Source organism: Cornus florida, unplaced genomic scaffold (assembly GCF_030987335.1).
Source record: "Cornus florida cultivar Cherokee Brave unplaced genomic scaffold, ASM3098733v1 CherokeeBrave_3.0.0_Hap2_Chr03, whole genome shotgun sequence".
Classification (NCBI taxonomy): domain Eukaryota; kingdom Viridiplantae; phylum Streptophyta; class Magnoliopsida; order Cornales; family Cornaceae; genus Cornus; species Cornus florida.
Genome location: NW_026775573.1, coordinates 54,793,746 through 54,865,834, shown reverse-complemented (window position 1 = coordinate 54,865,834; position 72,089 = coordinate 54,793,746). Strand labels below are relative to the sequence as shown.

Genomic DNA, 72,089 nt, shown 5'->3' with positions numbered 1-72,089 from the left:
AAAATGTAGCTTAGAACATGCTTACTAAGTCAAGGATTATCAAGCCCTAATTTAAATGGTGAATGCACATAAAGCAAAGAATCAAGTATAGACCATCAAAGGGAAACCCTAAGCCATGAACTATCTAGGTTCTCCAACTCCATGCCATTGAAACCATTCCATGATCTAACTTCCATTGTCACCATGGAAGTGCAAGCAATATGATTACGAAAAGCAACCATCCAAGACAAGATGAATAACTCACAATAATCATTTATAAACATTCAACATTCATTACAACAAAAATGAGGCTCTTGACCATGGAAAGACTATCAAAAATACATTGTAATCCCCAAAAATAAACTATATTAACACATGCTTACAAGGGAGGGGTTTCATCACCTCCCTAGAAGAAGAGTTAGTTACCCATTGGAGCCTTAGAATGAAGAAGAAGCTTGAACTCCATCTCCAATTTTCGAGCTCCCCCTTGTTAGCTTCAAGAACACCTTCCTTTCTTGCTCTCTTCTTTCTCCTCTATCTTGCAAAAATCAAAGATTAATAATGTGTGGCCCTTGGGTAGCTTTTTATGCTCCAACAACACCCTCTCTCTCCTCCAAGGAACACCTCCAACCACTTCATAAAGAAGGAAGATGGCATTGAGGAAACCAATGTGCAAGTGGCTGAAATTGAGCCATTTCCGAGTGCAATTTGCCTGATTTTCGAGCACTCGCAAAGTGATCTCGAGCACTCTAACTTAGTGCAATGTGCAACATGCTCCTCTTGCTCAGCGCTGACCTATTTTGGTAAAACTGCTATAACTTTGTGCCCCGAACTCCGAATGATGATCTGTTTGAAGATTTGGAGAGATGATTCAGTGCTTTAAAAACTTCATGTTTTGATGAAGACCTAATTCTCAAGTCTGGTTTGTCGAAAATGGGGAGAAAGGCAGTACTTCAGTGCTGCCAGGCAGTTCTGCGTACCTCTGTTACGAAGATCATAACTCTCTGCTCCGAACTCCGAATGATGAACCACTTGAAGATTTGGAAAGCTGATTCAGAGATCTAAATCTTTCATGTTATGATGGAAGTCTAGTTCTTGAGTTTACTAGGTCGAAAATGGCAACAAAAGTCAGGATCACTGCTGCCAGAAATTCAGAAATGGCATCCTTTTTGTTCAAAATTCCACAAGGCATCATTTTTGCTTCCTTTTTGCACTTTAACCTGAAAATGCATAAAAACATGCAAATGGAGTTAATATACATAAAATAATTAATAACTGGACTTTGTTAATGTAATTTAGGGCGCTTGAATATACAATATTCGGCGCTTATCAGGGTGTTTGAACACTTAGTGCCCTAAAGCCATCTGGTTTGGGAGTCATTGACCTAACGCTCGACCTCATGAATCGCTAGAAAGCTTAATAGATCAACACATTGCATCATGCTTCCATCTTTGATCCTATAAAAAAATTTTGAGTGAAAAGAATAAGCGCACCTAGATCAATAAAGTTTTAATAAAAGGTCCACTCTTTGTCTTGATGATCTGTACTAGATTTGTGTGCTAGTTTGAGGGTAAGGATGTAATTAATTCTTTAGTTAGCTTAGATAGCAACATATTTGATGCCGGTCCACTCAAAAAGAATTCTAGAGTTGTTTTGATTTTCATGATCATTTTCTTGATATGTGGAGGACCATACTTGCTTACTTGATGTCGAAATTTTGGGAGATTGCTTGGAAATGTTTGAAAAATTGCATACTTGAGGTAGTTTTCTCCCAATGCTTGTTTTCAATATTGGTGCCTCTTTTGAAAGAATGAGCTTAATATTTGTGGGTATCATTTCTGGAAACCCTCACGAGACTTCACTCGTCCACTAGGGGTAACCTAGGGGTTTAAAAGGCTTGTTGCATATGCTAAATGTAATCGTGTTCCCTACGAAAGTGGCATTATTCATTTATTCCTTTCTAATTCATAGTTGTATAGTTGTTCATTTCATTCCTTTACTTTCTAGTTCATTGTTAGGTACTAGCAATATTTAAGTTTGGGGGTGTGATGAGCGCTGAAAAGTGCGCATTTAAACCCCTAAAGCTTAGGTATTCTAGAACCTTTATCTATCTTATTTTCCCGCTTTAGATTGATTTCGTATTATTTCAATTTTCAGGTACTTATCCCCAAAATAAGCTAACTCAGCCAAATAAGAGCAAAAAGGAAGCAATTCTAAGATGAATCAAAGAAAGGAGCAAAGTGGATCAAAGTAGAGCAAAAATGAAGCAAAAGGTGAAATTCAGCATCTCCGATCGATCTTAAATAAAAGTTCGATCGATCCAACATGATCGATCTCAGCACTTCAAAGATAGATCCAAGCCATGATGTCATTTTCAGAGATCCCAAAAGTTTGATTGATCCAACTTCATTCTCTGATCGATCGAACCATCTTGTTCTTATCCAAATGATTAATCTTATCTAGCTGTACCACCCTACCAACTGCTTTTGTCCTTGTCCCAAAAATATCTTCAAAATATCTCAGATTTGTTTTTATCCAAAAAGGCGCCGCCATAGAGGATCGATCCAGCTTCAATTCGATAGATCTCAGCCATGTTGATCAATCTCACCACAAGTTCGATCGATCGAACTTTCCAAATCCCGAGAAAATCCAAATTCCAACTCATTAAAAGTTGTCTCATATCCAATCATTGGAGGAATATTGGTGTACGAGTCCAGCTCATTTGAGATGATATTTGACTTACCTATATAAGGAATATGAGCCACTTTTTGAGGGAGATACTTGGAGACTTTGGATATACTTAAGATGCACAATATTGATATTCTTAGTGAAGAAGAAAAGAAATGAGGAGGCTAGAGGCACAAGCTTGAAGTTCTTCCATCAACCAAGAAGATGAGCAATCTTTACCATGGAGTTAGCCCTTGAGGGTTGGAGGACACCATCCATGAGTGGCTAAACATCCTCTTGGGGCTAGAGTTAGCCCTAAGCATGCTTTTTACATCTTGATTTATGTATTCTTGAGGGGATTTGTATTGTGATACATGTTTTGACACTTATATATATATATATATATATATATATATATATATATATATATATACTTGTTTATTCAATGATTTATATGGTTTAATGCTTCCAATTAATCATTTCATTCTATCCATATGTCTACATATGCTAGAATAGATGTTCATATGTTTATCTCTATTTCTTGAGTTATTGATGCATGTTTATGTGTATTAATGCTATAGATCTAGAGATTGTCAAGATATAGTGCTTAATGGAATGTTCTTGTGGTTTATTTGATGGTTTATACTCATTTCTTGATGGATTGTACCTCTCCCGTTGTTTAATTTGTTTAATTTCATGTCATTAGCTTAATTGTAGTGTAGTTGTAGCTTAGATGTTAAATGGGAGGATAATTCATGCTTGTTGTTTGATGTTCCATACTTATGAAAGCAAGTAACATATATCTCTAACCTTGTGATGTGTTTGGATTGTGAGCTTAAAGAAAGGATTAATGGCTTAGTTTGATATGTTGTGCTATCCACCATGTTGCTTAGACAATGTATGCTTAATTTGTCATCCATGCTTGTTGAAACAACCACACACACACACTTTGTTGCAATACATGTTTTCCCCCTCATTAATCATTCATTAAGAGTGTAGAAAAACTATGTTTAGTGGTGATCTCTAAACCCCAAGATCTCTCCCTTATTTTATCTCCATTACATTTTATTGCCTACTTTTGTTTAAATTGCATCTTAGTGTAGTTCAATCACCAACCAATCTTTTGATCACTCGATCTACTAACCCTAATTTTGATTCCTCAACCTTGTACGACCCACCAATCCCTTGGGACAATCCCTACTTGCCCTACCTATATTTTTAGTGAAAAGTAGTAGTGGCAATTTCTAAATGTAAAACTTGGCCACATTCATCATAGTTCTACACCACTATCTTTTAGTGCACAAACTTTGGGTCGGAGTGCGACAACCACCATTAGGGTGCGTATATTGCCAAGGATGTGTAGCTAAATATAGTGTAGTTGTGTACCCTAGTAGGTCTAGGTTGTGACGACCTTGGATTTTACAACCCCGGTGTGTCTTGTAATGACTCGAAACGGATCCAAATGCGGAAGCAAAACATAAACAAGTCAATAAAGATGTACTTCATCCCTAAGACATGAGAGTGGTCTTCCGAAGAGTCTCGTGACTCAACGAAAGCGAGATCGAGGTTAGGGTTTCAAAGCCCTCCAAGGAATGGACCAAGGGTAAAATGGTCATTCTAAAATGAAAATAGGTGCCACCGTGCACACTATTAGAAAGACAACGAAAAATGAATGAAGTTAGAATCGAGAATCACCTGATTCGGAGTCCGGATAGAAGAGATATGGAGATAGAACGAAACGATGTCCTCCGATTAGGAGATACCTCAACCCTACAAAGAGGGTCAAATGCGCAAGTCAGTGAGGAAGGGTCGGTCTGCTGATAGCTCTCGATCGGTCGTTCTGACTTACAAGGTCGGTCGTTCTGACCCATAAGGTCGGTCGTTCTGACCTACATAGTCTGTCGTTCTGACTTACAAGGTTTGTCGTTTAGACCTACAAGGTCGATCGTTCTGACCTACAAGGTCGGTCGTTTTGACCTTCATGGTCGGCCGTTCTGACCTACAAGGTCGGTCGTTCTGACTTACATGGTCAGGCGTTCGGACTTACATGGTCAGGCGTTCGGACTTACATGATCAAGCGTTCTTACTGCCGACCGACGAAACAAAAAGCAACAATTGACCGAACGACGAAACTGAAAGCAACAATTAGCCGAACGACGAAACATAAAGCAGCAAAAGCTGCTGTTGCAATGCATGGTGAAGTGCTAGGTCAAACCTAAGGCTATACATGCATTCCAATGATCCGAAACAAGTTTAAAAACATTCTTGTGAACTTTTAAAATTAGTGGCCCTCGGCCTCATGTTATACATACAAAATAAGCATCAAAAGGTGTGCTTTGGCACACATTACATACCCGAAATTGAAAATGACATGTTAAACCAAACATTACATAACAACTTCAAAAGAGAAGATAAACATGCTAACACTTGCATGTGAACAAGAATACAGTTAAAAGAGCTTCAATTCTACATATCACCTAAGGCAATTGCAAATCCCCAAATCTTGAATACTGTACCTTAAAATGACCCTGATAACTTTGGGGTGAGTAACATAAAGCTACTCGAAGTGAATGAGCATGCATCGACCTAACTTTTTTTACAAGGTTATTACATTAACATGAAGCAATTCAAAAGGATCATGCTACCAAACTTTTATGTCATAAGTGAGACTCAGGGATCATCCTAAGCTACTCATGCAATTGAAATAAACTACGATATACAAGTATACATGCTTAAGTACACTAAACCGTATTAAAACATGATACACGACATACAAACATACATGTTCAAGTACCTTAAATCATGTTAAACAAGATAAGCAATATCTAACATACATACACAAGTATTCGATATATGTAGAGTACTCATAAATCAAGTATATAGGCACAAGTATAGTAAGCTAAACGAAATACACATAAGACAAATATACACGGCACAAGTATACTAAATGAATTTAAACTCACAGAGCAAGTATACAAGTTCAAGTATACTAAATAGGATTCAAATACCTACAATAAGCATCAATTCTCAAGCTACAAGTAATCCATGATTAACAACTTGAAATTAAATGCGAAATCAAATAGTGGAAAGACTAGGACATGCGGTCGCTAGACTAAGCAAGTATTTTCGGGTAATTACGACCCACAAGGTACCACTTAGTGTGCACTTATGACTTAAAAGACTCTTGTCACTGCACTAAAGCCAAACCCTAGCCATCACATACATTATGTCCTCACAAGCTTTCCAAAATCAATAAGTCTGAAACTTATACAAAATCAAATGCAAGTTACCATATTCCATGCACAAGTAAGGTCGAATTCACAAAAACCATGTCCTAGAATTCAAGTCTATATAGCATATGACATGCCATACCCTCAATATGAAATTTATACACAAGGCAAGAATATTTTTCAACAATTGAGCCAAATTACCATCCAAACCCACAAGTACTAAATAAGCTTCAATTTAGTTGTAACAACCCGAACCCGGAGGCCCGAACCGTTAGCCGGGTACTTACTTGAACCCAAGGTCACCTAGGTCAAACTCATCCATTTTAGCGTCAAAACATCATCCTTAGGATCAACTAGGCTCTCCCAAATGATCAAAACAAAATCCAAGAGTCAAGAGTAGATTAACATGAAAAGAGGAGTAGAGAGAACCAAACAGGTGCACTTCGGTCAACCGAAGTGGAGCTTCGATCGGCCGAAGCAGACCTTCAAGAACCAGTCGACCAAAACCCTCCATTGGTCGACCAAAAGGGGAGATCCTGAGAGTAAGAGGATGGTTCGGTCGACCGAACCCTATTTCGGTCAATCGAAATAGGAGATCCCGAGAGTTAACAACTGGTTCGGTAGACTGATAAGCCATTTCGGTTGACCGAAATGACTCATTCGAGCCCTGAATCCTAAAACTGAAGTGCTGCACTTTAGAAATGAAGGGGAACTAAAACGGAGACTTTAGAATGATTCATACTTGAGCTAAACCATCAAAATGAGACATTCTATGATCATAAACATGAGTACTATCACATAATCATCTTACAACATCATTTGATACAATTACATGTCGTTAAACATAATGATTACATTAATTCCATTTACATCAAATAAAAGTTAAAGCTTATGCTTGAGTTACAAGGCTATGTATGTCAACTTAGTTACAATCCCAAAACAATAAATATACATAAAATGGCCTAAGTACAAAATAGCAAAATAATGAACTTCCAGCACTCCATCAAACTTGTGGTGGATTGTCATCCGCCACCTCCTTCCCATGACCTGAAAAATGTTAGATATAGTGGGGTGAGCAAAGCACTCAGTAAGTGGCATCTAAGACACGCCCCTTGTGTCCCCGTGAGTCTAAACAAGGAATGGAACAATAAGAAATAGGGGTCATACTATGTCAGGACAATACAACATAATAGCCAAATCTCAACATAAATAATATGATGCTATGAAATGCAATGCATGCCAATGTCGCTCCCCATTTTCATCATTCAGATTCATCACTTTCAAACTATTAATATAACCCGCCCTTTGGTGACCCCGTAGTGACGTGAGAGAAGGATTGGCTAGTGTCCCTAACCCTTGGTACCCCCGCAGCGTCATTTTAGGCCTAGCTAGCTCAACCACGCTAGGGCAATCTCCCTAGTTCCCTCTAGGCTATATTAACACCCCGGCCCTTTGGTACCCCCGCGGCGACCGGGTTTTCATAAAATACTTTCATCAAAATTTCTTTCCCCAAAATTCCCCTTTTTCATTTCAAAACAATCTTTCCATTCATGTCCAATGGTATGCATGTACATATCACCTTCTTAATGCCATGGAAATGAGGGATTTTACACTACTCAATTGAGCATACTCTACAAGCTCCTAAAAGAAATTACACATGCCATCACATACCATTTCTAGCAAATTTTACAACATAATAGGCATGGTAAACCAACAATTGAACAAGGAGATTAACAATTAAGCATGTTTTCATATAATTCAAATAGCACATTTGATCATGAACTTCACATATAACATTTACTTCATCTTTAAGACAATTAATTCAAGGACAAACATGCTTTGTAACAATTTATAAGACATGATTCACAAAGGAGCAAGAAAAACATGAATTAGGAACCCCTACCTCTTAAAATGCGAAAACCCTCAAAATGGGTCTCCAATTTCGAAAGCACAAGGGAGCACCAAAACTGAAATTGTTAGTATGGATACGAAGGCCTCGTCGTGGGCTTCGATTTACCGTAAATGGCTTCCAACAACTTCAAGTATTGAGGGAGGAATCTAGGATTGAAGTTTGAAATCCAAAAGAAAAAAAAAGGTCAAGAAAGAGAGGGGAAAGAGAATCCTGCGGTAGAGGAGGAAGAATGAGAGACTATGTGTGGTCTCTAGACCACTTTGTATGTGAGTGGTAGGCCCCGCCACTAACATTTTTTTTTTCCTTTTCTCTTTTGCTTAATTTCTCACCACACAAGTGTATAGATACACAATTAAACTTACAATCACTTAAAACACAATAAATAAAAATAAGTATGATGCAAACGAACCCAACTAAAATCCCGTACGCGACAATACCGGTAGCGGGTCCCACACGGAGCTGTCTGGCCCAAAAAAAAAAAAATGAGAAAATGTCTAACCTTGCATTTCAAGGAGTGTCGAACTCAATGAAATACCTCAAACAACCACCCAACACACCAGGCACACCCCACAGTGTCCGATGTGCAAAACGTGAAAAAACGAAAATGCCCTTGCATCTATAAAATTTCAAAAATGAAAAATGTCGAAAATCGAAAACATCACATTAGTGACTAGTTTTCAAGGTAAACAATTGTAATATTCTAACAAGATATATACCTACACAAGATATATTTAAACAAGTTATGCAAGTCAATATTATTTCATATCATGCTAAGTCCAATTACCATTTCAAGAGGCCACAAGCACTAATTCTACATCTAATTAGTAATATGCTCACAAGGTAATTAGACGTATTACATTTCAAGAGATTATCAACCTCACATGAAAAATCTCTAAATTTTAAATTAATTCCAAATAGACTCAATTTAATATATGTTAAAAGACATAACATGGTCTTCACATATAATATACCTAAATTCTATTTAAGTGACTACAATACTCAAAATAAAATTAATTAAGCAAACTAATTAATTTTCTCTAGATTTTCAAATAACTCCAATTGTCCTCAATTTAACATAGGTAAAAGATCATACCAAGGCCTACCTTAATATCACATTACAAGTTGATCTCATGCTTGATAAAATTATATGAATTAATCTTTCACAATAGATAAATATTAAATAAAAGTTACAATTCTTATTCAGATGCTCCCAATTTAATATATGTTGATAAACATACCACAGTCTAATTTACTAGCATACCACATTTTAATTCTAAAGTGCATACCATAATGAGAATTAAATCTTAAATATAGAAAATAATTAAATTAAATTCTAGATCTTGAACAAAGGCATGCTCACAAGTTGTGTATGCTTATAAAACAATCATATAACATTAATATAAACCTAAGACATTCCCTACCTCAATTTGAGATACAAATCTCAAATCTCCACCAAAATGAAACAGCTCTGAATCCGACGAAACTTCGGGGTTTTGTCTGGGACAACAAGGTGATCATTAAACACTAAGGAGGTCATACCAAAATCCAAACTTGGCTTCAAACCATAACTCAAAAAATGGCCAAAACGGGATTCCAATCGGTTGGAATCGAAGGCCTCGTCAAGGCGAACAATAAAGCTTAAGGCATCACCACTTTTTAACACAGGGAAGAAGTCCAAAAGAAGAGAGAGAAGGTGGCAGCCCCATGGGCTTCCATGGCTACTGGCCAAGAGAGGGGAAAGAGATGAAAATATCTAACTTTTCATTTTAGAAACCCCAATTTATAGAAAAACCTTAAAAGTGCCCCAAAAGGGTCCCACGGGTCCGGAAAAGTGGAATTTGAGCAGACGCGTTCAAACGGCAAAACTCCATGAACGAAAAACAAACAAAATGAGAAAATATTAACAACGGAAGAAACGATATTGAAAACCGAGTCCCGAGCAGAGAGATATGCCCCAGACAAGTTTGGCATTAACCGGGGCCGAAAACCCAAAAACTATAGGGTTCGACCACAAGACAATTCTAAGAGTATATGACTCGACGAAATGTGAAAATGAATCCTGTACGAGGATTCAAGCCCTAAGGAGACACTTTGCAATTAACATTCATTAATTACACAAAGGCCCCTACACAAAAGGATAACTGCATAACTAGCCCAGAATGAAAATATCATCCAAAAGATATTTTCCTAAAACCCCTGAAATAAAATATCTTCAAAAGATATTTACAAAAAACACCCCAAGAAACAAAAATGTTTCTGAAGAATCTCTTCATCCACGCCCCTATGGGAAAAAGAAACAACCGGCGAGCTTTTCTCCAAAAGTAAAGCTACGCCTTTCAAGGAAACCAACAAGAATGGAAGTACGTGAAGTTAAAAACCAACTCTAAGCATGAAGAGTGAGGTTACGCGAAGGAAAATTTCAACGAAAAAATTTAACCTGCAAAAATGGAGAAAAAGGAATGGAAGGAAAATGACCGGGTCATTACAACCTACCCTCTTTTAAGAGATTTCGTCCCCGAAATCAGGAACATTCCTAGAAGACCGAACAAGGACCGTACACAAGGTCACGCTAAAAGAACAGATCATAAAGTACCTAAGGATAACTCCAAAGGTCTTAAGATCAACGAACAGTGAGGCACCTCTCCAAACGAATTGACATACTAACCTAATGTCAACCACCCAAAGAAGATCAAGGCAACTACACATCAAAACAAGGATCACAACCAAAAGCAACATGGCAGCACGAATAGTGACTAGAACCCACCCAAAACGTACTCAAGGTGCGGTAACATCGACAACATCAAGTGCCCGCCCACACTCACATTACTAGCTAGGTAATGTAAGGTAGCATCGACGACAACTAGCACTCGCCCACACACAACCTGTACGGTAGCATGGCAATACAAAGCCCTAATTCGTCACATGCCCCCAACAAGCTTACCCGTGAAACCTATCGATACATATGACATAAATGTCAAAATAATCATTACCAAAAGCACTATGGAAACTAGGCATTTTGTGAGAGTTATGATATGGTCCAAAGATGTCCGGTCGGACCATTCTGCCCAATCCCAAAACTCTGACAACAATGTCATAGGTACCGCTATGCTTAAGGCCTTAAATCCTCAATACTGGAAAAACTAACAATCCCAAGTCTCCAAACACCATTGTTAACCACACCAGTCACAAATCCAAAGCCTGACAAGTCTATGCCCCCAAGCCAATGGATCAGACTTTACAAATCAAACAACATCATCATCGCCCTAGTCACAACGACTCCCAATAAGACAATGCACCCAAAATCCTCCACGTCATCCTAAAGCTGACCTACTACAAGGCTACGCCTAGGAATCAAGACATCGGATCAAGGTCACACACACAATCCCGACAACCAAGGTCATACAACCCCAAGCACAGTACGGAATGAAAAAAAAAAAGAATGAACTAATAAAACAATTAGTCATGAAACATATATACATATATGCAAGTATACATTCACAAGTATACTAAGAAATATTGAAATGGAAACACAATAGATATATATATATATATGCACAAGCATACATCCACAAGTATACTAAGCAATACTAAATTCATGGTAGATAAGTATACAGGCTCAAGTATACTAAACCAAAACAAACTGAAGTATACAACGTATAAGCATACTAGGTACAAGTATATTAAACGTAAATGAAAATCCACGAAAAATTTCACAGAAACCATATTGCACCATACACTAAACATAGTGTACAAGGGCAATCAAATATGCTACCTATCAAATATGGTCAAGCATCAAAGACACGCTACACATCACCTATGACTCTAGGATGACGAACAGATATAGCAAATGGAAAATACATCATCTATATCAGCAGATAACTACTAATAGTCACATCCCCTAACATGTTTCTAAGGCATGCTCACAACAACAGGGTATATAAACATGCAAGAATGACTATGCAAATAACAATCCCACAAGAACAAAAGCAAAAAGGGATGGAATGCCTCTCAAAAGAACGAGCTCACCGAAAGTGAATCCCAAAAACCCGGATAAGTCCAGCCCCTCACTGCGAGGAAATAAATCATCTCTTAGAATGAACACTAAGGTTCCCGAAACAAAGAACCTCAAGTCTTTCCCAAGATTGACTCAAACCCAAGGTGGAGTCCTAAAGCCACTCAAAACAAACCAGTGATGTAATGCATAGTTCCAATACTATTCATTGCGAAACACCAACAAAAGAACTCAACTCAAGATGCTGACGAGTTCGATGAGAACTCTACAGGATCCTATCGGAACCCTAAACACAATCCCCTAGTCTCCAATGACGAGGGAAAGTAATTAATTGCACCGATGCAATTAATTACACGAAACCATTCACACCCCAACCTTAGCTCGTAAGAGCTGTCTAAGGCTAGACAAGAAGAATCCTAGGTCAACGCACCTATCAAATCCCTAACCATCACTCTAAAAAGAAAAGACACGAGAGCTTCACCGTTAAGGCTCACAAAAACTAACCTCCAAATCCCCAAGGAAGGACTCAAGTCAATCCCAACTCATCATCCCATGATGCTAAAAACAAGACCCCAATAATGTCACCATATCAAAGTCACCACGAAACCCCAAGAGACGTTCCCAACACCCCAGACACTCCCCGACTACATGGAGCTTTTTAAATTGCCTAAATTGAAAATGCAATCTTAAAATACACCCACAAGACCCCCGGAAGTTTTAGATTGGTTGACACATTTTTAAAAAAAAAGTCGATGAATAGTACCAAGTACTAAAATCTCAAGTTTTAAAAACATATTTGTAAACTTTAGAATTAATGGCCCTTGGCCTCATGTCATACATACAAAATAAGCATTCAAAAAGTATACTTAGGTACACATTATATATTTGGAATCAAGGATACAAGTTTTGATCTATAAAACTCTAAAATGACATTTCATGCTAACATTTGCATGAATGGGAATTTTAAAAGCTACAAGTCATCCAATGAATGATGAGCATTGCGAACCAAGTCTTCATACTTGAAACAAATCCCCAGTAACTTCGGGGTGAGTAACATAAAGCTACTCATAGGAAATAAGCATGGATCGACCTAACATTTTATAATTTAATCAGCTTAAGGTGAAACATGTTAAAAGGGCTCATGCCACCTAATGTCTATGTCAAGTGAGAATCGGGGATCATCCTAAGCTACTCATGCAATCAAAATGAACTACGACATATAAATACACATGCTCAAGTACACTAAATCGTATTAAAACATGATACACGACATACAAGCATACATGTTAAAGTACCTTAAATCATGTTAAACAAGATAAGTAATATTTAACACACATACACAAGTATTCAACATATATAGAGTACTCGTAAATCAAGTATACAAATATAAGTATACTAAGCTAAACAAAATACACATAAGACAAGTATACACGGCACAAGTATACTAAATGAAATTTAAATTCACGGAGTAAGTATACAAGTTCAAGTATACTAACTAGGATTCAAATATCTAAAGCAAGCATCAATTCTCAAGCTACAAGTAATCCATGATCAACAACTTGAATTTAAATGCGAAATCAAATAGTGGAAAGACTAGGATATGCGGTCGCTAGACCAAGTAAGTATTTTCAGGTAATTACGACCCACAAGGTACCACCTAGTGCACACTTATGACTTAGAGGACACTTGTCCACGTACTTGAGCCAAACCCTAGCCACCACATAAATTATGTCCTGACAAGCTTTCCAAAATCAATAAGTTCAAAACTTATACAAAATCAAATGCAAGTTACCACATTCCATGCACAAGTAAGGTTGAATCCATACAAACCATGCCCTAAAATTCAAGTCTATATAGCATATGACATGTTATGTCTTCAATATACAATTTATACCCAACGCAAGAATATTTTACAACAATTGAACCAAATTACCATCCTAAGCCACAAGTACTAAATAAGCCACAATTTAGTAACTAACTTTCAAGGTAAATAATTGTAATATTCTAACAAGTTATATACTTACACAAGATATATTTAAACAAGTCATGTAAGACAATGATATCCTATATCATACTAAGTCTAATTCCTTGATTTAAACATAGAAACAATATCAAAGACATAGTTAAATCTAAAATAATTATATTATCTAGATTTCAAATCAATCCCAAATAATCTTAAATTAATATATGTTAAGGGACATAGCATAATCTTCACATATATCACATCAAATATTGAATCAAGGGATTAAAACACTTAAAATAAAATTAATTAAATTCATTAATTAATTTCTTTAGATTTCCAAATAACTCCAAATGTCCTCAATTTAACATAGGTTGAAGAACATACCAAGTCCTATTTTAATATCACATTACAAGTTAATTTCATGCTTGTTACAATTATGTGAATTAATTTTTTACAAAAGATAAATATTAAATAAAATTTGTATATCTTATTCAAATGCTCCCAATTTAATATATGTTGATATACATACCAAGGCCTAATTTACTAGTATGCCACAATTTAATTCTAAGGTACACACCTTCATGAGAATTAAATCTTAAACATAGAAAATAATTAAATTAAATTTTAAAACTTGAACAAAGACATGCTTATAAGTTGTATATGCTTATATAATAATCAATACAACATAAATATAACCCTAAGACATCCCTTACCTCAATTTGAGATGAAAATCTCAAAAGCCACCAAAATGAAACCGCTCCGAATCCGACGATACTTCGGGGTTTTATCAGGGACAACATGGTGAACATTAAATTCCAAAGAGATCCTACCAAAATCCTAACTTGACCTCAAACCCGAACTCAAAATTTGGCCAAAAATGGGTTCTAATAAGGGGGAAAGATGCGTGTCGTCAAGACAAACACAAAACGCAAAGGCACTATGACTTTTTAACAAAGGGAATGAGGTTTAATTGAGAGAAGAAGGGTGGCAGCCCCCCTTGGGCTGCCATGGCAACTGCTGGTTGTGCATGAAGAGAGAGGAGAAGGTCAAAAATGAAATATCTCACCCCCCTTTTATAGGAAAACCCTAAAAGTGCCCCGCTAAGTTCGGAAAAGTGAAATTTGAGCAACCGTGCTCAAATGACAAAACTCTGTGAACGAAAAAGAACCGAAACGAGAAAATATGAATAACAGAAGAAACGGCGTCAAAAACTGAGTCCCGAGTAGAGAGATATGCCCTGAACAAGTTCGACGGCAATCGATGCCAAAAACCCTGAAACTGGGGGAAAACAACCTGAAGGCAATTCTAAAAGTACGACTCGACGAAAAAGTGAAAATGAATCCCGTACGAGAATTTAGGCTCAAAACGAGGCATTTTTGCAATAACTTTCATTAATTGCACAATGATCCCTCCAAAAAGTGAAAACTGCACTAATGACCCAGAATGAAAATATCTTCCAAAAATATTTTCTTAAAAACCCCTGAAATAAAATATCTCTAAAAGATATTTATGAAAAATATCCTAAGACAAAATAATGTTTCTAAAGAACTTTGCATCCATGCACCTATGGACGGAAGTAACTAGAGTACTTTCTTATAAAAGTAAAGATACGTATTTCGTGCAAACCATTTAGAATCAAGATACATGAAATCAAAAACCAACTCCAAACACAAAAAGTGAGGTTAAGCCAACAAAGTGACAAACGGGGAAAAGACAAAATAGGGAAAAGGACGAAAAGTGAATAGTGTCCAAAAACGAAAAATGTGGAAATGACTCGGTTCTTAAAGAAAGTTGTCAATTCAAAAGAAAGAGTTTCAGAAACCATTTCTGAGCACTTGAGACGATACTAAATGACGATAAACTAACCTAAAAAAAAGAAATTTTCACGAAAAAAATTCATCTGTGAAATTCTGAGAAAACGAAAAGGAAGAAAATGACCGTGTCATTACAGTTATGGAATGAGTTTTAATTCTAATATAATGATCATTCATACCTTAAATTACATACCAAAGAAAGAAAAAAATTTAAAGTTACTTTTCATTCTTTCGCACCAAACCAAATATTGGAGCTAAAACAACAGTTTTGTTAATTATTAACATATATATATATATATATATATATATATATATATATAATTTGCAATGGCGTTTTGCAATTGGGCGGTCTAAACTTTGGGTAACAAGCCTGTCTTCCTGCATCATTACAATAGCATAGGTTGCAGTGATACATTCTTATTATATATATATATAGACAGTCACATACGAGTCTTCATTAAGGAAAACAAAAATATATACTAGCAGTATTATTTTAGTTTTATTCTTTTTTTATTTTATTTAATTAAAGTCGTTATTTTTACTCTATTAATTTCTCTGTCAAACTCGTACGGCTCGATATGCTGATGCAGGCCAAATTTCCGTGTAAATACTATCGGATCTGAAATGGGTTTTCTCAATCCTAGATTCTACTTATAATGATAATGATAAGAGCAATGATAGTGTTGTGAATCGATTAGATTTAATATATATATATATAAATTTTGGCTTCTCGTCCTATTACTATTTTTATTTATTTTTGGGAATTATGGCCCAAATCTAACACCATGAGGAAGAAGCTCGGTACTCGTTTCCCTGCTGTAAGTTCCTTTCTGTTCTTCTTCCTCTGCTTCTCTCTTTTGTTATTTATGTGTAAAATAAAACACACACACTTGTAGATACCGATGACTATATGATATTATTTTCCTTGTTTTCTGGTATCAATCAGTTTAAGCTTTCTGATTTGCGCCGATATATGATCTGGGTTACGCTTTTTTTGAACTTGGGAATGGTAATAGTTGGTATGGTTGTGATTGGCGTTTTGGTTTCCTATGGCTAATGTAATACGCTTTTTTTTTTTGGGCGTTTTTGTGGGAATTTGATGGAAACCCTTTGTTAGGGGTTTGAAATGCTATGTTAATCTTGTTATATATTTGTTTTGGAACTTTTTTTGTATACTTTGATGGATGAGCTGACTTTCCCTGTGTAGTCTATTTTAACATGAATCTTCATCTGGGATTATATATCTGCGGTTGGAAGTTTTTGGACTTGTCACCTGATCTATAATGAAGTTGACTTTGTGTATATATCAATATATATGTTGGTGATGTTGCAATTCTAGGCTTGCTATCAAATCGAGGTTTTATGTTTGAAGGAGGCTCCATTCTTCTGCCTCCAGTTTCAGATGCTGTATCTTTGTTCTGGCTTTTGGAGTAGGGTATTTGCTTTTTTGCTGTCTCGAGTACGTGTAGAATTTGCTTCTCAGGATGATTAGAAAGCAGAGAGCAATTAGGAAGTGTTGTTTCATTTAATTCACACCAATACCAAGGTGACCATGCTGTGTTATGTGGGCTCGACCTTCTTATGTGAATGGGATTGATATGATTCTTAGATGCTTAAAATGTTTGCCACTGGGTCAAGGCTTTAAGATCACATCTGGCTGGACTATCAGGTTGCAGATTAGATATTTGTTGATGGCTCGATGCCTCAGTCGACTTCCTATTATGACTCGTTACAATTTCGCTTTTAGTCTAATTCCGCATCCTTTTTTCTTTGATAAGTCTAATTCCGCATCCTTTTTTCTTTGATAAGTCTAATTCCGCATCCTTAAAATACATCTAAGATATGTTGTAGAGTCAGATTCTGATAGTTCCTTCCAATTCTTCTTTCTTAGTTGTACTCCCAGTTAAGTTAATTTGCCGATTTGCCCCCCCCTCCCCCCCTTTCCCCCCCCCCCCCCCCTTTTTTTAGACAATTTGTGGCTGGTCAATTTAATTGGATTACAATAATGTTTGTCCTGGTCTTGAAATGTCCGTGTACAAACTGGAGCTTCAAATACAGCAGTTCAATATTACACTAAAGTTTGGAATGGCTTTCAGATTCTACTGTTACTTTCATAATTTTAGCTTTTACTTTTGGAAAAATATTACTAGAATCATCCTACACAATTGGTATTAAATAGATGCAACAGTCAAGGTCCAATAGAATGTCTATTACCAGGTTCAATTTCCCTTATTCATCTCTTTTTAGATTATTGCCTACCTTAACTTATGCTATAGGCTTCTCTATTGCCTCTTAGGTTTTATGTTGGGTCACCAATTCTTTTCTCAAACTAATGTCACCTTGTAGTGAATTGGTTTCGTGGAACAATGATCTTGAGAGAAAGCCTTTTTATTGGTTTTATCAGTTTGAGCCATTTCAATGATTTTACCTCTTTGGACTTTATTTTTTTGATAAGTACCTCTTTGGACTTATTATTCTATCATTTAACTAGAATTGGTTATTAGCTGTGATGGGATTTCGGATGTGGACAGGAATTAGTTTTGTTCCTTTTACAGAGGGGGAGCTATAAAGTAGATGTTGCCTCAGTATTTATCTACCGAATTATCAAACTGTTTTTGGCAGGGGAGGGTTAAGTCCTGCTTCAAAAGACACTATTAAATCATGAATGCTTGGTATTTACTCACTTTGTTATTTGTACTGGTAGTGGTAGCTTTCTTATTTTTTCGGAGATGATTGATGAGTTTTTTTGTTTGCTAGTAGGATATTTATACTATACCAATGGTGATGTATTCTTGTAAATTAATTATAAGGCTAAGAGGAGCTTCTGAAGAGTATCGCTCATAAAATGTGATGTAGAGCATGCAAACAAGAAAACAGGTAAATCAGGATTTACACATGGAGAGCACTTTAGATTTTAAGTAATGGAAGTTTTGGATTGAGTCAAGTCTTATGTTATGCTAATTTTAGGTTCATTTGCTGCAAGTGTAATCTTATTTATACCTAGAAAATTATCATTAAAAAAAAAAAATGTTAAGACTTATTCAATATGAGCAATGTGCCAGCGGAAGGGGAAAGCCAAAATGAACATGTGTTGAGATAAGAAACAAAGCTATGATAGAGTGTGGTTTAATTGGGGTTATGGTCTTAGTGTAGAATGGAGAAATATGAATCATTTAGCCAATCCTAATGGTTTGACAAGGCTTTTGTTGAGTTGAGTTGCTGATCTTATAGTTTATGAGTCAAGGTGTTGATGCTTCAAGGGTCCTGTTCTCAGTCAAGTTATTGCATCTTTACATGTGGTTTATAGTAGGTCTAGATAGTTGTAATAAAGGTAGGAGAGGCCAATCAACTTATAGATATCTACGTAAAAGTGATCTATTCAAAGAAGAGTTAGGTTTTGGTAATTTGATAGGAGTTCTGGAGCTTTGCTTGATGTGTGATCAGACTTAAAGGTGATCTTAAAGAATTCTAGAGGATACTTTCTTCTTCTCCATTTCTTCCTTGCGTTTACTTCCTATGCTACATGGACTCGGATACGTGTGTTGGGTGCGGTAAGTACACGAATTGGATATGTCAAATCTCCAAACAAAAGGACACATAGACATTGCAAAATATTTATATTATTTAATATTTTTATGTTATGTTGTGCGTCAAATAATGTCTTTATGTAACATAGTATGCAATATTGGCATTTCACTCATTTTGAAGCAATAATATAATAAAATTGCATTATTGGACATGGTTTTTAGGTGCATGTCCAACCAAATGTATTGGATACACATCCCATACCCATATCCGAGCAATGTGTATCGGACACGAGTACTTCACCTACTATTGAAGAGTCCATGCAACACAGTTTACTTCCTATAAGCTATTACTTCCCAATCCACTACAAACCCTAGGACCTCTCTTTTACCATTAAAAACCTTAAAGGTACAAGCTTTACATATCTTAGCCACCACAAAACCATTTGTAGGCCTCATTATTTTGAGTTTCCTTGTGCTGCCCTACATCAAAATGCCAGTCTTGACATGTATGCTTATGAAAATATATGCTGGTCATTTATGTTGGTCTCTTTGTCGGGGCAGACTTGCAGTTTTGTGCATACTCTGATAATCTCATGATCTGCCAATCGTAATAGGTTTGGTTTCTGGTTTAGGTGATTTATTTGGTTTTTGTCGTCTCATGGTTTATATTATATTGTTATACTTCTTATCTTTTGTACTTTTTTCACTATGGATGGATTTTTCTAGTTTATCCAGAATATTTGAAAAAGAAATTGCGGAGCCTCCATTAAATGGGTTGGTTTTTGGTGTAGAACCTGTAGGTATTTAATTGGTTTTTTAGTGGTGTTAGTGGGCTATACTTTGTATTATTTATTTATTTAAACCTTTTTGAGAAGTATGCAAGGGTTCCTGTTTTTTGCTTGTTTTGTATAGCTAGTGAAGTTTTTCTGGTTTTCACTCAAATATCAAAAGAAGAAAAACAATGTATGTGGAGCCCGCTGCCTACTCTTGTGTGTCTTTTCTTAAAGTTTGATTCGTTTTGCTATTGCATTTCCACCATTTACTGAAGTAAAGCATACACTGGGCAGTTGCCTTGCTTGTGTTCAGTTGCCTGCATTCAGGCTTAGAGGGGCAATAGTGGAAAGTTAGTATATTGATGCCTGCATTTAATCAGATCTGAATACAGAGAATAAGTGCTGCTAACAGTCAACTTTGAGTTTTATTTGAACATATAAATAATTTTTAGTCTTGTGTAAAAATCTTTTAAGTTGGATTAGTCTAAGGAAGAAATATACATGTCAATAATGGAACTAGAAAGGAAAGGAGTAAAAAAGGAGAATTGATTAGCACCTTAATTTAAGTTTTCCAGGCTAGTACTTTTTTAAGTTTTTTGTTCCCAATTGTGGATTTGGTTGTAGAATGAGATGGTTGTTTAGAGTTACTGAAAGCCATTAATTCAAGTCTAGCCTGATATTGATTACCATTGGCTTGGTCAGAAGGTAGATAGGGGTTCAATGTCATGATGGAATTAAGGGAGGAGGGTTCTGTGTCAAATCAAGTGGGTAGAGTTGTGGAGTACATAAGCATTTGATTGTTTAAAAGAGTGAGGGTTGGGAGAATTTGATCTTGAGCACATAATATTTCTACCTCTAGAATTATTACTGAAGATCCCTATTCCTTTATTGGACAATTTATTTTTGAACATCCCTATTACCAGGGTAGTTTATCCAGATTTGAATGTTAATGCTTGCAATACTTGGGTCTATTAAAAAAAGTGGGAATTTGACCTTTGAGTATCTTGCAGTTAGAAATGCTTTTAGCATTATGGTTTGGGTGGTTGTGGTGGAAATGTTGAAGCTTAGGGGAGTGTAGGGTGAGGTTTTGATTGGAAGGTTGAAGCATTAAAAGGGAACAAGTAGTACTAATGGACAATTTGATGTTTACAGTTTTATGAGGGCTGGGGTGGTTAAATGTTTTTGGTACTGTCTGGGGCGGGGGTGGGAAATGCGGCTGTTGAAGCCTCATAAAGGAAGCTGGCAGCTAACCATTTGTGGTTTTTTCCAATGCAATTAAATGGTGGTTCTCTTTGCAACTGATATAATTTTGGTTTTGGAGTTTTTTAGGTGGTAAGCAACAATTTTTAGGGGTTCTCTCATAGTGTAATTATTTTCCATTTAGTCATTCATTGTTAAAAAAATGGCTGAGGGAGGTGGCACTATTTTTTTAAACCTTGAGGCCTTTGTATATATAGTTGAGATGAAATCTTGAGTTTCCAGCTTAGATAATTGAATGTAAAGATGAAAAGGAAAATTTTGGGTTGAGTGTTTGAAAAGGAAGGGAGGAAAACAGAATTTTCAAAATAGAGGTATTAAAGTGGTGTGCGTTATATATATATATAAAAAAAATATAATATAATATATATATGGCTATTTTCTATCTTGTGCCAGAAGCTGTCAACTGGACCTGATTTCCCTTGTTTCTGTCACTTACCCAAAAAAAAAAAAAAAAAAAAGCCCTTGTTTCTGTCAATAGCTTGGTTCTATTTAGTGTTTTCCAAAGAATTGCTTTATAGTTCTACCTACTAATACAAGTCTCATTACCCCAATGGGGTGGAACCATTGGTTCAGAACTGTCTGGTAAGTTGGAGGTCCTGGATTTGATTCCCCACCCTTGATCTAACCTTACAGTATTGTCTTTATATTAAAATTGGAATGTGGCATTGGGGCTTATCACATGTCCAAAGGGGAGTAGTCCCACCCGAAGGGTTGGTTCTGAAGGACAATACTGACACCCGCTCTAATATATTAGGGTTCACTATGCCCTTGACTAGACCTAGAGGGAGAGTAAATAGTTAATAAAAATTCAGTTAACTGTTTCAAACTAAATTATAATTCTTAACTAACTTTAATATAAAATTAATTTCAACTAACAAGCAAATATATATTAAAAATCAGTAGAGTGCAATATAAAGTAAACATGTCACACAAGAACATCAACTCTTAAGTTGTGTGACTAAGAAAAGACTTTTCAAATAGAATTATAATGGAGTTAGAAATTCAAATTTGAGTAAGTAACTAAACTCAACAAGTCTTTTTCCCAACTAATTGGGATCAGCTACATATTAACAAAAAAATTTCATTCATTTCTATCCAAGGCCATGGCCTCAATCAAACCACATGATACCTTATCCTTCCTTGCTAACTCTACCACTTTCAATCTGGTCTTCCCCTTCTTCTAACATTACCCTCAATTTAGACCATGTCACTCATCCTAATTTGTGCACTTAATGGTCTTGTTTGTATGCTTCCAAATAATCTTAATCGATTTTGTCTCATTTTACCTCCAATTGGTGCTACTTCAACCATTTTACTAATGTACTCAATTCTAAAGTTTTTCTTTTCTTGTTTTCCGGCACATCCATCTCAACATTCACATTTCCACCACTGATTTTATGCATATGTTGTTTCTTAGCTGCCAACATTTAGTCCCATAAAGAACACCTGGTCTAATAGCTGTTGTATAGAATTTCCCTTTCAATCTTAACTTGATATGCCGATCACACAACATATGGGATGCACTCCTCCATTTAACCCATACTGCCAATTCATTATGAATAATGAGTCTTAATAACAAAAATGTGCACTTTTTTGTACCTTTTGATCTTAAATCTTCACTGCCTCTCTATTTGTACTTTTAGATTTACTGAAATTACACTTCATTATTCAGTTTAATTCTCGCTTATCTTATACCCTTTTAATTCTAAAGCTTCCCTCCAAACCTCCAAATTTAGCACTTCCTCTAGTTTCATCAATGTTTTTGACAAGTTCCTCTAGTTTCATCAATTAAAACAGTATAATCATCAAATAACATACACCATGAAATTTCATCTTAAATGTGTTTTGTCACCTAATCCATAATTAATTACGGCAAAAAGGTATGGTCTTAATGTTCACCCATGATGTAAGCCTACAGGAATTCCAAATTCACTAATTTTTCCCATAATCGTTCTAACTATAGTCACATATCTATAATACACATCCTTTATTGTGTCAATGTATCTTTTTGTGATTCATTTCTTTTCTAAAACCCCCCTTATTAGATCTACAGGTAATTAGGTACTTTATCACAGGTTTTCTCTAAATCAATGAAAACCATGTGAAGATCTTTTTTATTCTCTCTGTATTTTTTCATTAGTCTCCTCAAGATGTAAATGGCCTCCATCGTTGACCTCCTTGACATGAATCCAAATTGATTTTTCGACCCTTAACTTTCTCGTCTTTCAATCACTATCTCCCCAAGTTTCATGGTACAACTCATAAATTTAATTTCATGATAATGAGTTGTATTATGTTCCTTTATTTTTATATATTGCTAAAATATTTTTGCATGTCAAACATTTTTTTTTAGTTATTATTATCTTATTCAACAATTTTGATAGCGAAGACATGTCATCATCCCCCACACACTTAAATACCTCAATCGGAATGCAGTCTGGTCCTAAAGCCCTTCCTAAATTCATTTTTCTTAATGCATCTTCAACCTCGCACTCTTTGATCCTATGGAAAAAGATGTTATCCCTAAGGGTACTATATTCTTCTAAGCTCAAACTACCCAGATGATTTTCATTTAATGACTTCTCAAATTAACTATTCCATCTTTCCAGGGCCGGCACAATTTATAGGTGTGTTAGGTGGCCGACTAAGGCCATGTTTGGGGAAGGCCCAATTACATCTTCTTCTCTTTTTTTTTTTTTTTACTTTCCTTTCTTTTTTCTTTCCGCCCCCCCCCCCCCCCCCCAATAACTTCAAATTTTGTGTGTGAGCATCAGTATAAGTTTTTTAATTGAATGTACAGCCCGGTTTTTATGTGGATCAATTTAAATAATGTCATGTTTTTCCCATCTAGGTTCTTACTTAATAAAGATAGTTATGAATCTATCAAATTTATTTGATTTGAAAAAAAGTATATTCTCAAATTCAACTACATGAAGTTGCAATTAATAGAATTCAAAAAATCATTAGTTATCTCTCTTATAACTTTACTTGTGTTACTACAGGTTATTGAGATAATTTCAAATACTTTCCAGTACCCTTAAGAATGTCAAGAAATAAAAATAATAATAAAAATAATAGTTAATACTTTCTTCATTGTATTCGATTAAACAAAGAAAAGTGAGATCTTCAAGCGAGTTGATATTGAAAGCTGAAAACTTTCAATAGATTTAATGATTCTTAAGATTCCTCCCCATAACCATAAGGAGTTAAACCCGTGCACTTTCGAATGACAAGAATTGCAATTATTATTATTCAAAAAATAATTAGTTATCTTTTTTGTAAACTTTACTTGTGTTTCTACAGGTTATTGAGATAGTTTTTAAATAATTTCCATTATCCTCGAGAATGTTTTAAAATAAAAAATAAAAAATGATACTAGTGTATTATGATCCAATCAATGTTCTAGTGGTTGGTCAGTTTTTGGATGGGCATGGTGTATGATTTGTGTTAGTTTAATTGTCTCTATATATGTGTGATTTTTGTGAATTAGTGTCTATAATTATTATTTTTAGTGTAGTGGTGTTTGGCTAGACAAGAGTGAGAGCTCAGATGTGTTATAGTTTGTGCAAATATGTGGAGGGAGTGATGAAAAATGTCTTAATATAATGAGTCTACGAGGTGATGTACGTAAGATGTCATGATGGTAAATGGAACTTACCCAAAGAAAAAAGGTAAAAAAAAAAAAAAAAGAAAAAAAAAAGAAGAACTTGACATGGTAAAAGTGACATGGAGGTTGTGGTTTTGGAGGCCTAGTTCAAAATTTTCACCTTTGGCCTCCAATTATTTTGTGCCAACCCTGCATCTTTCTTTAATGTGTATTTTGCGCCGACCCTACATCTTTTTTTTTGAACCCTTAAATCCTCACTCTTGATGCATTTAATATGTATAAAATCTCTTGTTTTCTTCTTCCTTAGTTTAGCTAGTTTGTATATATCACTTTCTTTATCTTTTGCGCCTAATTTAGAAGAGAAATGACCATGTGCTCTATATATGGCCTCTGACTACTTTTTTAACTTTCTTTTAACAATTTTGTATTTTTCAAAGGTTTCTCTATTTTTAGTTTTTGCCAAATTTGATAGTATTCCCATTTTGTTTTTACGATGTTTTTGACTTGTTCATTCCACCACCAAGTTCTCTTAGATAACGGTCCTATTCCTTTTGATTCGCTGAAGGCATCTTTTGATATTATTTTATTACATTCAGTCATTCTATTCCATATTAAGTTTGTTTCATCTTCTATATTCTATTTTACTTCTTTTAGCATCATATTTTTAAATAATTCTAATTTTTCCGTCTTGAAATCTACCTCTTTGTTCTTGGCTTTATATTCTATTTCTCCTTCTACACTGCCCCTTTATATATACATCTAAAACTCGTAAGCTATGTTGTGATGTTAAATTCTCTCATGGTTAACCTTACAATATTTGCTTGTTAATCGATTTGTCTTTTTAGTTAGAAAGTAGTCGATTTGGCTCATATTTGATCCACTTGTAAAGGTTATTAAATGTTTTTCTTTTCAGAATTGGTATTTCCAATTATTAGATTTTATGCCACTGCAAAGTCTAAGATGGTCTCCCTAACATCATTTCTATTTCCAAATCCTTGTCAACCACTATTTCATACCCTCCACAATCTTTTCCTACATGACCATTAAATTCTCCTCCTATGTATAATTTTTCTCCTTTGGGTATCCTTTTTAATTAACTCATCCATATGCTCCCAAGGTTGTGCTTTAATGTGTTCATCCAGTCCTACTTAGGGTGCATAGACGGTCACTATATTAACTATATTTTCTCCTAATTCAAGTTTTACTAATATTATCTTCTTTTCAAATAACAATTACGATTTCTTTTAAATTATTATCAATGATTTTCCCTACTCCATTTCTATGTCTATCTTTTCCAGTGTAATAAAGTTTGTATCATGTGTTCTCAATTTCTCTAGTTTTTCCTCCTACCCACTTAATTCCTTGTAGACATTCACATACTATATTAACCTTCCTTCTAGTCATAGTGTCCACCAACTCCATTCCTTGTTCTGGCAATGTTCTTATATTCCAAGGCCTTATCCTAAGTCTACAATTTGGTCTAACTTCTTTACTCGTGCTAGTCTAGGAAAGCATGCTAACCCTTACCTACTCTTTATCACACCCGGGCGCTGATTCGTCTCCACTTTCCTATTTTACGAAGTATACGGAAGCTCATGCAATGTGTCGCTTAAGGGGAACACCTTAGCATTTGCTCGTATATTCTTTGGTTTGAGTTGGTAAGTAATGGCTAGCGGTTCATTTTGGTTTTCTATCGTTTCATTCTACTCCAGTGACGAACCACGGGTTGATTTGAGTTTCCTATCGGTACATTTCTTCACAGTGCCTTGCCAACTGGAACATTTTGAAGACCTTTCTCGTTCAAGCCTGATTCTAATTGCTTCCTTTTGGTACATTTTCCAAAGTATTTTCTATGTGAATTAGGATAATTTTGTGCACATCTTGGACATTAGTTTGACTCTATACTCGGGTTGGATACACAATACTCAAACATGGTTTTGGGTTATGTGTCTGATGCTTGGTTGGACATGCGCCTAAAAAATATATCAAATAATTCAATTTTATTATACACTGTTGTTTCAAAATGAGTGAAATGTTTATACTAAACACTAATTCAATATTATTGTTTCATATATATATTTGCAGTCATTCTATTTTATCATAATTCAAATTCCCGTTTATGTTTTCTTTTTCTTATCGATGAATAGCTAGATCTCTTTACTTGTATGACTGATTTAGGTGCTGTATCATCTCAAACTATGAGTCGTCTTGTTTCCTCTAGTCATTTAGTAATATTTTTTCCTTTTGGTTCTTTTTTGGTAATAACTTTTTTGATGTTTTTCCAGAAGTTTTTTCTAATGTTACATAGGCTTTTTAAAAATACTTTCTTTTTCTTTTTGTCACGTAGGTTAGATGACAAAATGCTTATATATCTGAAAATTATGTTTTGGAGGATTTGAATTTTGAAGAATTTTGTTGCATATGCTGCATTGTTTTGGAAAATTTATTGTTCTGGGCCCAGAACGCAGTGATAGTGTTCAATACTAAAAGTGGCAGTGGTAATTTAGTGACCTGGTTACTTGGTCATGTTTACTATTATTAGTTTCATAGAACTTAGGTTGGTAAATTTTGTAGATCAAAACTGGAGTCTTGTAACTTTTGTTTTTGATTTCTAGTTTAGACTAGAAATTTCAAAAGAAAGTTAGTGTTAGTTGTTATCTCTTGCGTATAGTTAAAGAAAAAAGTCAAGCTACATACAAGGGTAAATGTGTAATCTTCTACACCAAGGGTAAAAAGGTAATTTAGCACTTCGATGCACTCACCTAATCGGGATTCATGCATATATTCAGTAGGGTTTCTAGTGACACTCAATTTGATTTCAATCATAAAATACCTTTTGATATGCATATAAGTGTTTCTGGAAACTTCCTTTAAGAAGTTTTCCAAGTATAAAACTACAGTAGACTTCAATCAATTGAGCTATTGATCGAGGGTCATTGGAGTTGTTTTGATCGATCAACCAGCTCCTGGTCAATCAAGCAGTGCAAAAATTTCAGTTTTCCTTTTTAATTTAAACACTAAAAACCTTGATGATATCTTTGATCTTTTGGATGTTATTGGTCCTTATGTCTGTTTTCTTCTTGTATTAGGGACGCGTTCCCCTTTTGAACGCTTTTCTAATATACTTTTTACTTATCAAAAAAAAAAAAAAATTGTTTTTTTTCAAACACTAAAAACCCTACTCTCTATAAACTTCTACTTTGCCTATATAAATACTGCTCTTAGGCGGACTTTAATATACCGAGAATATTTATCTATAGTATATAGAGAGGGCATATCTGTGAGTTCGAGTGAACATGTTTTTCTTTGCATATCATTCTTAGTAGTGGTGAGTGTTTTATTGAGTGTTGACATCTACCACTGCGGATTTCATCTGAAGAGTTTAACACCATCATCAATTCAGTAAACAAAGATTGAAAGTCTATTGACAAATATTTGTGCTCGAGAAGAGTTTGGTGGATCGATCTGTGTTAAGAGGTGAGTAGGGATTTCTAGGGTTTTGGGAAAAGGTTGTGATATCTCTTCCTCATAGTGGATATGGTTTTGCCTGGACTAGGTCCTGTGGTGTTCTCAATTGGGGGTTTCACGTTTAAAATCTGTGTCCATTGTTTATAACTCTATCTTTTAGTTTTAAGGATGAGGAGGATCCAACGAGCTTACCTTATTATTAGAGAAAGGGGAACGGGGGGTTTATCCATAAGATCCGGTTTTCTAATGCTTCCTAAGGCACTAGGGCAAACTGACCTACCCACTTGAGCCAACCCCTTGGGGTTGAGTCTGGCTTAATTCTTATCTTGAAATTTCATTCTTCTCAATGCTTTTCTTGTTTATTGGATGAATGATTTTTTTTTTTTTTTTTTTTTTCCAAGGCAAGGTTTATTGGATGGTGGATTGAGTAGACTTTAGTTTTTTTTGTTATGATTTGAATTTAACTTTCTAGTAATTTTTTTTTTTAAATTTAAAAAAATGGTTAAAATTAACTAATCCAATCAACAAGACCCATTCAACCCTTGTAGGTCTAGATCACGGCCCTTGCGTGACTCTCCATTAGAGCCTTGGGTTCCAGTCCTACAAACTTTCAACTACTTGCTATACCGTTGTGGCCCATACAATTGTAATTATTTTCTAGAGACCTCAGTATATCCTTAATATGGGAGGTGAGTGCATGGAAAATGATATGGGAAGCTTGATGCTTGCTTTCATGGTAAACGAGAAAGGATAAATACATTTAAATTTGTATTTCTTCATGTATTATGTTTTCTTAGTGAATGAAGTCTTTCTTAATTTATCCTTGTTTTCTAATGGGAAATATTATTACTTGTCAGGCTCGGATTAAAAAGATAATGCAAGCTGATGAGGATGTTGGAAAGATTGCCATGGCAGTGCCTGTTTTAGTTTGTGAGTACTATTACTGGTTAATCTTTTAGCCTTTAGAGTTTGTTGGTATAAATCTTATGAGCTCTTATCATTTCCAAAATGCAGCTAAAGCATTGGAATTATTTTTGCAAGACCTTTGTGATCGTACGTATGATATAACCCTTCAGAGAGGAGCAAAGACTGTTAGTTCCTTGCATTTGTAAGTGAATTTTATACAACTCTTTATTGTTTTGGCTAATTAATGTGGTTCAATTAAAAATTGAGGTAGTGTGCGCGCCTTAGGACCATTTTTTTCTATGATTTGTAATCTTTCACTTTCATTCTTTCTCATGATTTTATTGTAATGCCAACTGGTCTAAACATCTTTTTTTTTTTTTTTTCAAAAAATAAAATTGTATTAATACTTCATCAGCTAGTTTAGATTTCCTATTTGAGCATCTTATTTTCAGAATTACATTTAACAAATTTCGTTTTGATTTCTGTAGTAGAATTTTCTGCTAAAAATTTAATTTTGAGAGTGCCTTTGCCAACATGTTTTTTGTTTTTTATAAAAATGAAGGTTCATATGTTTCTATAAATCGTTTTCTATGTTAAATCTGTCTATTTTTTTCTTGTAATAACAGTGTTGGCCTAATATAATTTCCCAACAATTATGAATTACTTTAGATCATTATCATTTCTATTATTACCTCTGTTTTGCAATTAAACTATACCTCTATTACATTTTTTTCTTGTAATTTTAGTTACTTTTTCACTCTTCCCTTCATTCTTATATCAAATATATTTGATCTGGTTGATTTGGACATACTATTTGATGTGTGTGGATCAAGTGTAGAACAATAATTGCCATGCCAAGACATTGTTTGATCAGAAGTACACATGTTAGCATGCCTGGGAGAATATCTAGCACCCTGATCATGCCATTTCAGCAAAAGTACCATACATGCTGAAAAAAACATGTGAAAGAGTAGTTTTAACAAGTTAATTGTGTAGGCTTTATTTTTTCCCCTCAAGATATATATATATATATATATAACTACACTTTCAAAGTGCAAGGGATAGAATATTCACTCGGTGGTTTCTTCCATACCTTGCGACTTTTCGCTCATAGTGGTGTGATCTATTAATGGTTCTATGTGAGAAAAAAAAATATAATAATAATAATACCGGATTCCATTTTACTATTAACCCTTGCTACAAGATAATCCGCTGAACAAGTTAAACTGAGAAATGTTGTTTCTTACATTGCAATCCTGTTCATTTTAGCTAGATCTGCGATCTGGTTGCATTCTATTTTGGCCTTTATTTTCTAAAGATGATGTATGTCATGCTTCTCCTTTTCCTTCCATTAATTTGGGGTAATCCTTTTTTTCCACTCTCTTTCTATATATATATATATCTTTATTCCTAATGTTAAATTTGATCCAACAAAGTTCCGTATCTGAACTGCAGAAAACACTGTGTTCAAAGCTATAATGTGTTCGATTTTCTGAGGGAAATTGTTAGCAAGGTTCCTGACTATGGTCATTCTGATGCTGCTTCAGAGGATCGAACCATGCCAAAGAGAAGGTTAGAAAATTTTGTTTATTATACGTTTTTTTCCCTCCCACTCGTTATTTTATCTATACCAACAAATTTGACATAATTCTTTACTTCTATTCTGCCAGAAAAGCTGCAGGAGATGACTTGAATGATAGTGACGAAGAGTCAAAGAGGAGTAGGATTGTAAGTTACCCTTCCTCAAGAGTTTCTAGAATAGACTATGCCACTTTAGTTATTTGGAAAGCTTTTGACATCCATTGATCATTACATATTCTTTGTAAATAGCGTTTAGTGGGAATTTATTTCTTTCTATTTAAAAGAAAAACAAAAAAACAAGTTTTTTGAAATCCACCTCCATTTATGAAAAAAAATAAAAAATTAAATAAAGGTATTTAAGAATCCAGTAAATGAAGTCATTTCTAAAAATGTTTGTTCATAACTTGTTTACCGTTGGATGTCTCCATTGTCTATAGTCATCTTGGAACTTACTGCAAGAAAAATACGATTTTGTATCACTTCATCTTGCGTTCCACTCTCTTACTATCCTAAGTTGAGTTTGGAACTGTGATGCATCTTTTAGAATAAATGACAAAAAATGGCTGCGCTAAATCTATTTTTAGCTGTCCACGCCTTTAATAAAAATTTAACTGTGGAAACCATAGCTTGTCCACTTGATTCTTCTGTTTTGTCAACAAGGTTGGTTTTCAAGTTCACCCCTAACCCACCTAGCCCAACAAAGGGGTTCACCCATAAACCAATACCAGGCTCCTGCCTTCCACAAAGGTTAGTTTGACAGTCAAATTGCTTGAAACTAATAATCTAAAATTTGCTATATGTTTTGAGTGATTTATCACTTAAATGTGCTCCTAATCATTGATGTCATATAAATAATCCTGTTAACTACTTTTTAGGTCATGTTGGCAAATTTCATGAATCACAACTAGTCTCTGTAATTTTGTTCTTCTTTTGGGTTTAGTTAGATTTTGAATGTTAGTGTCATGGTAGTTACCTTTTGGTCATTGTTGAAGAAGTATATTCAAGCTTCTACCAAGGATAAAAGCATTTTTTCTACACCAAGGGTATAAAGGTAATGTGACACTCTAATGCACTAACCAAAATTAGGGTTCATGCATTAGGGTTTTTGAGATTTCTTGTTTTGATTTGGACATTTCTATTTGATAAGCATATAAAAGTGTTCTTGGTAACTTCTTATTCAAAAATTTTATTACTATAAATCAGCAATAGGTTTTGTATCGATTAATCAATCTGCTCCCCGATTGACGAGCTGTCCAAGTTTTCAGTTTCATTTTCAAATTAAAACACTGAAAAACAAAAACCCTACTCTTTCTATACTAATATTTTGCCTATACTTGCTTATCATTCCAAATATATATATATATATATATATATATATATATATATATATATATATATATTTTTTTTTTTTTGATACGTAAATTGTATTAAAAGCGTTCAAAAGGGGAACATATATATATATATATTACCTATAAATATACTACTCTAGTCAAATCACAAACACAAACAGAACATAGAAAGAGATATTTTTTTGATCATCAATTGCGTTAGAATCAGTGAGTGTGTTCCTAGATTGTTAACTACATCATTGTTGCGGAACTAAATTGAGATGTCCAACACCAACAACAATCTATTCAACGGAGACTGTGCCGGACGATTAGTTGTTGGACATTGAATCACTGGTTGGAGAAGAAGATTCTTAAGGAGCGAAGTTTGTTGAGCAGACTGTACCTGAGGACTAGAGTGGAGAGTTTGGTGGATTGATTTGTGTAGGAGGTAACTAGGGGTTCTAGGGTTTGGAAACTTTAACCCAGTTGTAAATTTTGCTCTCATAGTGGCTTTAGTTTGCCTAGACAAGGTCCCTTAGTTTTTTTCCAGTTCGGTTTTTAATGTATTGTCCATATTTTATGCTTTATTGCTTAAAATTTTATTGCATGATTGATTGACATGATGGATTGAATAGTGTTTTTCTTATATATATTTACTTACAATTTGAAATTGAAATTTCGGTAATTTAATTAAAAATTCAAGATTTAGTTAAAATTAGTTAAACTAGCGCAAGACCTGTTCACTCCCCATCTAGGTCTAGATCATGGACCTTGCGCAACTCTACATTAGATTGCACTGACTCGTACTATTATCTTTAATACGAAGAAAAGAAAATTCGGAAGATAGTAATGTTTACGAAAATTATATATTTGTATCTAATATTTATTCCTCCATATCTAACATTCATCATTTATTTTTTCTTTTTGATAATGTACTTTGAAATCTAAGCTATCTAACTCTTGATATCACCTGTTCCTTTAGATGCTATGGAAGCACTAACATTCAAAATTGGATTTTGTGAAGATAATATATATATTATAACTTAAAATATGTGATTTCATTGCACCGATGCATATCATAAAATTACTAGCTTCATAAACATTTTACTTCAAGGAAGTTTTGTTTATGTTCTTAGAAATAAATGATAAAGCAATCGAACTTACAACACAACCTTACCACATGTTTGAGATTCTCATCTCCTATTAGGGTTTTTTTTTTGGTGATAAGTAAAGATATATTAACAAACACGCTCAAAGTGGAGCGAACCCTTAACAAAGCAAACAAAACAAAGGGGAGCGAACCCTTAACAAAGCAAACAAAACAAAAACGCAAACGCATCAATACAACGGTAAATTGTCAACAAAATCCAAAAAACTATCTACAGATGGCAAGAATAAAGATATTCACCTTGATAACCCACACCGATGACTCCTGTCCTTTGAAAGATCTCTTATTCCTCTCATGCCACAACCCCCACCAAATACAAAGAGGAGCAACCCTCCACGCCTTCCTAACCCAACTTTCCACTCGGCTCCCTCTCCAAGCTTCTAACATATCCATCGTGTTACTTGACACTACCCATTCCACCCCAAAAACATTCAGCATCAGACTCCAAACATCCGCTGCCACTCTACAATGCAGCAAGAGATGATTAACCGATTCCCCCGCCTTCTTACACATGCAACACCAATTAACTATTATTTGGCGTCTTTTTCTGAGATTATCCAAAGTAAGAATGCTGCCTAGCACCGCTGTCCGCATGAAAAAAGCCACCTTTATTGGAGCTGAAGTCCTCCAAACAGCCTTCCAAGGGAACCCGTTGCTTATCGAATTCATAAGACTTTTTTTTTTTTTTTTTTTTGATAAGTAAAAATATATTAGAAAAACGTTCAAAAGGGGAACGCATCCTTAATACAAGAGAAAAGATCTAAGGACCAATAGAATCCAAGAGATCAAAGAAATCATCAATCGAGGAGCATGTACTTCCTCTAACATAAAAGAATAAAGAACGAAGAATATGAATTTTTAAATTAGCTAAGGACGATTCTTTTCCTTCAAAGGATCTGTTATTTCTCTCACGCCACAAACACCACCAGACACAATGAGGAACAATCTTCCAATAAGCACGAGCTTGTTTCTTAACAGGACAGCTTTTCCAAGCGTTAATCAACTGAGAAGAGTTCTTAGGCATTACCCAAAAAATGCCGAAAATGCTGAAAATAAAACTCCAACAACCAAACGCCACAGGACAATGCAAAAGAATATGATCCACGGATTCACTATCGTCTTTGCATAAACAACACCAATTAACAATGATGTTGCCTCTCTTTCTCAAATTGTCCAAAGTCAAAATCTTCCCCAATGTAGCTGTCCAAGCGAAGAACGCGATTCGAAGAGGGGCTTTAGAGCACCACACGGACTTCCAAGGAAACTCGGAACCAACGAAATTGGATAAATGAATAAACATAGAGCGGACATCATACCGACCATGAGCCAAAGGAACCCACAAAATATCATCACACCCTCTGCCAATATCCTTCTGCCTATACAAAATATCCAAAAAAGCAGAAACTTCCTCCATTTCCCAATCCTGAAAAGACCACCTAAACCGCACATCCCACGTAACTCCATTGTTATCAAGATGATAACAATCAATCACGAAAACATGCTTATTAGTTGCAATGCTATAAACCCTAGGAAATGAGTGTGAAAGCAACTGGTCGCCACACCAAAGATCCTCCCAAAAACGAACATGCCTGCCATTACGAACTTTGAATCTAATAAGAGTAGAGAAAACATCCCATCCCTTCCGAATAAATTTCCACAAACCAACGCCTCCCGTAATAGTAACTGGAAGAGATGACCAACCCCCACTCCCCTCACCAAAACGACACGAGACAACTCTTCTCCACTGACGATGTCGTTCCCTTCCAAATCGCCATAACCACTTTCCTAAGAGAGCACGATTAAAAGGAACAATTTTTCGAATGCCGAACCCTCCGAATCTCAATGGTTGGCAAACTTGATCCCAATTAACAAGATGATACTTAAACTCCTCTCCCCTTCCACCCCACAGAAAATCCCTCTGAATTTTTTCAATTCTATCAGCAACAGAACATGGAATTTGAAACAAAGACAAAAAATAGGTAGGAAGGGATGAAAGAGTACTCTTTATAAGTGTGACTTTCCCACCCTTAGATAGATACTGCTTTTTCCATCCTGCTAATCTTTTCTCATATCTATTAATCACTGAGTCCCAATTCCCAACCAGAGTAGAAGAAACTTTCAAAGGCAATCCTAAATAAGGAAGAGGAAAAGAACCAACTCCGCACCCTAAAACAGCAGCTAAGGAGGAAATATCTGGAACATCCCCCACTGGAACAAGCACACTCTTTCCGACATTAATCTTAAGCCCAGAAACTGCTTGGAAGCAAGTAAGAGTGCACCTCAGATATCTGAGTTGAGAAATATCAGCATCACAAAATACCAAAGTATCATCAGCAAATAAAAGATGGGAAATCTGGATCTGATGATCAACATCTCTGCCAACTCTGAACCCCCTAATGTAACCCAAATCTTCCGCTTTTCTCATTAATCTAGTCAGACCTTCCATAACGATGAGAAAAAGAAAAGAAGATAATGGATCACCTTGTCGCAGACCACGTGAGCTAGCAAAAAAACCCGCAGGAGAGCCATTCACAAGAACAGAAAACATAACTGATGAGATACAAGTGTCAATCCATTTTATCCATCTATCACCAAATCCCATCCTCCGAAGAAGATACAAAACAAACTTCCAATTAACATGATCATAAGCTTTCTCGATATCAAGCTTACACAAAACGCCAGGAACCCCGCTTCTTAATCTAGAGTCAACACATTCCCCAGCAATAAGAACAGAATCCAAAATCTGCCTTCCACCAACAAAAGCGTTCTGCGATTCTGAGATAAGACCATCCAACACTTTACTCATCCTGGAAACAAGAACCTTGGCAATAAGCTTATACATACATCCGATTAAGCTAATTGGCCGAAAATCCTTGATATCAGATGCACCGCCCTTTTTAGGGATGAGAGCAATAAAAGATGCATTCAAAGATTTTTCAAATGTGCCATGAGAATAAAAATCCTGAAAAGTACTCATCACCTCCTCTCGCACCACCTCCCAACTCTCCTTAAAAAAGCGCATAGTAAATCCGTCTGGCCCTGGTGCTTTGTCCCCGTTGCAACTAGAAAGTGCCTTAAGCACTTCCTCTTCCGTGAATGGAATCTCAATACTATCCCTATCCATCGCAGAAATAGTATTAAATGGAAGACCATCTAGAGTAGGTCTTCGATCCAAAGTTTCAGTGTAAAGCTGCTGGTAAAAAGAAGCAATTCCTCCGCGCACATCTTCTTCTCTCCACAAATCAAAACCATTAACCCGAATACTTCCGATATGATTACACCTTCTGTGAGCATTGGCCAGTCTATGAAAGAATTTTGTATTCCGATCACCATCTTTTAACCACAAAGCCCGAGACTTTTGACGCCACGAAATCTCCTCCATATGAGCAATCTCAGCAAAAACCGCTTTACAAGAGGCTCTTTGAGAGCGTAAAGACTCCCTACTCTGTCCCACCTCAGCTAAACGATCAAGCTCAGCAATATCAGCAAGGGCTCTATTCTTTTTCCATTCAAGATTCCCAAAAACTTCTTTATTCCATCTCTTAAGCTCAGTTTTAAGAAACTGAAGCTTTCTAGCTAACACAAAACTAGCAGAGCCTGTGAAAGACCCTTTTTGCCACCAAGACTGAACCTTCCCTTGAAAGTCTTCAGATCTAAGCCACATGTTTTCGAATCTGAAAGGAGTGCGTCTAGACCTCAAACCACCACAATCCAAAACAAGAGGTACATGATCAGATGTGACTCTAACCAACACAGCCTGAGAGACATCCCGGAAATGCTCTTCCCAAGCCCCAGAAATCAGGAAACGATCCAATCGAGAAAAAGTAACCGGTTCCCTACCATTAGACCAAGTAAAAGCCGCTCCTTCCAACGGAAGATCGATAAGAAAATTATTGTCAATAAATTCTGAAAACATGGTCATTTCTGAAGACCACCTACCTCCTGTGGATCTCTCAAATGGGGATTTAACAGAGTTAAAATCCCCACCTAAGCACCAAGGCAATGACCATAAGTCCTTAACAAAGCAAAGCTCTTCCCACAGGACTGGTTTATCACTATCAGTAACAGGCCCATACACACCTGAAAACGTCCATTTGAAATTGTCTTCTTCCATCTGAAACATGCATGACACCGAGAAAATACCCTTCCAACAGTTCAAACTTGACAACCATCTACGATCCCACATGAGGAGAATACCACCTGAAGTGCCTGTTGCATTTAAAACTTCAAAGTCCACAAACCTACATCCCCAAAGACTCCTGACAATCTCAGTAGTAATATCAGCCAATTTAGTTTCTTGTAAGCAGACAACATGAGCACTCCACTTCCTCAAAGCGACCTTGATAACTCTTCTTCTTTTCGGGTCATTAAGACCACGAACATTCCATGTTATAAGTCGTAGCTTCATGAAGAACCAAAAACAATCAATTCACCTCCTCCCCTTTTACCACTCCTGGTTCTCCCCCTTTCTTTGGTCGACCCATTCTTTCCATCGTAGTTAACACAAGAAATCAAATTCTTCACTTCCTGTTCGCCTTTCCGATGTGAATTTCTGACTTTGACTTCTTTTGTGTCACGAATAGGTTCACTGCTACCATTTCCTGCAATAATTTCGTGGAGAATACACAGGGTTTGTTCCTCATAACCTTCTGCAGAGACACCCAAAGCTTCACTAACTGCTCCAACATTCTCGATGACCCATTCCATGCCCAGATCAGTGGTTGTCTCCAAACAATCAGGCCGCACAACAGCCAAAGGTTCCATAAAGTCCACTTCATCGTGAACAGGATCTGTCCCGGAAAAAGATACGTTAAAAGGGTGCTGCTGAAGAGCAACATCAACCTCTCCTTCCTGTAAAATCCCCTCTAGTTCCGAAGCATTAACTTCTTTGGATGGGATTACTGAAAACTCCTCATGCTCAGATGAAAAATTGCTCAAACCTTTAACTGAAGTAAATAGCCGAAGCTCTTTAAGCAAAGCTACGGCTGAATCATTATTCAATTTGAAATGCAAATCTTTTCCAACACAAACTGTCACTCCATTGAAAAAACCCACTCTCGGTAGTAACCTTTGAGACGTCTAACTCTGATTTAGAAGTCGAAATCCCAATGATACTTCTCTGTTGACCCGAAACATTCTCAACAACATTCCTGTCGCTAGCCACTTCACCCGAAGAAGGAGAAGAAGTAGAAAGAGTGTTGAGAGAAAGATTAGGACTCAAACCTGGAGAAGAAGTGCGAGAACGTGCGACCCATTTCTGCTTTTCATTCCGAGTCCACCGAGATCCATGGAGTCCGACGTTCGTCAATCTCCTCTCGGATTTCATCCAAATATTAGAGGGTTTGGTATGGGCTTGTGATTCATTAGGACCAGGTTTGATGTTTGTAAGTGAGATAGATAATGAGTTAGGCCCTTTTCGTACCTTTCTAATAGGCCCAGACTTGAGAGGCCCAGTTTGGAGTTGCCCAGTTTGACCAAATCTTAGTGGCCCTTTCTGTAGTCTTCTTCTAACAGGCCCAGAACCCAAATACGCTCTGTAAGGTTGAGATTGAATGAGCCCATGATTATCAGGCCCAAATTTCCTAACCTGTCTTGATAACTTATGGCCCAAAGTAAAACCTTTATCAGCCCGAAAATAATCCTTCCCTACCTTATCTTCAAGAGATAAGGATAAAGCTGAATCTGAAGGGGTAGCCCACCGTTCACCACGTGTACACCGGTGTTGCTCATCAACGACGCGTTTGCTCGGCGTGTGAATCTCACCTCGTCGTCTACCTCCAATAAACTTCACCTTTTGCTGAATTTCACGATCCTTCAGCCACTGTTGAATTTCGAGAATCCCTTCTTCACCTTTGCTAAGCAGCTCGTTCCATTTTTCTTCCGACATAAGATGAGATCCGTCACTGCCTTCAAGACTTTCCGTTGAAGGAACAAGCTCCGGCGAAATTTCTTCCCAAATCGCGACCTTGTAGCAGAAAGTGTCGTCGTTGATATACACAAACTTTGGACAATCACGACCAACTCGTACTATTATCCGAACGCTTTCAGCATCCCTGGTCTCATCCGCGTCAGATCTGACATAACCACCACAAAGTTCTCCCACTTCGACGAACAGAGCATGGCACCATAAATGTAATGGAAGTCCAAACAACCGGATTTGCTTGAGACCTTGATCACTGAGAACGCCACGGCAACCAACACGAAAGGACCACACATCGATCGTCAAAGTTGCAGAACCCCATTGTCTTCGCCCTTCTTTCAACACACGTTTGGCCTCTGCCTGAGAAGGAAACCGGAAAAGAAGCATTGAATCGGATAACGATGAAACCCCCACTCCACAAGTCGTATTCCAAGCCCTCGCTGCCCATTCTTTCACGCGATCGCAACTCCCCACTTCCTTGTCAAATTTTCCTACCAAACAAGAGGAGAGAACAGATATCCTTCCTCTGACGGATTCCCCGTCGATATACAACGACGGACCGCGATGAGGAACCGCCGACTTCACATCTCCCCCAAGCGAAATTCTTGGTAACCTTGCGATGTCCAGAAAAGATTTCATTCCAAACAACCAAAACACAGTCCAATTCGACTTAGTAAACTTACCATTCATAAGACTTTTATAAAACAGACTCACCTTAAACACCCCTCTAGAGTCCCCCTTCCACACCATCTCATCCCTTCCTTCCCCCTCCACCACTCGACTATAAATTAATCCCATTGATTCGGTAAACTCCAACAACTCCCAATCATTAAAATTTATGCAAAATCTCACACCCCAACTAGCTTTCCCATTCTCTAACCTAAAATAATCTGCCACCACCGCATGCTTCACCTCAACCATCCTATAAAGTCTAGGAAACCTACAAGCCAATGCCATATCCCCACAGCAAACATCCATCCAAAACCTCACAAAACTACCATCCCTAACTCGAAACCGTATCCGCTTAGAGAATTCGTCCCACCCCCTCCTAATACCTTTCCATGACCCCATACCTGCTGATGCATTCACACCTCTGGACACCCAACCTCCCTCTTCTTCCCCAAACCGACAAGCAATAACACGCCCTCAAAACACGGACCTTTCTTTACGTATTATCTCATTATTGAAGTAGTTTGATTTCATTTGAGTTTTCACATCAACATTCGGACCGAATTACAATCTATTGTCACATTTGTAGTCCATCAAACCTTTTCGAAAATAACCGAAGTGTACTCCCAATCGTTTTGGTCTCCATGACCTTTTTCTTCGTCCTGTCACATGTACATTGAAAATCTTTAGTCAATTCTCTTGTTTAAATTTTGGTGGCTATTGACATTAGTCCACACTATAACACATCAAGGCAAGTAATGTTGTCAACACGTGTGTACATGACATGCCATCTACAAATGTTATAATGTTCATATATACATATTATTTGAGTAGCTTTTGTTCGCATAATCTATGTCGGTGGAGTTCGTTTCAGTAACCTGTATCTTTGAATCACATAGTGCAATGATGGCACATCTGGAGCAACAATAAATTTGTTACAAGCATATAAACATATTGTCTGAGTGAGTTTCAACACATTAGTTATGGATGGTGTGGGCCCAATTGCCTACCTTCGAAGGATGGGAGTCCTTCCACTATTCTGACTCTACAATAGATTGTTGACAAGTCTTGCTTTACTATTTGGATTGCTCCAGTAATTCCGATAATCTCCTATCTTTTCCTTCCATCTATCCCTCTCTCTTTCTTTTCTCTTCCTTTCTCTCTACATTCTCTCACTAAATTGGTGGCCCAAAACCGGTGGAGGGGCCCCAGTGCATGGAGCCCTTCTGTTACGTGTCTTTTTATTTCTTGACATCTGGTCATGCTTGATCAATTGAGCACACTTTGATTAGTTAAAGTCCACTATCCTTGACCGGTTCAAGTCCACTATCTATGATTAGAGGGATGGGGTTCCTTTGCCAACTGTCTTTTATTTTTTGACATCTGGCCATGGTTGATTGATCGAGGGCATTTCAATCAATTGAAGTCTGCTATCCTCGATCCAAGTTCACTTAGTCACATCAATGAGATGTGTCTGACACGCCCGTCCACGTTTGAGCAATCGAACTAAGTCCTAATTTTCCCTAAAATGATGATCTTGTCCCTGATTTCTAACCCATTTGTAGTTTTGGTTGCTTGATATCAATTTGAGTGTAATTTTAAAGCAATTGAGGGTTTTTAATGATCCCTATTCTTGGGAAAATTTTCTGGAATGTTACAGTCTATCGATGAAATTTAGACTCAATTGTCTTTTGTTACTACATGATCAAAATCAAGCCAATTTTAAGGTAGAATTGGTTCAATTATGATTGAATCTGATGAAACTTGTTACATCTATACTTATAAATAAAAAATAAAAATTATATTTATGTTTTTTTTTTAGATAATATTGTGATTTTAACAAATATCGAAGTATATTTAGTTATTTTGGATTTGAATCACTATCCAGATATGGATCAAATTTGGATATGCTAATTATTATCAAATTCGAAATAGTACATGATTGTTTAGGATGCTCTGGGTTTTGCTAATTTTGGTCTGACCAGTTAAATTCGGGCCATTAATTGTCCTGCTTCAGTGTAATTACTATTCAAGAAGGGTGAGATTTTGACCATTTCAGTGAAGCTGAGGATGCAAGTAAATGACATCCAATTTTGCTCACTGAATATGATTTTTCTGAAGAAGAGGGAAAAGATAAAAAAACAAAAAAGAGCATATGAATGCTTTAATTTAATTTCAAGGCACTAATAAGGGAATTATCTTTTAACTGTTTTAGCGCAATAAACTTTAAACTGATTTGTCCTAGAAACGGCAGCAAGCAGTCAAGTTTTGCAGGTGGTGTATTCTTTATGCAATGAGAAGTTGTCACGTAAATGATTGATGTTATGTGAAACATGTCTGTTTTGTTTAGATCTCATCTAAAAATTGTGCCAAAAATGTTACATTGATTGTGTTATAGTTTAGGAGTGCAATTCTTTTAATTAATAGGAGAACGTATTTCACTTCACCGCAGCATCTGATCAACAATGCTAGCAGCAGTGGCAGGGGAAGAGGTAGGGGCAGAGGAAGAGGCCGTGGCAGGGGCATTCGACTGCCAGACAGAGAGTCTTCTCTTCATGAGGTTGAATCTGTCCCTTGCACATCCATTCAGCATTGCAGCAAACCAAACCCAAGTCCACAACTGCTGGTGGATAACAATTCAAAGGAATCATTAGAGGAGAATATTGATGTTGGCGATGGTGCCAATCCAGCGGTTCAAAGTTCCATCGTGAATGCTGCCAATCCAGCGGTTCAAAGTTCCATTCTAAATGCGGATTTAGATGTGAATGCAGATAGAACAGCCACAGCAGTAGTGGCCTGTGCCTCATCAGAGGGGCCTACCGAGGTTAATACCGAAGAGTGTCGTGACTGGTCACTTTCGGAAATGGACAGAATGGCCATTGACCCTCTTCATCTTGCACATCTCAATTCAAGGTTGGATGAGGATGAGGAAAACTATGACGAAGAATAATAACTAACCATGATTTGAAGTTTGTGCTAGTAGAATGCAAATTGTTGGATCGGATTAGCAAGAAGCTTATGGAGACCATGACACGTCTACAAGGCACGAGGATCGCTTAGTCCCCATAGTTTTTTTTTTTTTTTTTTCCCTCCTGTAGCCATCTCTCTTTTGATTCCACCAGAAGCTGTATCACCATATGTTTGCTATTTGTACCATTTGCTGACAACAGTTCTAGAGCAATATTTTCCCTAAGCACTTGAACTCCTATTTAACATAGTATGAATATGGAATCTCATTTGCAGAGCTCTTTGATATGCAGTTCAAGTCCAGTAACATTTTGTATTTACCAAAGAGATATTTGCTGATGGATTCTTGCAATAATGTACATGGATATTCAAACTAGGTTTTTTATTTTTTTATCTTCTTCTTTTCTGATAATCTGAAGGCTATGCGCCACATGATACAGGGTGAGCTTCTCCATATCGATGAACGCTCCAAACCAGAGTGCATGATTTGTTCTAATCAAGGGGCTTTTTACCAGGTTTATCAACTGGCGTACTCGCGCACCAAAATATTTTTACACACGCCTGTTCTCTTTTGCAAGGCTTAGATGGTTGTTGCTGTTTTGTTTGCCCATTCTTCCTTGCAGTTTGATCTATATAGAAATGTAACCAAAATGTTTTAAGCTGAAACAGAAGGGAGCATTAAAACCCTTTTTTTTTGGCCTAAATGAAATTTCTATTGCTTCACATGAATTTATGAAGAAAATTTATCACTATCTACCCTTCGCGATGTCAATACTAACAAGTGAAGCCGGCATGTATTGGCATTATGCGCTAATGAAGTATGACAATGAGTTTGTTCATAAAAGTGATGCAATGTAAACAGGAAGACAAAAAAGAAAGAAGAGAAAAGGCAGACATGTTTAAATGAAATCTTTAATTCTTTTGCGATTAAAAGTATATCATTCACACATGAAAAACAGAATTTGAATCTCGAATTACAATTCAAGCCTTCTTTTTAACCCAATAATTCATGTGAGCGACCTAGAAGCTGAAAGGATCTGTATGCCTACCCGCTTTTACAAGGGCAAGACCTTCCCCATCTAGATCTGATCTCTAACATTTCTCCCCCCCTTCTTGAACTCCTAGCGGGACCTTCCCCATTCGAATTCAACCTCATTCTCACCCTGCTCGAACTCTCAATCTTGATCCAACCTCTGGACATTCTCCCCACTCAATCTCACAGTGTGCTCGTTGACAATATTCGGATAGACATTTGGCGTGATACCGGATCAAGGATTGAACCTGCTCTGATACCATTTGTAACAGAGCGGGCGCTTGCCATATGACCCAAAAACTTAATAGTTAGATGGAACTGCTTACCACTCTTATAATATAACTTTCCGCATCCAACTCTACGTGAGACAAGAGCCCTCACTTGCAAGTTATTATCATTATATTTTTAATGGAGAAATTATTCATATTTTCTTTCCAAATAGAATATCCTCGAAATCATATATACCTTTCCACACGATTTCCCACATGAGATTTGAGAATGTTTTGAAGGTTTCCCGTTTGGTCTATGGCAAGAGTTAAAAGCTAGTAAGGGCTAAAGGTTGCTTTTGAGATATTTGCAATGTATTGCTGAAAGAGTTGACAAAGGCTTAATTGTAATCCATTATTCACAATTGTAGTTGTGTTTAACAGAGTTACAAGGGAAATTGTAAAAATTCAGAATCTTTAATCTGCAGACTTTCTTCTAAATCATAGTCAGAATGGTTTGGTAGACGAATACTAATGGTGAATACTATACAGTCTTAGCTTTGAAAAGCCTAGTAATACTTCTTCGCCTTTGAAAGTATAAAGGTTTGAAAGTATAAAGGTAAGGGTTCGAGTATTAATTTTTTGCCGAGGTAACAAAAATAAAAATAAAAATGAAAAATAAAAAATAAAAAATCTTTAGAATTGGCATTTATGTGTGTGTCAGAGAGAATTTTTCTGGAATAGCAAAAGTTCAAAGTAATTCTGATTTCAGGAATCTGCTCATGATAGGGGCCATGGAGACAGAACAGCCTGATACAGGCATTGATAAAGGGAGTTAAAGAGCAGTTTTCTGCTTGTCGCAAATTTTTTTTTTCTTTCATTTCTCAACTCTGCCATCTATGCTGGAAACATTATTTTACTTTTCAAATCCTTGAACCTTCATTGATACTCGAGCTTAAATGTCAATACCCAAAGCACTTTTCATTAGAGATTCGCTTGAAAAACGACTATTGCTACATCATTTTAAAAAGAAATTATAACAGCAAATCTTTTTTCAACAGAAATTATTAGAGATGTTGAATGAGTGTCTATGGATCAGACTACAAGAAGTGTCAATTAGGTTGAGCAATGTGAAAGTAGTTTTTACTTTTTACACGGGCGGCATGTACCATATATACAAATTCTTACCAGGAGAGAGAGAGAATTGCTCAGATAATATAGTAGTTTAACATCGCATTTATATATATATATATATAGTAGTTAACATCATACAATTATTTTAAAAGCCAGAAGATAAGAAGAGTACAACATTTTTCATATACCAGATCGTAGTATGTTGTGCCTCAACCGGTATTGGATGGTAACTTCCAAATTCAAGAGCGATCCGGCGCCATATGATTGAGAAGGAAAGCACCTTCATTATTCTTATGTACCTCCACCTTGAACTTCTCTTCTTTGTCTCCCCTCTTCACCTTCAGAAGCATATCAAACTTGGCAGTTTCCTCGACAATCTGTTTTTACAGTTTAAACGTCAATTTCAGGAATAAATAGCATGTTCATACATCCCATCAACAAATGTAGTATATTCCACATCTGTCACGGAAGGGTTGTCTTCACTACATATCAAGTATCAACAACTCAAATTGTAGATTTACATTTATAACTATATATACAGATAGTAGAGGTCTCCGGGACATAGAAGGGAACAATTAGCAGCAACAGGCAAATCTGAAATAAAGACTCATTAGTAATCGTGATCGAGTCCATTGAATCCTACCCAAAATAGGAAACACAACCTAAACGATCTCCTTATCAAGTAATAACAATTAACAAGCAATTTGAAACAAGAATCCTAACAGTCGTAGAGAAACTAACAACAATGGGTTGCTTTTCTAGTCTCCCTCTATGACCTTCCTTTGGATCACGAGGGAAGTTGAATATGGACCTTATGGATGCTCCCACATCAAACACCCTGATTGAATTTCTAGCTATGATTATAATCACTCTCCACAAAATGCTTTGCTGAATCACCATTCACCACCAACAGTACCACACCCACTAGATATATCTATACATGCATTCTGGCCAGCATTCCTTAATACTCTCAATGGCCTTCAGCTTAACCTTGCGACTGAGCTGTATCAGTCATGTCTGCAATCTCTTAAAACATCTCTTCTAAACTCAGCCTGTCTCCAGTACTTACCAACACATCTATGTTCCTTTCATTGCTTGCTTCAAACTCTATTTCAACCTTCCCACTCACTTTTTGGTTATATACGTCCATGTTCTGTGCATCTGCACAAGAAATACTGTAATAAATGCAAATAAACCAAAACAAATGGACAACCGTTTCAACCATAGAAAGCTTGAAAAGGACTCAAACCTACTGTCCTATGCTCAGAAATATTTTAAGCAAATGTGGGTTGAGGTAAGCCTGGTAAGGTTACACACCCTTTCAACTTTCAATTTTTCCACCAATGACATCAAAAGGTGGCGTAATGACCCATAAACAATTTTGGTAAGGTTTCCAGAATAACTCTAAGCTCTATAATATGCCCTACATCTCTGGATATGCATCATCATATGTTTATGCAGTTTCTACCAATAAACTTCTCTTCTACAAAGCAACAGTTCTATCACTACCAAAACCCTCCTCCAAGGCCACCATCATAATTTTCTTCAATTGTTTGACTGCTTTAAACAAATAACCATTTTACATAAAGAGAAATCTGTTGCAGCCTACATTGCGATCAATCAATCAACCTATATATAACTGCAATCAGTTCAGCCTCATATAGTTCCTCTCAGAGTTCAAATCCAAACCCCCTAACACCAGTAGGGGTTCAGCAGAAGTATTCTCATACTTGAAACATCAGCCACCTTATTTTGAGTGTAAGCTTCATGTCTACATAGAAGTAATATTCTTGTCTGAAGTATAATTAAACAATATAACGATGTTACTATTATAAATACACAATGTTTTCTTTTCCCCTCCTTTTATGATCAAAGTTTACATGTTAGTGTGCATACCATCAAAGTATGGTAGTGTGAAGTAAGAGGCAAATTCAGAAAGAAAACATAGGGAAAGATGAAAATGAAGGTCTCAATGCAAACTTATGCCTTTTGATTCACAATCTATGTATGTACAGTCATTATAGCATGCATTTATATGTATATATTGCCTCTTTAGAGTAATAATAATCCATCCCATTTATGGTAATCCTTCGGCATAAAGATTTGTTGGCATTCATTACAACACAATAATGAGATTATAAAGAAAAAATTGCACGTAACCAGCAAAAATGATAGCAATCCTACATATGATCTCATGCATTTTGAGTTTCATCAAATGTTCAGTACAAATTTTTTTGGACAAGTAAATGTTCAGTATAATAAAATGGAAAATATTAATTTCAAGCATCTCCAATCAACTCTAAAACATAGCATACAAATCATCAATGTCATTATGCTGCTAATATCACATATAGTGATAAAAGGTCAAATTAACAAAAGCACATAAGTTACTGACCTCAGCTCTCGCATGAACGATGTCTTGAAGTTCATAGGGAAATAGTGAGTTCGATCTCTGCTGGATGGTCTTAACAGCATGATTTGCAGCATCCCAGACTACAGGATCATGGACAGGCACAGCTTGCCATCCCGGGGCATGGTCGCCTGATTTGCAAAAAACTAGAATAAGTATTGGCATGATGAACCCCACCTCACCAAAATTATGGTGAACCCACAATGTTATTAGCTTGAAAATTCGCAAGGGAACGAGTACCAAGTATCTCATCCATGGATCACAGTGACAATGTTACTAGCTTGAAATTTTGTGATAGTTGAACCGCAAATGGTGCCCACAATTTGCAACAATCTTTAAAAGATACTACTTATATGCAACATACTCTGTGTATATGCAAAAAATACACAGAGTATTCAATTGTATAACATTTAGCTCAATTTCTTTTATTTCTAGATTGTACTCCATAAATAGCGTCAACACATCATTAATCATCAACTAGAGTTCAAGCTAAGTTGCAGTGCTTTAGTGAGTTATGGAGTGCAAAAGACACCAACCACGTTGCAAGTTTAGCAGAAGCATGAGATATTTATTTATAGCCTATTAGGTCCATAAGACTTATGTTGACATATTAGGTCCATCAGGCGGCAGAAAATCTTGAAGAGGATTTTGTCAATCCTTTTTTGTAGTAGCCTAATATCCAGATCAGCACCTATTCCACTTGATGAAAGGTGTTGGGATGGTGGTTTTAAGGGGAAAATTCCTGAGTTTGTAAGATATCTTGGTAGAGAAAAAAAAAAAAAAACTTTTGATCGAAGAATGTCACGCAGCCCCAGTGGTCGAGCCAAAATATGATGAATTGCCGGTGGAAGAGGATGATGTTATCCTATATGGTGATGCAGATGAATTTTTGGTTATGCAAAAGTCACTAACTCACTATTGAGTCCGAAACATGAAGATGATGCAGTTAAGGAATTCAATGCAGCAAAAGAAGGAGATGGTGACAAAAAGTTTGATGCTGAAAGTGAGCGGAATGGATTAATTCATGCTGAGCAGGTCAATGAAATTTTCAAGTTCTATGCCGAGGATCGGGTAGAAGAGTCGAGCAGGTTGATACCAAGAAGGGGTCAAACAATGGAAGAGGAGTTACTAAAAAAAATTAGTTCACATACTCACAACATCAACCATAATAGATGGGGACGTGGGGCCTGCTGTTGTCCATACTCTTGCTATAAATGAGATTGATTGTGGGCTGGAGAATGCTATGGGTGCTTTGTTGATGGGCATGTCACCTAAGGAAGTTATATATGAAAGTCAAGGTATTCAATCACATGTTCTATTGAAACCCACTTGACTTCAATCCACCCTGCCACTTGTCTCGTGGATGTTACAAAGGTTAGAAATCAAGTAAAGGAAATAATATATTCTATACTTTCCGTATGCAAAGAGTGTGATATTGGTTCTGGAATTCCTTTCAAAGTGGATGCAATAGTCGCCACTCAAACGTATGGGTTAACAATTGTCGTAAAGGCTCTGAAGGTATCACTTCATTTATTCTTCACAATGGCATGGACGCCAACTAGTGGGTCTCTGAGGTATGCAATTAATGTGCACCATTGATATAAACCGCCAATAGAGAACATCCATCAATTTGGGTTTCACATCAAAAGGCAAAATGTCAAAAGGCATTGCAATGAGGGTGGAACACTACTACATCGAATTTTCACATCAGAGATTACAAGTCACTTAATTTGTAGCCAAACTTGAGTACAAGTTCTTTCCAACTTGAGGGGACTGGTGCAGTCAGAATCCCTAATTTTCTGCTGTGGACTTTGTGTTTTTTTTTTAAACTTCCCATGTTCTGAAATTTTCCTTATTTTGTGTAGTTTCCTGATTTTCAGCAACTTTCTTATTTTGATTTTATTTTATATTTGGTAGTTACAAATATAAGGATATGTTATCGAGCATCCAGATTGTGTTGACCAAGTGTCCAAGATGTGTTGGCCAAGTGTCCGAAATAATAAAAATTATTTTTAAATTATGGACATGGTCATGAAGTGTCAGAGACTTATCACTCAGGAGTGTCGATCTCCGACATGGTGCCCAACATGGACACGAAACTTCAAAGAAATTGTCCATGCTTCTTAGGCAATATTATTATACTATTATTATTCTGTTCACATTGCAGACTAATAATCTCAACTAGTTGAAAACGTATGTCGCCATATAAAGATGTTTTCAGAAGTTATATATCCAATAATCCATAATATAATAAAGAAACTAAGTTCAAGGATAAGTCAGCTATCTAAATATAATAAAGAAACGATAACATATCAAGTTTGTATCGGTCAAAAATGAACTTTAGATCAATACCAATCAAATGAATTAGAAATCAGAAGTTCAACAACAACTAAAAAATAAAAATAAAAACAATAAACCTCAAAAATGTCAGATACCTTTCTTAGCACCAAGATCTGAAGGAGTAAATGAGGGGACGTCACCTGCATGCTTGAATTCTTGCAACTCCTTGAAGTTCATCCATGGTTTTACCCAGACCTTTGCCTCATAAAGTTTCTTTTTACCAGCATCAATAGCCTCGATAGTTAGATGATGCAGAGTACCAGCAACCACCTGTTCTTGCGTCTTCACCACCCTCAGAAACTCAAGGAGTGCATTCTTCCCAAAAACAAAAAAATATTGTGAGTACTATTTTAGGATAACAAAATACATTTAAAGAAAAAAGAAAAAAAAAAAAAAATTGTGAGGCAGAGATAAGAGTCCAAAAGAAATAAATAAATCATGCCAAAGCAATAAAAACTATAATGGATGTCTACCGACTCTAAAAATGATTTAGTCCTTCTAGCCAAAAATCAGCTTCCACTAGAAATGCACCGAATGAGTAGGCAAGTTAATGATAATGCACAATTACTAAATGATTCCTACTAACTAGTTGGAAATCTTTTTATGCGCCATTCAAATGATATTAAAGACCTACTCTCTTTTCTTTCTTTCTTTTTTACCATGCAAGATGGTACTTCAGATTGACAGTGATTGTCAAAGAGTTCCACCTAAATGGCATACTTGGAACATAAGAAATCACAATACTTGGTATTTGTCTATGCACAAGCAAGCATGATCTACTCTCACATTACAATGTAGCTAGCTTCTTTTATGACACTATGTCTTCAGCTGAAAAAATAATAATTACTCAGACCTCACCACTAAAAACCACCAGGGTCCATGCCTTTCATAATGTCAAATGGTAAGTGACTGGGGAACAGTCACATGTGTCAGCCAATAGTAAAATTATTAAGAAAGAAAGCAAGAAAAATCCTTAAAACAATATGAAAATTGATTTGCTTTGAAACAAAAAAAACAAATAAAGTAAAAAATAATCATCTCTCTCAACAGACCCGAATTGTCTAAGGGAAAATCTAAATGTTATGACACCATTACTAATGCTGATCATATAATTAGTAAGTGATAAGAAATTTCAAACATAACCCAAGCCTTTCCCAAAGGATCAAACCCACTAGTGAATTTCAAAGGCGGAAAAAGCAACACCTAATTCCTTCACATTTCGTATTTAAATGTAAAAAATAAAACTACATCAACAAAGAAGTAGTTAATCAAATATGATACGAAAAGGGACACAACTCCATTTCAATTTAGTCCAGGTAACATTTAACTGAACCCTTCGTATTGCATACACTGTCTAAACAGAAACTTCCCAATGCTATATAAAAATTCGACTGAATACTTTTACAAAAACAAATATATAAATAAAAAATAAATAAAAAAAATTTACTTATTAGATTGAATAGACTACATTAGGATTCAATCGGTTGACTCAAATTCAACAAAGCAACCAAAAAAAAAAAATTATGAATTACTAAATCTTTAACAAAATTACACTAACAGATATATGATACATCAAAACTGACAAAGTTGGAAATTTAGCAACAAATTATTGCAATACACACAAACATAAACTGAATTGGTTGACTCAAATTAAAAAATATATGTATATATATATATATATATATATATAAAAGTACTAAATCTTTAGTAAAATTAAATAAGCCTGACAGATATATGATACAAATTGATACACCAAAAGTGGCGAAGACTGAAATTAGCAACAAATTATTGCAACACATAAATAAATTGAAAATAAATCAAGAAGCATAATTTGAAGGGAAAAAATGAAAATAAAAAATACTTCTTTCTTGTTGTGTTCTTCTACAGCAAAACGTGCGAGGCTGTCAATTTCGGCGCTGTTCTGAGAAGACTGGGACTCCTGTATTCCTCCTAGAGTTGCCATTGGAATCAAATCTTCCTGGTTGCAAAACCCTAGTTGGGGTTCGAATTCAAGCGCACAGAGAAAAGAAACGGAGGAGGAAAGTAACACTAGCACAACAACAGAGCAACACAGAGAGCACTCGAATTTCATTTATTCAGTAAAGAGCTTTTATATCGTTTCGTTTCTCACACAACGCACTTCTGTATCGACATGTATATGAATATATACATATTCGAGATCTACAAAACTTGACACGTGGCTTGCGCGTGTCGATCTGTGGCCTGTCTGCGTGTACCTTTTCCTTTTACTTTAATGGATTATATTTGCTTAATCTGTAAGCTGTCGGCAAGTAAAATATGCAGGCCCATTGTGGGTTGCTTCGTGCATAAGCAATTTTGGTGCAATTTTAGTTGGATAATCTGAATCTACCTCGCGCTCATTTCGATTTTTTATAAGTTCGGTCAATTATTTTTATAATTAAATTTAGGTTTGGATTAAAAAATTCCAATCCGAATTTAAATAGAGTTGGATTTGGGTTGAAGTGTGTAGGTGTTGAATATATCTCACTTCAGATGGACCACATTTTTTGGTCAAATGGTCAACAGACTATGCCACATCATCAACAATGGTTCACAAAGCTCGGTCAAATGGTCAACAAGTGACGCCACATCAAAAACAATGGCCCACAAGTCAAACGGTCTAAATTGCATAACACTTACTACATCAGTATACCTCAAACAAAAGATCGAAAACTTGAAGACTTGAGTTGGGAGCAGGACTCAGGATTACTTGGGATCTGAGGAGGTTCTTGGTTTGGTGGATGAAGTTTAAGGTTCGTCGAATTGACACTCTGACTTGACTCATAGAGAGAGATACCATTTTGACTCCCATACATTTTAGACCCATCTCAATTAACTTTATTTTATAATGTTAATGGGCCTCACATGTGATGTCATATGACATCACCCAACCTCTCACTTGGCCTATATAAGGAGGTGATTCAAGGCTAAGCGGGAGGTAGAACAAAAAGGGGAGGAGCAAATAAGCTCTGATGTTTTCTCCATACACCTTTATTAAGGGAGTCAATGGTCTATTATTACACTGCCATCTTCACTCTCTCTCTCTCTCTCTCGAGTTTGACTGTACTTCCACCTCTCTTAGTCCATCTCAAATTCTAATATATTGTCTGGATCACTCAAATTTGTGTATGATATCACCATTTATACATATTTTATTGTATTACGAAAATCAACCCCCATAATTTGGCAACTCCACCGTGGATATCAACACAAAGCTGAGAAACTCAGGCGACCATCCTTCTACAATACACCTCTAGAGCTTAAGGTTTTCTACCTCATTTTGGTGAGCTCGTCCTTTACTTTAAGCCTCTTCATTTCTTTGCATTTTTGCACTGTCAGCCGCTTTAATTATTATACTCAATTGTTTATCACTTGGGATGACTTTCTATTCCTACACATATATACACAAAGATATATGTATATATATATATATATATATACACCTCTTTTTTATGACCTACAATCAGGTTAATTCAAAGACTGGTTCAAGTATTCCAGATTATTTTGACCAGCAGTCCATGAAAATTTAAGAGAGCCCGTATTCTATGTCATCTCCCTATTATTGATTATACAACTTGCAAGCAATATCACCCACTGTTATAAGGACTACCTACGCCTTATTACAATCTTATACAGCGTTATATATATATATATATCTTATACAGCGTTATATATATATATATATACACACACACACATACATGCCTTTGTGTTTACCTCGCATCTTTGTCCTTTTATTTCCATAGATGAAGCATTGTGGTAATGATGGTAAAAGTGACCTTTAGCATACAATCTTGCAAAAGAACTGTTGCTTTATGCCTAAGATTTTTTTATCAAGTCTACTTACTAGAAATTTTTCATAATATTCCGAATTTATCTTCAAAAGATATGCCAGATGCAACAGTTCACAGGAGTAGGGTCAATTAGCTTTTTCCAATCATGTCATACGCTTTCGTTTAGCTGTGTATTTTAGCCTACAATTATGTAGACAATTAATTCAACTCTACGCCTGTCATGATTTGACTACACCATCTTCAAAATTTACTTAGCCCACAAACTTATTTTTCACCTAGGAGACACTGTTACAAAAACTCAGCACCTAGTATTGACTTAACTTGACTTGTCATCACATGTAGGCAAAGTAACCTGCAAAAAAAAAAAAAAAAACCCTGCCAGTGTAATATATATTTATTACATATTTAGGGTGTGTAACCTCCGCACTCCATTTATTACGTATATGATGCCACAAAACCCACATGCTCTCTTTAAAAAGCTGACACCAGACCTAGCTTGAATTGAGTTTTATGAGGCTTGTTTCATGGTTTAGAGAATCGATCAAATGACACATCTCGAACAGTCTCACCAACTTAAGCTCTTTCAATATCATAGTATATAATAACTTCTTTTTTTTTCATATTCCAATACCAATCTAGACACCATTTATCTGTCTTTTGACACACTGGGTAGACCATCAACCATCCGCATGCTTTGGGATAACTAAAGCGTATACATTTATTTTAAATATATAGTACATATATATTTTTCATACAAGCAGCGAGGCCCTTTGATTTTAGGCTACGTGGCCATTGATGACGAAACCCGTTGATACCCACAACCAAAGCTCATTCTTGTGTTGTTGGACAATCTTCCTTCCATACTTGGTACATGTCTGCTAATAGAAACCAAGTTCAGAGACAATACTGTCGTCCCAGAAACTCATCAAAGGCGCTATATGCTTTGGTTGGCTTGCCTTTCTTGCATTACATAGTCTGCACGGAAAGGCAATCAAACCTCTCTCTGGAAAAACGAGACAGATGGACCGGTAATTTCAAACCTCCCTCTACGATCCTGTCGACCTCCGGCGGCGGGCGTCGATTTTTTCTCGCTCCTTTTTTTTTTTTTTATCGACAAAACCCCTCGATTTCAAGATACTGTTTTGCCAAACGCGAACACCCATAGATTTCAACTAATCACTCCCTATCAATGACCCAACACAGTCGACAAACTTTCCATTTTGGGGCTACAGCTTTCTGATCAATAGGGTAAAATGATTCTATATCAAATTGCAATTCAGAAAAGCACAAATTAAAATTAGAAAATGAGGGAAAACATGTAAGGACCAAATTATCACCTTGTCTTCCAATTATCCCATGATCCCTCCACAGCGACTTCCTTGTCAACATAGCTCCAAGTAATCATTGTTGGAGTACCTTGCTCACTGCAAGTGTCTTCGTACCCTGAGGTAGTCTGCATCCATGAATGAACTGGGATGTACATCTCATCTAACCACTGGGACCTAAAAAAAAAAAAAAAAAATGGATGAAAAATCTCGACTTAATTGTCGATAACCCAAATCCTGTCGATGACCCTTCTGGATTTCAGTGAACCAACCACGCTTTCTGGTTTGTTGTTGTCGCGTTACAAGACTTCTATACTTTAGACATCTCTATTGATGACAACCCACCATCTCTCGTTGATCGCCGTTGGCCTTCCTCGCTGCCACTTTCTTGTTCTGCGGTTGTCCTCGAAATTGAGCCTGTCGAAATCCAGTCGATTTTATGCCAACATCACACTCTTCGATTATCCACGGTCCACAACCCATCGATTTTGCGCAACCGACTCTGCCGATGACGAAGCCCGTCGATGGCGAGGCCCGTCGAATTCGCACGTTACACTTCCCATCGATTTTATCCTACTTACCCACATCGGTATAGCCCATCGAGATCCGGCGATAGCCAGTCTAGTCGATGACCCAGCGCTTCTATTTGTCAACACCAATGCCTGTCGATGAACCAGTGGTCCCCCCTTTCGTCGACTCCATCGATTGCTTGGGGGTTTTCGATTTCTCGACACTGTAATTTTAACTTCCATATAGCCCCTCGATTTCAGACAATCGTCTTTGTCGAGGCCCGGCGACAACCCACGAGGACAAAGCCCATCGATCTCCGGCGATAGCTAGTTTGGTCGATGACCAGCGCTTCTATTTGTTGACAAAATTTGTCGAATTAGACCCATGATTGTCGATGACCCAGCGGTTCTCTTATCGGCAGTTTCGTCGATAGCCCAGCGATTCCATTTGTGGTCGAAGCCAGCACTTCATGTAGCACCCCGCATTCCTCGACGCCGTTTCAATTACAGCTCGAGGCCAGGCTTCGCGGAGCACCTCGCGTTCCTCGACGCAGCTTCAATTGCAGCTCGAGGCCAGAACTTCGCGGAGCACCTCGCGTTCCTCGACGCAACTTCAATTGCAGCTTGAGGTCAGAACTTCGCGTCGCACCTCGCGTTCCTAGACGCAGCCTCAATTGCAGTTCGCGTAGCACCTTCCACAATATGATTTATGACAAGTCTCCTAAAAATTTATCACATAAAAAAATAATAAAAAATAAAAATAAAAATGGATGGGAACCGGTTTAACCCGTTTTGCAAATAATCCGATTGGAAGCTATGGGAGGTTGAATAAAAAAAAAAAAAAAAAAAAAACTGCTATCAGATGGGAAGCCATGGAAGAATGAAAATTTCGCTCGAGTTTCTTCAATTTTAAAACCTCTATGGTTCAAAGGTCAAAGCTTTGTGTTCCATGGCTGTGGAAGCTAATGGGGTGATTTTAATGTTTTTATATGTTAAACTTTAAAAATTGAGCTCCATGCATTGAAATTCAGTATTACAAATGTAAAGAAATTTTTTCAATTCTTTTGGTTGAAAGGAAAAGAAGAGATTTTCGAAAGTTTTTCATGTCATATAGTATTGAAAGATTTGTGTTCCTGCTTTTAGTTTTGTTAAAACAAATGTGTTTTAAAGGGCTTCCTCCCGAACCCATTTTAAAAATATATATGTATTTATAAATCCTCTACAGATTTATTTACTTTCTTTTACATCTACACACAGTTGTCGCAATTCTAAAGCTGCTTATCATTCGAAAAGATTAGTGGGAAAAGATAAGCTTGAGTTTTACAGGCCATGTCATTGACGAAGCACATCCCATGTATACATATGCATTCACACATACATGTGCATTGCTGGCCCATACATAACTAAAATAGTGTGTATTGCTGGCCCATAGATAACTAAATCAATACTTTATTCTCTTTATATGTCTTCACACTTACCAACGACAGAACTTCAGTTATGCATGTAGACAGAGAGACAGCCCCATTCAATATTAAAAATAAATATTCATACAAAAGGTTACACTAACACGTGATCATAGGTCTAAGTCAACTTTAATTTACTAAATGGACTTAGACTTTGTTACACAACTTTCAACGCTCTTCTCCTCCAAATTACTCATTGTAGACTTTAACTTACATACATTGGTGTGTTTATATATATATATATATATGTGCGCGCGCGCATAAATTCTTATATGTGTGTATATATATATATATATGCGCATATAAAGGTGCACCTATATGTTACCTCTAACAAGTAGCACTAGTTTTCATGGCACTTTATCGGAAAAGTCCACTTACTAGCTATGATGCACCTGTCATTTTGGTGTTTATATTTTGCAAGCTTATGTCATGACGCTCTCATGACATCTCACTGGTACCGACTTCCCTATACAAACATATCTGACGTGGAAACATATATTCAATGCATATATACACGACACCTCACCTTCGAGGTTCGGAAAAAAAAAAAAAAAAAAAAAACAAAAAAAAAATTCTGAATGCACCTCCACTTCATATTGCTTCACGTTACAGTATTCAGTACTCTTACTTGCACAAACCATCGAAATCACAATATAAATATGTTCTCGATGTAACTTTACCCACCGTGGTTACAGTGCTACATGCTTTTCATTTGGCTTATACTCACCTTCGATATCGCATTTTAAATTTTTTTACTGTAACTCCACTCATCGGCGCGCCTTTCACTCGGCTCGCATCCCCAAATATATATATATATCTATATAAATTCATGCACACATACCCTTTTGTAATTTCTATAAGGGGCATCCGTACAGGAGGGGACTAGCTATATATATAAATATATATATACATTCCTTCACTCGGTTAGCATATTTCATGGGTTTGCTTTTTACTATCAACTCTATTCATTTTAATTACTTTTCAGCCTTCTTGTGGTGTTTGTCGCACACACGCTCAGTCTTTACAACTCCATATTCTAAGCACCATTCTTTCACATGGCACACGTTCCATCAGGCCACTTTATTATTTAATGCTATTGTCCACAATAGCTTGCTTACTTTGTAACTTTCAATATGTCTAAGTATTAAGTATGACTAAACACACATGTATTGTCATACTTTATACATTTTTTTTTTTTTTTTTTCGAAACATAAGCGAAGGAAAGATTACTCTCGAGACATCTCACTTGTGAGGTCTGAAACTTTATACATGAAATAAAAAATCTACTTATCACGTGGACGCACTCAATGTTTAGAAAAACGTCATATCTCCTCGACACAAGAAATACTCTCACTTATGAGGTAGTGTCTCATACAAGTCATTTGGCTCGCACACTTACTCACCTTTAAGCTTTCCCACTTTACTTAAATCACAAAACGTTGGCATCTCATATGGTCATCAAATTTCATTAGTATGTTACGCTTATATGAAAACCTCGAGTAATCTGTCCTCGAGTACCAAAACCTTGAGCCATCCTCAAGTATTAAAACCATGAGCAATTTGTCCTTGAGTACCAAAACATCGAGCCATCCTTAAGTACTAAAACCCTGAGCGAGACAATCTATCCCCGAGTACCAAAACCTTGAATAATCGGTCCTCAAGTACTAAAACAAAAGCTACAAGGCCGGCCGTTTAAACCTTTCTCGAGTTCTCACGCTTAGAACGATCAAATCCTTATCAAATGTTTTCATTTCAAACGTTTCTCGAGTTACAACACTTAGAAACTTTGCAAAATAAAACACTCTAACCTAGGCTACCAGGCCGACAAATCATTTATACATAACTATCCTTCTATTTCTACAAAGTCTACCCGTACAGGGGGACTATATAAACCAATGACACTACACATACCACACTTGGGTTATCATATTTCAAATTGGCCACTTCGCTCGCACACTTACTTGCAGTTTACTCATGCTAGACTTGTACTCACTTGTGCCATACGGTATTACACTTAATCATACAAGTACTCATTCACACTCGATCGTGCTAACATAACTGAACTCATGCTTCTTATTTATTTTGCAGTGTCTATTGCCACCCACTTGGCTTACACACTCACTCGCCATCTATCGTGCCCGCATATTCCTACTCAAATCCTGGCATCGTGCCCAGGTACCCAAAACCCTGGCATCGTGCCCAGGTACACAAAACCCTGACATCGTACCCAGGTACCAAAACCCTAGCATCGTGCCCAGGTACCCAAACCCTGGAATCGCGCCCAGGTACCTAAACCCTGACATCGCGCCCAGGTACCCAAACCCTGGCATCGTCCCAGGTACACAAAACCCTGGCATTGCACCCAGGTACACAAAACCCTGGCATCGCGCCCAGGTACACAAAACTCTGGCATCGCACCCAGGTACACAAAACCCTGGCATCGCGCCCAGGTACACAAAACCCTGGCATCGCGCCCAGGTACCCAAACCCTGGCATCGTACCCAGGTACCCAAACCCTGGCATTGTACCCAGGTATACAAAACCCTGGCATCGCGTCCAGGTACCCAAACCCTGGCATCGCGCCCAGGTACACAAAACCCTGGCATCGCGCCCAGGTACCCAAACCCTAGCATCGCCCCCAGGTACCCAAACCCTGGCATCGCGCCCAGGTACACAAAACCTTAGCATCGCTCCAAGGTAGCGATGCCCAGGTACCAAAATCCTGGCATCGCGCTCAGGTACCCAAGCCCTGGCATTGCGCCCTAGTATTTGTGACAACTCTAGATTTTTCAACCCAGTGTGTCCTATGATGAACCAAAAGAATGACCCGATAACGGATCCGAAATGCGGAAACGAAGGAAACTAAGTGACCACTAGAGATGTACGTCATCCCTAAGGCATCAAAATGACTCCCCATGGCATGATCAAATTGCATTATATGCTATTGTGTGATGATGTGAACATACACGCAAGTGTAAAATGGTATTTTAAACATGTTACAATGGCCCATGGCCTTATTACAACTCATTTACAACATTTGACATGTCAGACCTCCAAGTTAGAAAAATTACATTTCATAGACAAATCATGAACATGCTAACACTTGTATGTGAACAAGAATGCTTCTAAAGAAGCTCAATTCAGCAAATCACCCAAGCAATTGCAATCTCCAATCTTATATCTTGTACCTGAAATATGCCCCAGTATTGTAGGGGTGAGTAACATAAAGCTACTTGTAGGAAATGAGCATGCATCGACCTACGTTTTACAAGTGTACATGATTTAATCATTGTGGTTCATTCCACCTAACGTCTATGTCAAATGTGAGACTCAGGGAGCATCCTAACTACCTAAGATCATTTCTAGCATAAAACATATCCTTTATGCAATTTCAACAACACAAGAGCATGCTACACGTAGTGACAAGATATAACATGCTTACACAAAGTAACTAGTTAGAAACATGCTTACACAAAGCAACCAGATAGAAACATGCTTACACAAAGCAACTAGATATAGATTCTCAAAGTCATCAATTTGAAATCTAAAGAACGAAAACGACATAAGTGATCATGCCACCTAACGTCTATGTTCCAAATGAATCTATAGGATCATTCTGACTTTACATTTGAACAACACAACATGAATATACTTGACAACATCAAAAACTTATAATGATTCATTAAAATCATAAAACAAGAATATACTTAACAACATTAAAAGCTCACAATGATTTATTAAAAATCATGAACATGAATGTACTTAACAACATTAAAATGATTTATTAAAATCATAAAACATGGATGTACTTGGCAACATCAAAATCGCCGATAACCAAAACCACAAGTCACAATATAAACATGATTGCTAACTTGGAATTGAATGCGAAAATAAATAATGGAAGACTTCGACATCTAGACTCGGAATTCTGCCAAGATCAATGGTTGTTCCGGGCACTAACCCGCAGGGAAAACCACCCTAAGTGCGCACTATCTCAATTGGGGAGAACTCATACCTCCCGCACTAAAGCCGAACTTCAGCCATATCATAGTAACCATGTCCCAAGTGACTCCAAAATAAATAAGTTAACAACTTATATATATACGAAACCACATCCCATGCACAAGTAGTTTGTAACCACACAATACATGCTCTAAATCCACAACTACTATAGGATGACAAATGTCGAATCTTCAGAGCGCGATTCGTTACGTGCTATAATAACATCACATGTCGAATCTTCAGTATGCGATTCGTTACACGCTATAACAAGATAATCCAATATTGGAACATAATCTCATAAATTCATTTAAAGTCTAAAATCATGCTTTAGATATACAATCAACGTCAAACACATGATTTAAATCCATAATGCAATAGAAACGGAATTTAATCAAGTAAACTAATTAATTCCTTTAAGTTGCAATTCTCAACCAAATGGCCTCAAATTACACATGTTAGCAACATAGCATGGTTATTGTATATACCAATTCCAAAACTTGATTAGGCCAATTGAATAATAAAATGAAATTTAATTAAATCATGATAATCAAATCCCTAAATTCTAAAACAACATAAAATCATCTCATATTAACATATATTAGTATACAAGTCCTAGTCATCTCAAATATCAAGTCAAAACTTAATTAAGTTAAAGGAACCATTAAATAGATTTTAATTAATCATTTTAATTAAAGTTTCTAGATTTTCATACTTATCCAAATGCTCTCAAATTTAAGTATGTTAAACAACATGCCTTGACTTAATTTAAAAGCATGTTACAAGTCAATTTCATGCAAGGTACATCCATGTAAATTTAATCTTGTACAAAGAATTAAATATTACTAATTTTCTAGATTTGATACAAGTCATGCAATCAAGTTGTATAATCATGGAAAACACCCCATACAACACATACAAAATCCTAAAACCCCCTACCTCAATTGGAATGAAAATCCCAATTACCACTTAAGTGAAATCGCCCCAAATTTTTTTGGTCCGAAAGACAGATATTTCAGCTTGTTACCTTCAACTTGGGAAATTCATAAAAAAATTCAATTCTAATCCAAATTGAATGAATCCAAGCCCAATGAAAGCTTAAACACTGTAATTTGATAATATCAATTTAGTTTAACAAAATATTTTTCCAATTGAAACAGTTTTGACCCACAACTTTGAAACAAATTCTGCCCAGAAAACACATTTTCGGCCTGTAGCTTCCAACTTTGAAAATTCATAAAAAATTCATTTGACATCCAAATTGGGCAAACCTAATTTATTTTGGAAGTAAACATATGAGAGTATAAAACTAGAAATTTAAGCCATGATCCAGTATCAAAAGGTTAGTGAAATAAATCATCTAAAAATATGTTTTCCAGCTGCAATAAAAACATGGACAGCAAATAGTCTCGGATTTTTAAAAAAATTTAGAAATGCTCTAAAATCGTGAAAAAATTCTGAGTAGTGTAAAATCCATGGGGAAAGTTCCAATAAAAATTTCAAGGTAATTGAAGCACCACAACTCTATATAAAAATTTGTTTCCTGACCGGATAAGAAAAGATTTAAATTTCCAACAACTAGCTAGCAATTTCAAAAATTCATAACTAATTCATTTTAAATCCAAATTACATGAAACCAAAACTAAATGGAAGCTAATTGATTATATTTTCATGTTATATATTTAATTCGACAAGATTTATTTCAAGTTAAAACAGTTTAAGGGCAGAATACAAGTCCTTCTCTTCTATGCATGTAAAACACTCAATAATGACATAAAAATACTTCAAAATAATAGATCAATACCTCACTAGAGAATTAAATCTCTAGATACCAAAGCAAAACTAGGAGTTAGGCCAGATCCTTCAAGGGTTTTGAAGAGGAGGATGAGGGGAACAAAAAGTATTCCAAGCTTTATGGTTTAAAGTAAGTGGAAGGGCCTCAAAGATCAAGGTCAATGCCTAAAGCTTCAAGCTTCATCTATGGAGGCTAGGGTTTTGTGGTGAGGAAGAAAGAGATGAAATGTGAAAATGTGTGAGTGGAGGAAATAAAAATCCTCCACTCACTATGCGATCCTACACCATGGTCAACACACATATCTATGGTCAATTGCACAAAAACCCTCCTTTAAAACCATAATCCCAAAGTGGCCCAAAGATATTTGCAAGACTAAATTGTGAACCTACACTTGTCACCAATCCATGGCTTCTTCCTAGGCTTAATCCCACACCTACACTTGTCAACCATCCAAGCTAACAAGTGCACCAATCCTAAGCTAACAAGTGGGTGAATCCTCACCCTCCAAATGTCATCATCCAATGCATCAAAGTGTTTCCACACAAATGTCAACAAGTGGACCAATGAGAGTGTGACACTTGTCACACTTTTTTAAAATTACAAAAAGGTCCTTTTTGAAAATATCTTCCAAATTTAATTACAAAATGGTCCCCAAGATGAAAAATAATTACTTTATTTAATTACACTAAAACCCCATAAGTTAAGAAGAATTACACTAAAGTATGCATTAATGCACCTTTATGAAGGAAGTAAGCAATCAACATGCTTTTCTAGAAAAGTAAAAATACCACTATCATGAAAATCAAATATCATGAATGCATGCAAAATCGGAATCAAATCCGAGCACAAAAAGTGAGGTTGTGAAATGAAAAAGGGTAAACGAGAAAAAGACAAAATGTGAATAGTGTTCGGAAAAAATAAAATATGGAAATGACACAATCCCCAAAGGAAGTTGTCAATCCAAGGAAAAGAGTCTCGGAAATCATTCCAGAGCACTCGAGACGACATCAAGTGATGAAAAACCGAACCCAAAAAGGAAAAGACAACGAAAAAAAAAAATATCCGTTAAAATCTAAGAAAAAGAAAAGGAAGAAAAATGACCGAGTCATTACAGTATCCAAACCCTGGCATCGTCCCAGGTACACAAAACCCTGGCATCATCCTAAGTACACAAAACCCTGGCATTGCGCCCAGGTACCCAAACCCTGGCACCGCGCCCAGGTACCCAAACCCTGGCATTGCTCCCAAGTACATAAAACCCTAACATTGCACCCAGATACCTAAAACCCTAGCATCGCACCTAGGTACCCAAAACCCTGGTATCGTGCCTAGGTAGACAAAACCCTGGCATTGTGCCCAGGTACCAAAACCTTGGCATCGCGCCCAGGTACCCAAACTCTGGCATCACACCCAGGTACCCAACCCTGGCATCGCTCCCAGGTACACAAAACACTGGCATCGCGCCCAGGTACCCAAACCCTGGCACCGTGCCCAAGTACCCAAAACCCTGGCATACAGGGTCACCAAAACCCGATATCGTACCAAGTTAAGCAAAACCTTGCGTAAGCACCACTTTCGGTCAATGAAGCACGGCTAACCTTCTATGAATTCTACAAAGCTCACCCGCGCAGAGGGCCTAAATATAGGTGTTGAATATATCTCACTTCAGATGGACCACATTTCTTGGTCAAATGGTCAACAGACTATGCCACATCATCAAGAATGGCCTACAAAGCTTAGTCAAATGGTCAACAAGCGACGCCACATCAGAAACAATGGCCTACAAGTCAAACGGTCTAAATTACATGACACTTACCATGTCAGTATACCTCAAACAGAAGATCGAAGACTTGAAAACCTGAGTTGGGAGCAGGACTCAGGATTACGTAGGATCCGAGGAGGTTCTTGGTTTGGTGGATGAAGTTTAGGGCTTGTCGAATTGACACTCGACCTAACTGAGAGAGATACCATTTTGACTCCTATACATTTTGGACCCATCTCAATTAACTTTATTTTATAATGTTAATGGGCCCCACATGTGATGTCATATGACATCACCCAACCTCTCACTTGGCCTATATAAGGAGGTGATCCAAGGCTAAGCGGGAGGTTGAACAAAAAGGGGAGGAGCAAATAAGCTCTGATGCTTTCTCCACACACCTTTAGTAAAGGAGTCAATGATCTATTCTTACACTGCCATCTTCACTCTCTCTCTCTCGAGTTTGCCTGTGCTTCCACTTCTCTCAGTCCACCTCAAATTCTAGTATGTTGTCTAGATCACTCAAATTTGTGTATGATATCACCATTTATACATATTTTATTGTGTAACAAAAATGAACTCCCACAAAGTGCTAATAACCCGAGTCAATCCGAACCCGAATTCTAATATTATTTTCATATATATTTTTACTTCTAAATACATTATATATAATATTAAAACTATGATTACTTTTTTCCTTTTCAACTTCTTTTATTAAATCTTTAACTTATTGTATGTTAACATTTATGAGAATTAATTTTCTAAAATTTTTTTTGCAATTTATTAAAAATCTACAAAAAGTCTTTAACTTTTTCGTATTTAAGAGTAATTTAATCTAAAATTAATTCATAAATCATATTAAATTTTTGCTGTAAGGATTAGCTATATGAGTAACCTGAATTAACCCGAAGTTTTTACCCGGAATCTAATACCGAGTTGCAAGCCTGAATTTAAAAGTAGAAGGATAGGTTGGGCTTGGGTTGAGTAGTTAAAGCTGAGGATAGGATTAGGGTTGAACTTGGGTTTAACATTTCATATGATGAGTTGGGTTCACGTTATACTTCAAACCCGCCCAACCCGCCCGAATTACAACCCTACTAAGCATCGAGACTTCAAAGGAATCAGACATATGCACATATTGTTGGTTTATTTATTTTTATTATTACAGTAGTAAGAAAACATACATACTCACACATTTACGTGTTTTTATTGGATGTGAATCTCCACATTCTCTTTTAAAAGGCCAGAAACACATTTACATATCCAAACGATGCATTCATGGACCCGTTTACCAACGCTTTCACTTTCTTATTTTTACTTTCTTTAAGAGTAAAATCATAATTTTCATTTCTGAAGTTGAAATACAAAGTAGAATCACGTTCAATAATAATTTATGCTTTCAATAATTTGAAAGTAAAAAATAAAAAATCAAGTTTAGTAATTATGATTTTGATTTTGCAAAAATTGCACACCAAAACCCATCTCATTCTCTGCAATTCTCTCCGAATGTCCCTGTGCTGTGGTTTGGAATGACATCAAAATCCGTCTTAAGTAGTTACCCTTTAGTAGTAGTCGCTCCCGAAAGCCTGCTTGATAAAACTTCCCAAAGCTTCCCTTCATTCCATTGATTTGAAGCTTCGGACTAAAACTCAAATATAACAGGTGTGCAGGTGAAAGGACTTGACACACTATCCTTTCAAACGGACACTCTATCTCTCTATTTTGGGAAATCAATAGCACTCTGCCCATTTCAAAACAAAATACCAACAACAAGAAAAGAAAACCAAAAAACCCATCAAACATCTGTATCTCTATATATATATATATATACATCTGTATATAGGTGTTAATCTCTCTTTATATACTGTGTGTGAATTTGGGTCTCCCTCTCTAATAAAAAAAGGTTTAATCTGGGTTTGATTATAGTGATTACAGAGAGAGATATGTGAGTGAGTGTGCTTTACAGAGAGAGAGAGAGAGAAGACCCAACAAAAAACCCAGAAAACCAAAACCTAAACAAAGCCCCAACAAACTATTGTAAACACAGTAGACTGCGATTCAAAGGCTCCAAGTTACAATGGTTAAGAGAAAGAGAAAGACTCCAAGTTATAGTGGTTTAGAGAAAGAGAGAGACTACGATTCCGGTAGTCTGAAATTCTTCAGCATCGTCTTGTCTTCGTCTAGATAGAGAGAGAAAGAGAGTAATACTGATAGAAAGTCTGGTGGGTGGTGTCTTCCGTTGTCGTCGGTGGGTAGTTTCTTTTATCGTCGCCGGTGGGTGGGATGAGATGATGATAGAGAGGGAGTGGATGATGGGTGATGGTCGGGTGAGATTGGATGATATGAAGATGATGAGTGAATGCTACAGTAATAGAAATAGAAAGTATTTTCTGTGTACAGTGTAGAAAGTAGACAAAGTAACAAAACCACACTTTCTCCTTCCTTCATTAAATGTGAAAGTACTTTCTAAAAGTAAGAAAGTAAATTATATTAATAAACATAATTTTTACTTTTTACTTTACATTTTAGGAATTGGTAGTAGAAAACAGGAATTATTCCTGTTAGTAAACGGGTCCAACGCTTTTACTTTCTTATTTTTACTTTCTCAAAAGTAAAATTATGATTTTCATTTCTAAAAATAAAATACCGAGTAGAATCATGTTCATTAAACTTTTCATGCTTTCAATATTTTCAAAACAAGAAATTAAAAAACAAGTTCAATAATTGTAATTTTGATTTCTCACTTTTTGTAACTTGCCGGAATTGAACCCATTAGAAAGAAGAGAGAGAAATCAAATAGAGAATCAAACCGTAGTTAATCGCCTTCTTCTTCATCATCAATTCCAAGTAGGTTCAGAGAACCCAGATTCTCAATCATCCCCTTTTCGACCACCAATTTCAGCAGTATGTAGTCATTTGCTTGGTTTTTCCATTTTTCGAATTATTTACATATATATATATATATTTTGTCTTTCAGCCCAAAAATTTTCTATTTGAATTTTGGGGCATTTTGTTGTTTCGATTGGTTGGAATCCATCCCAAATGGTGCGCCTAGACTGGAAAGGAACTTAATTGTTGTTTGTTGGATTATTTATGGAAGTTGGATCTAGGCTTTGGCTCAAGGTGGGTTTGCCTAGTCAGTTTTTTGGTGTTCTTGCGGCTCCTGAAATTGGATTTGATCCATTATTGCTTCTGAAATCTATTCTGGATGCGTGGGCCTTCAAGTTTTGCATTTAACTTGACATTTAAATCTAATTTCTACATGTGAATATTGTAAACCAAGTCCCAATTTGTGTTTCTGTTTCAAATTTCTGCAAACAGAATCACATTATATTCTCTTTTTTATTCTTCTTGCAACTCTGCAACTTCGAAGGGAAGATGGAGTTCACCAGTTCTGGGTTAGAAAAGGGAAAATGAATTCTAGCAGCAGCACCATCACCACCACCACCGATCTGATGAGATGATGTGTCAACAATAGAAGAAGGAAGGGGATTCAGTCTTCAATGGATGATCGGCAGCGTTTGGTAGCAGTTTATGGTGGTAGAGAGAAGAAGAGAGAGGAACTGGTGTGGAGTCGGTTTTGGTGATAGGAGGGGATGATGGGTTAGAGGAAGAAAAAGGGGGAGTACAGTAATTTTGGTGGGACAAGTGGAGAAAGTAATTTCTGTCTACAGTATAGAAAATAAAGAAAGTATCAAATTGTCACTTTCTCTTTTCTCCATTAAAAAAGAAAGTACTTTCTCGAGGTCGAAAAGTGAAATTACTTTATTGAACATGATTTTTAATTTTGCTTCCTTATTTTAGGAATTGGCTGTAAAAAACAGAAATTATTCTTGTTAGTAAACGAGCCCTAAAGGTGAAAAGGTTTTGTTTTGCTTCGAGAAGAAATAAAGAAACATGGGAGTATTTTGGTATTTTTCTAAATGAAAGAAGAAAATAACATCTTCTTAGGCTTCGTTTGGATACGTAAGAGAGACAAAAAGGAAAGGATAATATTACTTACGAGAGAAAAAAAAAAAAAAAAAAAAAAAGAGGAAATAAAATTATAGCAATAATTTACATTCATAATTGGATAGATAGAGGAGAAAAGAAAGGAAATACTAGAATTCTTGTTTGGATAAGATAGAGAAGGAAAAGAAAAGAAAGGATAGTAATCGAATTACTATCATACCCTCCAATTATAATTTTAGAGGTGGTTCTTCAAACCAATGTTATAATTTTGGAGGCTAATTGTGGCATTATGAAAGTATCACTAGTCCACTTTCCTTTTCCTCCAAATCTTCTCATTTTTTAAGGGATACAATATACTATCCCTCCAAATCCTTCCCAATCCTTTCTTTTTTCCTCAAATCTTTCCATCCAAACACAACATTCTTTATCATTTCATTTATTTTCTTTCCCTATCCCCCCAAACCCTCCCATCCAAACAAAACCTTATTGTTCTCACAATTTTGAAAGCAAAAATAGAAAACACCATTTAGTTACAAATTTTCTAAACAATTTTTTATTTTTATTTTTCTATTTTATTTTATCTATTAAAAACTGACCTTCAAATCATAATAGTACATGGTAATGAAATGCATCTGCTAACGATACCCAATACATGAACATAAAATTCATTCAATTTAAAGCCATAATAGTAACATTAAGTCATAAGAGTCTTCTTTAAATAAAAAAACCACACAACACTATGAATCACTTTCTATGAAAGTTTATCCACAACTCATTTGTGATTGAATCACGGATTCCATTCATCAGTCGTATTTGATCTTGAGTAACTCTTACATCCGTTGGGATATGAGGTGTAAAGGTACTAGCTGATCCTTCTTCTTCATGTCTAACATTTGCATTTTTATATTCATCAAATAAACGATCTAAACGTATTTTTATCATGAACAGAATTATGAACAGTGCAACAAACAACCACGATTTGTGCTTGTACCTCCACATCATAATTGTGCATTAACTTAAGAATGGGAAAACATTTCTTAAGTGCACCAAAATAACGTTCAATCACATTTCTAAGTTATAAATGTCTATGGTTGAATAACTCTTTAGGACCTCGTCCTTGTCATCTGTGCCCTCTATAGTCTTGAAAATGATACTAAACACCACGATAAGATGCTAAGAACATCCACATATTAGCATTTTTGGAATCAATCAGGTAGTACTTACTTGTCACAAAATATTACCACACCTTAATACATATTTTTAATATGAACAAAAACAACTGCACACCAGCATTACCTTCAGGTGGTCTTAGAAATTGCGTAGTAAGATTGAAGATAGTTTCAATTAAAACTCCCGAGTTATTTACACTACTTTCCCATTGTAATACCCCTAATTTTCAAAGGATAGTCTCGGCATTTTATTTATTATTTTTATTATTTTTGGGTGATTATTTGGTTTAATTATTTTTATTTATTAATTTGATTTAATTGTTTAACTATGTGACATGTGCTTAAATTAAATTAAGCAAGTTATCTTTTATTATTTAATTGGATTTTAATTTAATTATGGTTTAAGTTATAGTTAGCTTTGGGTTGCAATTCACGTGTAGGTAAGCCGCACTATGGTAACAGAGATAGTTTCATGGCCCGACTAGGATTAAAATTAGGGCTCTGTCTCTAATTAAACAAGGATTAGGGTTTAGGATTTTTCTCTGTCTCTAATTAAACAAGGATTAGGGTTTAGGATTTTTTACGCCTATATATACATAGTTATAATCTGTATTAAGGGTTGGAAAAACCCTACTCACGTAACCTAGATACAAAGAGTTACAGAGTGAGGCTTTGAGAGAGCAGAACAAGTTTATGAGGTTTCCAACCGAGGCTTCAAGATTAGGCTTAGGAGAAGGGAGGAACAGAAGTCATAGGAGGCTAGACAATATTGCAGTGGTTGTCGGAAAGCTTAGAACAACGGCGATAAGGTTTTGTTTACAAAACTGTGCAGGCAAGTTCTTCTTTTCCTCCTTCCCTCTAGCTTGTGTTCTGTGCATCTAGATAATCTCTAGGGTTTAATTAATTATGAAATCAGAACTTAAATGCTTACCATATAATATATTGATGATCTTTGCGTGTTAAAATCAATTCTGTTTAATGCTTGCAAGTTTTGTTTCAGTTTTCTGTTTTAAGCATGTTTTGTTGTTAGCAATTTTAGTTTCTGTAATTGTTTTTAACCTCTGTAAATAAATCATGGGGATGATTATGGGGGTTATAGGACTCTTAAGATCAGTAGTGAAGAGGAACAGAGGGGTTGGACTAGAACTGTTATTGTGAAATAATTTCAGATTTGTTCCTAACGCATGTTAGTTCGGTAGCAAATTTAATCTCTGTAATTGATTCTAATGGTTGTTATCAGACCTTTGGGATGCTCCTGGGTGTTAATAAGATGCTTAAGATTTGTTTTAGAAACCAATAGAGTGGTAGGAATTGATCAGAGAGGGAGCAGACGGACTGAAACGAAGCAGAACGGGGACAGAGGCTCTTAAAGAAGGTGAGAGTCGGCTCCATGGATGTGGGAGTCGGCTCCCACACAAGTAGAGCCGGCTCCAAGGACTCCTAGAGCCGGATCTAGGCAGAAAGAGCCTGCTCCCAAAATTTGGAGCAGGCTCCCTTTTCAATTTACGGTTTTTTTTTTTTTTTTTTTTTTTTTTTTTTTTTTTTTTTTTATAGTTTTCTAAGACACTATTTGGTATTCTGGGCACTGTTTGAGTTTTTGGATGTTTCTAATGGATTGTGGGGACTTTATAGAGGATCTAAATACTTGATTCTAAGTGTGATTAAACTTATTGTTGCATGGTTTAAGTCTCTAAGATAAAGGATGAAACATTATAAAAGCATATAACTTAGTACACTGTTATCAGATGGGACGAAATAAATTGCTTAAATTAATTTAGCAATTTATTGGACTATAATAGGATTATAGAATTTATTTTAAATGCATGATAGAGTCATTGATATATTAGATTGGGTCTATGCATGCTTTGGATGCTAGTTGTGTAAACTATTATCCTGCAATTACATGGTTTAATTCTTGGATTTAAATTGCTAAAACTTTAAATACTTTTATGCAATTATTTGGATAGTGGTTTTGAACTGTAAATTACTTGTTCATTATGTATACATTGTAATTTACCTGGATATGGAGGATTGTATGCACCGGTATGGGACGGTGACATACTAGGGACGGTTTAGCTCAAAACGCCTAAACCTAACCTAACGGATTAAAGGAATGGATTTATAAATATTGAATCCTAATTTTGGTTAAGTCATATCAACTACAACTAAGTTGAGTGGCTTCCTAGATTAATGGATGGTAGTTAAGTCACATTAACTGAATAAGTTGAATGACTAACTAGTTGGTTTGTTGTATGTCAGTTTAATAAATATTTGAACTACATACCTTGGATTTGGACGGACTTTATGTATATGTTTATGGTACCACGAGCTGAGCTTGAGTCTCAGACTCGTTGGTTAGGGTGCGTATATACGGTGGATGCGTAGCTGGTTATAATAGGTTGAGGTGTACCCTGTTAGGTCTGGGCACTC

The 72,089-nt window shown here is 36.3% G+C and overlaps 2 protein-coding genes and 1 long non-coding RNA gene across 4 annotated transcripts; 1 reads left to right on the top strand and 2 right to left on the bottom strand.

Moving 5' to 3' along the window:
- The first annotated feature begins 16,030 nt into the window (after positions 1-16,030).
- LOC132300563 (uncharacterized) lies at positions 16,031-42,871 on the top strand. Its single transcript, XM_059797693.1, has 6 exons — positions 16,031-16,395; positions 29,070-29,142; positions 29,227-29,320; positions 30,574-30,690; positions 30,789-30,846; positions 42,237-42,871. The coding sequence occupies exons 1-6, from the start codon at positions 16,363-16,365 to the stop codon at positions 42,732-42,734; spliced, it is 873 nt and encodes a 290-aa protein (XP_059653676.1). The 5' UTR covers positions 16,031-16,362; the 3' UTR covers positions 42,735-42,871.
- Positions 42,872-45,208: 2,337 nt separating this feature from the next.
- Positions 45,209-52,021, bottom strand: LOC132300564 (cysteine proteinase inhibitor 6). 2 transcript variants are annotated; one of them, XM_059797694.1, is made up of 4 exons: positions 51,736-52,021; positions 49,970-50,189; positions 47,520-47,665; positions 45,209-45,501 (listed from the first exon to the last, which is right to left on the bottom strand). In XM_059797694.1, the coding sequence occupies exons 1-4, from the start codon at positions 51,964-51,966 to the stop codon at positions 45,364-45,366; spliced, it is 735 nt and encodes a 244-aa protein (XP_059653677.1). In that variant the 5' UTR covers positions 51,967-52,021; the 3' UTR covers positions 45,209-45,363. The 2 variants fall into 2 exon arrangements, with proteins under 2 accessions (XP_059653677.1, XP_059653679.1); XM_059797696.1 differs by having other exon boundaries at positions 50,015-50,189.
- Positions 52,022-54,295: 2,274 nt separating this feature from the next.
- Positions 54,296-56,528, bottom strand: LOC132300562 (uncharacterized). Its single transcript, XR_009480506.1, has 2 exons — positions 55,027-56,528; positions 54,296-54,925 (listed from the first exon to the last, which is right to left on the bottom strand). It is a non-coding gene; the product is annotated as an uncharacterized LOC132300562 (long non-coding RNA).
- Between the last annotated feature and the right edge of the window lie 15,561 nt (positions 56,529-72,089).

Bases quoted from the DNA above. Each gene is read 5' to 3' on its own strand.
- LOC132300564 (XM_059797694.1), bottom strand. From the start codon at position 51,966: ATGAAATTCGAGTGCTCTCTGTGTTGCTCTGTTGTTGTGCTAGTGTTA. The intron at 47,666-49,969 runs GTATCTGACATT...TTTGCAAATCAG, and splicing joins AGATCTTGGTGCTAAGAAAG to GCGACCATGCCCCGGGATGG. The intron at 45,502-47,519 runs GTCAGTAACTTA...CTGTAAAAACAG, and splicing joins TCGTTCATGCGAGAGCTGAG to ATTGTCGAGGAAACTGCCAA.
- LOC132300563 (XM_059797693.1), top strand. From the start codon at position 16,363: ATGAGGAAGAAGCTCGGTACTCGTTTCCCTGCT. The intron at 16,396-29,069 runs GTAAGTTCCTTT...ATTACTTGTCAG, and splicing joins TCGGTACTCGTTTCCCTGCT to GCTCGGATTAAAAAGATAAT. The intron at 30,691-30,788 runs GTTAGAAAATTT...CTATTCTGCCAG, and splicing joins CGAACCATGCCAAAGAGAAG to AAAAGCTGCAGGAGATGACT.